A 72089-nucleotide genomic window follows, 5' to 3' on the forward strand; every position below is an offset into this window, starting at 1 on the left:
ACGGATAGGAGAACGGTGCTGCAGGGGAACAGCCAGAGGGACATCGTCTGCAGCGTTGTTACAGTCGGGAGAGCGACGCTCGTGTCTCCGAGTGAGCGAGAGGGGTTACCGCCGGGGGAACCGGCCCAGCCTAACCGCTATACACCCCCTAACGTTGCACTGCGGAGAGCCGAGGGGAAGATCGACGCCGGTGGTGTTCGCTCTGCTGTCCTCAACCCTGGAGGAGGGGGACGGAAAAACGAGCGGAGAGCCGAGGGGAAGATCGACGCCGGTGGTGTTCGCTCTGCTGTCCTCAACCCTGGAGGAGGGGGACGGAAAAACGAGCGAGTGCGAGGCCGGGAGGACGACGCCAGGGTCAGCTGGAGAGTCGACGGGCGCGAGTGGAGACCGGAGGACGAGGATGTCGATCCGGTGCTCGTTCGTGCATTTGCTACTGGAACAAACAAAAAGGGGGGACCGAAAAGAGTGCTTCAGGGGAATTGGTGAAGCTGGGAAAAGGGGGGATGGAAATGGGGTTTAAAAGAAAAGCTAAGGAAAATGTGGGGGGCTTGTGTTTGAATTGAAATGTGTGAAAAAGAAGGAAATAATGAAAAACTAGACATTATGGAGTGCCTAATGGGAAACTAGACATTATGGGGGTACCTAATGGAAAACTAGACATTACGGAGTACCTAATGAAAAACTGGACATTATGACGGGGGTGCTGAAAAGAAAAGACTGTTTGTTGGGGAATTAGAATTTGATGTGGTGATGGGAAAAAATATTGTGTTGGGTGTGTTTTGGTACAGGGGGATGTGTGTGGGTTGTGCATGTCGCGTGGAAGCGACATTAAATTTGTGTGGGGGATGTGTAACGTATCGGGTAATTACGTGTATTGGGGTGTTTCCGTGCTTGGCTAGGAACTGATATGTGTGGGTGTGTTCCTAGGGGGAAGGGGAGATATGTGACCAGCGGCCGGGGCGGAGGCCAGTCAGGCCAGGGTGGGCGAGCTGACCGGGTGGTTTAGAGCTAGCAGCGAAGCTAGCTGCTAGGAGCGTGTATTGTGAAGACAAGAATAAAAAGCCTGTACCAACTTCAAGTCTCCAGTTCCTTGGACGAATACCACTTCGTTACAATATTTATGACTCACGCTTTTGTTTCCCACAAGCATAGGTGTGAGGCGAAAGCGCTACCGACTGCGCCACCGTACCCCAGTGAGTGAGTGAGCAGCGCGCGTCTCCAGCTGCCTCTCTCTCCCGCAACGTGTACATGCGCAGATGTATAAACCCGAAAGAAAGCTGGTTATGCTGTATACAGTACATGCAGAGAGAAGACCGATTATTGGCCAGAAACGTAGGTGTGTTTATCGGTTTTCTCTTAACCCGTTTATGACTATAAACGGATAAAGCTTATCGGTGTATGCTGTTTACATTACCACTTGAATAATCAGGAAACTCCAGAAATCCGCTAATAAACAGTTTATTGTGTGCATGTAAACGCACTAATAGTGTAGTGTATTCACTACTTCATGTAGCAGGGTTAGAGTTGACGTGCAGCGGCTGATTGCAGCAGCATCTCTGGAAAGTCCCGGCTCTTTACTTTCACTTGGCTGATTGTGTCATGTGACATCTGTTGCTACAAGCCACAGACTGTTGTTGGTTTTCAACAGGAGCAGAGAGTGAGGAGCTGAGATGCCCCCTGGTGGTTTATTATGGTTTAGATTAGTGTTAGGTTTCTATAATATTTGATTTAAACTGAAACAGAATTTATGATGTGTGATGTGGCTAACCAACAGGCAGGGCAGCTTCTCCTCTCTCTACCTCTCGCTTTCCCTCCCTCCCTCTCTCTCTCTCTCTCTCTCTCTCTCTCTTGTACACACAATGGTGATCTGCTTTGCTTTCCTATGCAATGCTGGCAGAGTGGTAAAGCTCAGGACTTTGGATGGTAGAGGTTGTGAGTTTAAATCCCTGTAGAAACATTAAAGTAGTTACATCATCTGTCAATGGTAAAATACCCGCTGGCATCACTGATTGGATTGTGGCCCAGCAGGGCGCGGCCGCCAACAGGGGCGGGGCAACCCGTACAGTTGTCCCAGGTCCTGGATCAGGGGGCCCCACATTTTTTGCCCAATTATGCTGCATTTTCATATGAAAATAAAGGTGTCCGTTTCAAACGGTGCAACTCTCACTGGCCACATCCATGCATCTTTCACGTTTGTATCATGTCAAGCAATACATCCACTAGTGGGCAGTAGGGAGTCAAACGTGTGTGTGTGTGTGTGTGTGTGTGTGTGTGTGTGTGTGTGTGTGTGTGTGTGTGTGTGTGTGTGTGTGTGTGTGTCAGGGGCGTAGGCAGAAATTCAATTATGGGTGGGCCTGGATAAAATTGGGTGGGCCTGGATAAAATTGGTGGGGCAATTGCATGACGAAATTTTGCGCGCAAAGCGCGCAAAATTCCTAGATGTCATGAAGTTGTCATGCATTAGACTCTGGAGATGATGTGCCCTGCGTTTTTAAGCTACAAAACCATTAGCTAGCAAGGCAGCAGCAAGTTTGCCTCTAGAAAACAACCAATTAAATTTTTTTTTATTTTTTTTGCGTGGGCCAGGGCAAGAAGTGGGTGGGCCTGTGCCTACCCAGGCCCACCCGTAGATACGCCCCTGGTGTGTGTGTGTGTGGTACTGCTCCGTTTCATCTGTCCCCGTAAGCTTTCAGAAAACGTGCAGAATTACATATGAAATTAATGCAGAGTACGGACAGAAAGCTCCATCCGTAGGCTATGCGTATCCGTATTTAAGGTTGAGCATACAGTAATTAAGCCTTAATGCTGATGACTTTCTTGTAATACATTTGTCAAAAATGGTCAAACCCTGGTAGCCTAATAAAAAGTATAAAACACTAATGAAAACAATCTGTGAATATAGAAACATTTAGTGAATATCTTAATTTTCCAGGAGTAACATCCACTCCTTCCACTTCCTATACTGGCCTAAGTAGCAATACTGTGAGGAGCCACGGTTAACAACAGCTAGGTCTGCTCTGTAAAGCAGCAGTTGCTGAAAAATAGCTTAAGCAATAAGTATGCTCCTTTAATGCTAAGGGAATGTATTTTTACAAATCTAGACTAAGTTTCATCTGGTGGACCTGGTTTAGCGACACTATGTGGGATGTTTTATGTTCACAAGGAGAGGCATGCTTCCCCTGTGAGAGTCCTCACAGAGAATAAAACAAAAAAGAGTTTGGTACTTCTTTCAATGGTTTGCTTTATTGTATTGCTTAAGGTGGTAGCTTCAGCAGATGCAAAAACTCAGGTGTAAAAACTCAATACACAGAGTTGTAAAAATGTAAAAATCAATAAAACAGTTTAAATGTAAAGATCAGACAAATCAGTAAAAAACAGTTATGTAAAGATTAAAAGTAAGTATTCTACTCCCATCTGTTGAATCATTTGGAGTGATCAGTATAATATACTTTTATTCACTCAACCAATAACCTTATAGTTGTTCTTAACTAGTCAGGCAGGTGACACTGATTACAAATAAGATCATATGGTTACAATTTTGTTCATAATTTACATTATGGTTATAATTCAGTCCATAATTTACATGATTGGTTTGGGGGAGAGAGACATTTTCGTATCAAAAACCTACAGTACTAACCTTTTTGTAAAAACCCTTAAAATAAAGTACCCCCAAAGGCATTCCCAAAGCACAGATAGAATCCAAAGCGTGTACAGTAATAATAAACTCTCTTCAGAAACTCAAGTCTCACTTCTCAGGTTTGACGTTGCCAAGCAACCAACCAACAACCGCCATCTGATGAACCATCTGTCTATCATCTCCTCAGTGGCCTTGGGAAGAAGCACACCCCCATGCCACTTTAAAAACATCTCTGCGCAGGTATCTTCTCCTGCTACCGGAGTCCCAGACCTAATCACCAAAGGACCCACAAATAGGAGAAGATGGTCATCATCAGATACGATGGACAACCAGGAAGCAAGCAAGCTGCCATAGTTCCTCATAGGACACTAATTAGTCTGAAACACTGGTTTGGCCACAAACGCATAACCTGAAGCCTGGCAAGATGGAATCCTACCACCTAATTTCACTTCTTCTAATGTTGATATGGTGATTTCGATATCAAATTAGGTTGTTTTCCTAGTGATTGACAGGTTGCCTGTCCAGTGATTAAAAGGTCACCAATTAAATTGGCCAATAGTAGGCAGCGCTGTGACTCTGCATACAACCCAAATTCCACCCTTGGCCTCTGGCAAACAAAAAACTAAAAAACTCTTCAAAATGGCCCTTCACAAAGCAAAACGGTGTGTGTTGGAAAAATCAAGATCACTGACAACTGTCAAAGCAACATATACGTTTTACACAGTCATGAGTATACTAGGCTAAAAGTATGACTCTAACAGTATTGTATTATTACACATTATAATTCACTTCAATCACTAAATGCTTGGCTATTTTATATCCCTTTAATGGCATGCTTCGTAATCTTTCCTCCCACGGCGCCAGCCTTTATGCCTCCTTCTCCAGGGCCTTGCGGACAGCCTCCAGGATGTTGTCCTTGTTGTTGAGGACGTTATACGTCATTAGGTCCACCAGGGCCCGGAAATGCTCTTTGGAGAGGGTCAGTTTCGTGGTCAGGTATGGAGAGCTGCTGCTGATCATATCGACCTCCCCGGCTTTTAGCTCTGCCTCACCCACCCGAGGCACGCCTGCATAGTCATATGAAAATAAATGTGTTAAATGAACACTGTGCTCTATATCTCCATAAGCAAGCTATTACATTTACAACTTCCCATTTGGCAGTGTTTTCAGTAGAATTTCAGTAGAATCAAACAATGGATAAATTGCTTCTGGTTCAACCTACTTCACACTGGCACCTAGAGGCGCAGTGTTGAGTATGAAGTTGTTTGGATGAGCGGTTCTCGAGAAAGTAAAAGGGCCGTTCCGAACAGGCATGTTTTCTTTTCAGCATCCCAGGTGGGAATCGAACCCAGGACCTTCTAGCTGTGAGGCGACAGCGCTTACCACTGCGCCACCATGCCCCCTTACAGGCATGTGAAGTATATTTTATACTACTGTGTCAAAATCATTTTCCTTACTAGATTCAGTGTTATGTTATCTCATAAAGAGAGCATGGGCCCAGCCAACATCACTGGCCATCACTTGGCTGCATCTACATCAGCTGAGCTTTTTATTTGTGTAGTACTGCAGGCGGCCTCTGCGCTGGTATTGCGCAATACCCTCAAGAACGCATCGTCTCAAACTGCCAACAGCGTCATGTGTGCTTGTGACCTAGCAAGTTCATTCTTCCAAGAACGACTAGCAAGAACGTTCTCCCCAAGAACACAAGAACAAGAATGCATTCTTGGTATTGAGAAACGGCCCAGGACTTTCAAGACTCAGTTGAATAAACGACACATGTTTTGAACGGGCTCTGAACTAGTTCCCTAGCTTGATATCGCCAGACCATTCGCACCTGCAAATAAGTCTGGAATCAATTCAATTTCCAGGGGACATTATCAACAGGCGCAGATTGCCTCTGGATGCAATTGGATAGACCTACAACCAATCACAGCAAAGAAATGTGGGGCATAGCGCTGATTCAAATGGCTCAATGGTGCTCCTCTTAGTCATCGTACCAAACCGTATCAAACGTGCCCCATATTAGATTAACAGTTGTGATTGGCCCGACTGTTTTCAGGAAAGGTGGAAATCTGTCTGAATGAGGCGAGACGTATCTGCCAGAGCAATTAAAACGAGCTGGCAGATTCGTCAGGTTCCCAAGTTACTATAAGTTCCTCTTAACTTCAAATCTTTTGTAAGATGACTGGATGAGTGTAAGCAATAAAAAAGGATTTACATGCTCATCAGCTTCCCGCCTATTCTTCCTTTTAAGAAGTAAAAGAGCAAAAATTAAAGTATCTTAAAGGAAACAGCACTGCTGCAATTGCAGCAGATCCAACCAGCAGCTTACCAGGGGCCTTGAACTTTTTGTAAGTGTCATTGACGAGTGGAAAATGAAGCACTATCGGGGCCTTGGGATTCTCCTTATCCTCAAAGATGTAGAACTCTTTGGCAGGTTCTTTCTCCAGACTGGCAAAGTCAGCGTCCGGGAAGGGGATCTTATGATCCTTACAGTACTTGGCTGTCTGCGTTATCTCCTGCAAAATTGCACATGTGGGTCACATTAATATAGTACATGTACATTTTGAAAGTAATATAACACTAATTGCTAAGATTGGACAACAAAATGAGGTGGAGGAAGGTGTTCCTCTCACTTACAATGAGTTCTACCAAGCTATTGAGCAACTGCCCAATAATAAAGCTTGCGGCATGGATAGCATCACTGCTGAACATCTAAAACTGGCTAGCCCCAGGTTAGCAGTGCTGCTATCCATCTGCTTTTCAGGTCTTCTGTTGCATGGTATTCTGCCAGACTCTATGATTGCAGTTACCTTAGTCCCTGTCATTAAGGACAAAGCTGGAAAGGTTGGGAGCCTGGCCAACTACCGTCCCATCGCCTTAGCCAGTATTATATCGAAAGTTTTTGAAAAGATTTTAGGATAAGTGTTTTTATCTCAACCACTGACAATCAATTTGGTTTTAAGGCCAAACACAGTACAGATCTTTGTATTTATGCGTTAAAAGAAGCGGTTGAGCTTTATAGACAACATGGCTCCACTATGTTTGTTGGCTTTATTGATGCCTCGTCAGCTTTTGACAAAATCAATCACCATAAGCTTTTTACCAAACTAATGCAGAGAGGTGTGCCGGGTTCTTTCATCCGCATCCTTGTATACTGGTATGCCAACCAGAGTATGCGGGTAAGTTGGGGGAACTCGGTGTCTGCCCCATTTAGTGTTGGCAATGGGGTCCGTCAGGGGGGGATTTTATCCCCAGCCCTTTTTAATCTTTATATGGATGCCTTATCCAAGCAGTTGACTACTTGTAGGACTGGCTGTGTGATAGGTAGCACATTGATTAATCATTTTATGTATGCTGATGATCTTGCCATTATCTCCCCCAGTAGTGCGGGGTTTCAACAGCTACTTAACATCTGTTCTGAATATGGTGTTATGTTTGATGTGAAATATAATGCCAAAAAGAGTGTGGTTCTGATCTGCCGGTCGAAAGGGGATCAGAAACTTAATTTCCCCGTATTTTATTTGTCAGGACGGATAATCTCTGTGGCCAGCAACTGCAAATATCTGGGACACATCATTGATGACAAGATGCAGGATGACTCTGATATGCTTAGACAGCGTCGTATGCTATATGCGCAAGCTAACATGTTAGTCAGGAATTTTCATTTCTGTTCAATGGAGGTGAAGGTGAACCTGTTCAGAGCCTACTGCACCCCTCTCTACACTGCCCCCTTATGGGTGAACTACAAAAGTAAGAGTTTACGTAAACTTAAGGTAGCTTATAACGACGCCCTCAGGATTCTCCTGAAGGAGCCTAGGGGGGGTAGTGCAAGTCAGCTGTTCTGTACTAATGGCTTGACAACCTTCCAGGCTCTACTGAGAAACCTCATGCACAGTTTTAAATGTAGACTTGATGGGTCACTTAATGAGGTAATTATGGTGTTGGTTAATCCAAGCTACAGCTCTGTTCGTTACCACTCTCATATATGGTCACACTGGTACAAGTGCCTCTTATGACTCTTGGCTGTGTGGGGTTGTACCCTACGGTCAGTCCTTAAGTATGCACAATGTAAGTTTTACTAACTTTTTATTGGTGGGGTGGTGCCCCATGGTCAGTCCCTGTGTATGCACAAGTTAGGTTTCCACAAATATTGTTTGTTGGCAAACTTATATGATGACGACCTAATGATGGACCTGTTTTTAGCTTTAAAATGTTGTTATTTATATACATGTCCTGTTTTGTACCTTTTGGCCTTTGGCTGCAATAAAGTTTGATTGATTGATTGATTGATTGAAAATAACAAATTTTGTCAAACATTCACTGAACGAAGAATTATTTTTTACTGATAGTGGTGTTCAAAGTAAACTATAAATAATGGCATAAAAATCTAATGTTCCTTTCCAAAAAAAAAGAAAGAAAAACTCTGCAAACATTTTCTGTTTATGCTCTAATCAAATGAGCATCTCCTCTTCTATATAATTCTATTTACACTCAAGTGATGGCCTGGGTCCCATGAATAATCGAGGGATATGATGAGATCCACTTCTCTTTCTGGCCGCAAGACAGGAGCACAGCCGATGTTGATGGCATGAGCGGAATCCACGAGTCGAAGTCTGCCGTCAGCTGGTGTCAGCTTGTTTGGGAAGTGATCTGGATGTGTGTCTGATCAGCAGATGAAGAATGTTAATATACAGACATTGGGGTTCCCAAACTTAAGAATTCCGGGGCCACCCAACCCTTTAATCACAACTTATCAACACACAGGACTAAGATGATGTATTTACATTACATTATTATTACTTATTAATCACATTAGTAATGTTTGTTACAATAACGTTAGCTCAAATGCTAAGGGTAAACAGTATGTGGATGGAGAATGCTCACACCATTAGCGGTCTAACCTTTGCTAGTGTATTATCCAAGCTTTCTAGTCCAATATGGTCCATTTGGTAGTTTATATTCATCCAGAAATGTACACCTAACCCCCCCCCCCCAAACAATGGCTCAGTGTAAAAGCACTCAGACATGTAGTGTGCATTTTTATTCATAAGAAACTGCATTATTTATCATTTCATGGGTTTCCTACCGAGGAAACGTTAAAAAGAAGATAGATTTTGGCATTAAAAGGATAGTTTGGTTTGTTTGAAGTGGGGTCCTATCAGCTAGTTGCATACACTAACTGAAATAGGTACAGTGTTCTCTGACGCTGAGCGCACCGTTTATCGAGACCCAGCACAGCCTCCACAGGTCTGTCTCTCTACTACACGGGGCCAAGAACTAAAACGTAATTTAGGCACCTAAAACAACGCCCACCTAAACAAACCGATATCTGTGTACATGCACGCTCTATTTTGACAATTTTCAGCGCTTTACTTTTCTGCCAAACAGCGGTCTCATTCGGGCACTGCTTTTTCTCCCAACCGTACAACCACCGTATTCCTCCGCTAAACTCCTGGCGTTTATCCTGCACACTGCAACAGGAAACGCCTGGTTTGGCATGTGGCACGCCTAGTCGCCTACCCCATGCATGTCCAGTACAATTATAACAGGCATAGACGTACTGTAATAGCATGGCAGGGAGAATACAAATGCGCTTGTGCATTGTGCGCAGCCTAAAACGAGCGCAAATGCTAAATTACCGCTTTTGCGATGATAGGGCCCAGGATGTCATATGCACAACCCAACAAATGAAAAACCCTTGATGTCCTCTACACACTGCAACAGGTTTAGGCATGTTGGCATTATGCTTCTTGAAATTAAGACCATAGACTCGTCCACTACAGTGGACATGAGTCTGGGTCCCAGGAGGTTAACTAGATAATATTTGCAAGTTGTTTTTTGTGTTGCATAGCAACAAGAATATTATCCCTTCTGCTGATTGAGCTTATGCTCACAGCAGTGCTTTGTGTTTGAGCAGGAGAAACAAGTGTCCTGTGATCAGACTTGCACAATAGCCTACACATCATTAACAGGATGAGGGGCCCACCTTTCCAGGCCTGGAAGTTGCTGTTTTTATTGTAGTTGGAGTGCAGGAAGAGCCCACGCATGAAGTTGTACACCTCAGCAACAACTGGACGCTTCTTCATGAAACTAGTCACCCTGTTGGCCATGCCTGCAACTGGGTTTATGACATATGTCTCCAGGGCTGATGGTTCATGATCAAGCTCTGTCAAAGAAACACAAAAACAACATACATATAAGTCAGCAGGTCCTTCAGCAAACATAGTCAGTCAGTGCTGCACATTGGAAATATCAACTCTGCTCGGATATTATTGTTATCTTTAGTCTGGGAATCCCAGACTGGCATTCTAGACACGTCTTAAACCATTTGTTGGACCATAGTTATTATTGAGAGTAAGAACACTTTTGAAACAGTTATAGGCCTACTGTATTTTGTCTTTCTCTAATAGTCTTAGGGATTGTTGTTGTCATTTTCAAATATTTTTAGTTTAATTGTATGTCTCAGTGCATTATAGGGTGAATGTGCTGTACCTATGTCGTTGATATCAGCTCCTGCGAATGGAGTCCAGGAGGGATCGCTACCTGTAGCAAACTGCCATAGTTGGGTCATGCTGACAGAGAAGGCACTGCTCCATATCCCTGATAATGTTGAAATGAGACAGAATGTACAAGATGATATAATTAACATGGATTAATATTGTAGTACTGTGCAAAACCACACATAGTTATTGACATAACAGGAAGTGTACAGTATGAATGAATGAGCTGTCATGTTCTCACCCATCAGAAAAGGGATGCGGGGTTCCATTAGTTTCTTGATCATACGACCAACGAAGAATTGACTCCCAATGTGCTCGGCTGGGACAAATGCCCCATACTTTGATATGCCAACCTCATAGGGGGTAAACTCACACCACTCTGAAAACAAGATTCAAAGGGGGAAACAAAATGAATCCTTTAATCCTCCACAATATGCATTTTCAGTTATGGTTTATGTGTCTGCATGCCCTAGAAAAGTAATAGAATTAAATTAATTAAATCATTATCCAAAATCCTTAGTGTTGATTTGCCGTCTGAAAGCGTTTCTTGGTGCCCTGAACATTCAGCTCAGTCACAAAGACCAGCTGTATATCCTGACAAGTCTACAGTTATCATTTTCACTTACAGTACATTTCAGGTGAAAATGAATGCCTATGGATCTTTACCAGCTTCATTTTCACAGCGCTCCAATTCATCCTTCATATTGACACATGTGTATATGGGGAGAGGGTTTTGGCCATCAACCACTGCCCTCTGCTGGTCAGACAGGGTACTGGTGGTTTTCTATGAAGACAACATGTTATAACCGTGATGAGAAAATAAAAGAAAAAACATTCTGCAAAACCATCAACAACAAAAATCATAGTTATCCAGTTTTGGGTGACTAAAGATAAAAACAAAAACTACAATGAATAATAAACCAGAGTAACTGCAAGCGAGATGCACAACATTTCAGCTTCAAATGATTTGTGCACTTAAGCTTGGAGATCTTTTTATCAAAATCTTTTCCTGGATTTTCACTCCCAGCTTGGAGATCTTTTGATCAAAATCTTTTCCCGGATTTCCACTCCCATTTTCTCCCAAATTGTACTTGGCCAATTCCCCTGCTGTCCCAGTCGTTGCTCCACCCCCTCTGCCAATCTGGGGAGAGCTGTAGATGAGCAGATGCTTCCTCCGATATATGTGCAGTCACCAGCTGCTTCTTTTCTTCTGACAGTGAGGAGTTTCAACCGCAGGACATGGGTGGATCATCACACTATTCCTCCCAGTTCCCCTCCTCCCGGAACAGGCGCCCCGACCGACCAGAGGAGGCACTTAGCGACCAGGGACACATTAATCCCGGAATCCCTTAATCCGGCTTCCCACCTGCAAACACGGCCAATTGTGCCCGTAGGACCAAGCCAGACGTAACATGGGGGCTCGAACCTGCGACCCTTGTGTTGGTATATAGGCAGGGAATCTACTGCTTCACTATACCCGGATGCCAAACCTTGTGGAGATCTATCTAAAAGTAACATGATGGTCAGAGAAAGTGTAGCATTCCTTACCTCCTCAAAGATCAGATGTTCAATGATCAGGCCCCACATATCAACAAATGACACAATGTGACCCTCCGCCTTTTTCTTGTGCATTTCCTCATGGTAGTAGTGCAGTTTTTCACGGGAAAAGGAACTCAAGAAGCTCTTGCTTATCTTCCCCTCCATTGCTGTGATGGCACTGTTTAAGTCCTGCTGTGACCAATCGGCTTGCTGATACAGGCTACTCATACACCTGTTCATGGGATGAATTACAGAGAGTGATAAGAGTTAGAATGAATCTATCTACAGATATATACAATTGAGTATGTGGACTTTGTCTGTTTGTTTCAAGTTCTGTGTTCCGCCACAGCTATGCCGTTTTACGTGCGATCAGGCTGAAACCTTCAGGGTGTGTAAACGGCACCCGTGCGGGTGACCTGATGGAGCCAGATTTTCTAATTAGGCTAATTAGCTAATGATGTGATGTCATCAGTGATGATGCTAGCTAGTTAGCGTTGTTGTTTTCACTTTGGCGGCGGGGGACATTTACAGAGACACACTGGGAGAAGGGAGCGGAAGCCCCTCTGATTGACATGGCAATGACAGAGCTGGTAAGTGGGGACCGGAAATCCAGCAGCGACTGAAATGGTCGCCTCCAATCGGAGAGCAGCTGTAGAGCAGGGGAGGGCTTATGCCAGCAGCCTGTTTCCATGCAGCCAGACTCCTCCCATGGAAGGGAGGGGAGGCTGGTAAGCGAGACTAGGAGGAACCAGATGGAGATGATGGCTGGGCTGTGCGGGTGACCTGACGGAGCCGGGTGCAGGCCGAGCTAGCAAGCCCGCACAGCGGCCGAGCATAGGAATATATACAGTATATATACAGTATATATATATATATATATATATATATATATATATATACACCCACACATATATACACATATACAACCGTCCTTCCAATCAACTTCACACGGCGGATGCATTGCTGCCGACCCAAAGATGTGCAACATCTGATTTGGTGCAATTTGGATATGCAACAGGTTCAATATTAAACTTAACAGAGGGGCGGGGCGAACAGCGCTACAGACTACAGACCCGTCACCTTGACCTCTGTGGTCATGAAGTCCTTTGAGCGCATTGTTCTATCCTAACTAAAAATCCATCACGGACCCACTCCTTGACCCCCTCCAGTTCGCTTACAGAGACAACTGGGCTGCGTTCCAATACCCATACTTGTACCGTACTTCTTTCTTGTAGTATGTACTGCCGCTGCCCTCACAAAGTATGGATTGTAGTGTGTAGCATGCATGCGAAATGCATACTATTGGGACACACTACATCTGTCGTCACGTGAGCTTCCTGAACTCCGACCTCTTGCTCACTTCCGCCGACGTCCGCAGCGCCACATTTGAGTTTTTTTTTTTTTTTAATTAATTAAACAAAGTCTGGCAATAACAAACAGTACATTATACAAAAAATTCAGACTAAGCATTTACAAAATTGGAACAGACAATCAAATAAACAAATTGCTGTTATATTGTAATGTATGTTGTTGTTTCTAATAAACTGATGTGATGATACTTACATGCAGTCTCATTCTTAACAGTATAATAACGTGCATATTTCTGTCAGTGTTTTTATCATAGTTATTGACGTGTTCACGGCATCATGGAGGTGGGCGTGGATTATACACGCAGCTCAGTCAGTGCGACGTAACTCCAGTAGGTGGCGGTAATGCACAAAAAGTTGTTTGCCAACCGCCATAAAACATTAGAAGAAGAAAAACTTCCGCTGCGCAAAGGATTGTGGGGAAGTTTGGCTGGCGCAGCATGCATCGATGCATACTCCGAAATAGGAGCTGATGTAGTACAACATCCTGGTACTCTTGGCATACTGCATCTGACATACTATGTATTGGGACATACTAATTCTTTTTTTGCCGACTAAATAGTATGGAAGTATGGGTATTGGAACGGGGCCCAGGTCTGTAGATGATGCCATAAACATGGCCCTCCACTACATTCTCATGCACCTGAACACCACAGGAGCCTAGTATGCCAGGCTCCTGTTTGTGGACTTTCGCTCTGCCTTGAAATTAAAAGCTGTATTTATTTTGTACTTCTTCCAGTGGGATATGAGAAATTGCCTGTTTTGCCAGAAGAACAACTCTTTCTCCAGAGCCACATTCCCCTCGGGGGAATAGACCAAAACGCCCCTGAAATGAGGGGTGTTGCCTTGAATTGTAGAGTGTATTCTTCTGTGATTGTGTTTAAAAGCCATGTTTGGCCGCAGGCAATCTGTCTCCACATTGAGCTGTGTTCTGAGAGGGGATCGTACTCTGTATGGATCTGTCTTTTCTGTCTGATTCAACAGCCAGTTTCGGCCCGCCGTGCCGCTCTTGTGCTCACGGGGGCCGCTATGAAAGGGAGGGAGAGTATCGTTCCTTGTGGAATTGCTCCGTTTCTCCGTTGGTGCTGTTATATAGCTGTTATATATATATATATTCTAAGCGAGGCTGCCTATGCAAACATGCAAATGTTGCTTCGCTGCTTCCCCCCCTGCGATTGGACGGGAAGGTTGAATCCACACCGTCCTCATGTGAGGTGGGTGTGGTTACCGACGTCTGAGAGGAGCGAAGGTGAGCGGGAGCGGGACCGTCACTGCTTTCAGAGTGAAGCCGCTCGGGCAGATATGCAAATTCCGTTGCATCGCTTCCCCTCTTGTGATTGGACGGGAAGGTTGAGTCTTCACTAGTGTCCTCTAGTAAGAGAGTGGCGTCAGCGGAGGACCAAAATGCGAGACTCATTAGCCAATGAACAGCCAGGAATGGGTCTCGCGCTACTTTTGCATGCTAAAATAAAGCCAATAATGTACAATTTGATTCATTTCAAGGGATGAAAAACCCTTTCAAAGTACAACACTGTCTATTTTGCTGCAACTCCACAGTGCTGCTTTTTTTACTCAAGAGTTCCACTTTTTACTTCCTGGAAAAAAACTGGTCCATTGGAGTGAATGGAGATGTCAGAACTCTTCTATTATACGGCTCTGGTCTTCACCATCCTCACAAGAGGTGGGCGTGGTTTCATACTCGGCTGTCCTGACCGCTTTATACGAGCGGACGGCAGTAGCGTGGCGTTTTGCGTGGGCAATAGACCTTATTCGATTGATGTCACTCACGTACTGGCATGCCCACCGCCGCCATATTGACGACATAGCGCTGTCGTCAATATGGCGGATGTGGAGCAGCGTTTATAGGAAGCTCGCCGCTGTTAGCGTTACCTGTATCGTTCCAATTGTGTTCGGATGGTGACCTGCGTTAGGCATGGCTGTAGTAATGACAGCAATAAAGTCCCCGTGGGTTGTTTCTATATATACCGTCCTCAGACGTGAAGGGAGCGAGACGGAGGATACGTCAGCAGCACAGGAGACTGAGGTGTGTGGATAGTTAGTTGAGACAGGTGAAACTTTCTGACAGCTGCTCACAGCAAAGTCTGTTCACCTCGTTCTTTTGTTTATTTATTACAGGCATTAACGGCAGCATACAAATAACAACTGTGGGGTTTTTATTGCTGTCATTACCATCGCTATTTTGTAATGGAACAGAAACGACAATAAGGCTGTTACTAGTTGTCAGCTGCAGCGCTGTGTGCGTGCAGGACGGTATGTCAACAATATGGCGCCGTCCAGGGTTAGCGAATAACACTCTGTGTTACCTTCCTACACAAAACCGGGGCTCTGAGAACCTGGACATTAATTAGGGCACTTTTTATACGCTGGTGAAGAGTGGTCAGACACCTGGGCAAAAACTGATACTCAGACAGTTGTGACTGGTGTGTTTGTGCTTGGTAGGAACGTATTTGACTGGCAGCGTCTTCCGCTCATTGGAGATGGGGGCATGCTAGCTGCAACTGAGGTAAGCTCTTTATTGAACATATGGCCGCCCTTAAAAGGGCCTTTGGTGAGACCAACGTCATAATGTACACAAAGCCCGTCAGCCATTTCTTTTGCATTCACAGTTTGCATACCCTACAAACACACGAAGATAGTGTTCATATCAAGTTCTTTATGAGCTTACCAATAAGCAAGACTGACTGTGACACAGCACTGTGAAGCCAGAACTCACCATGTGGAACCGGACACACCAGTGATGTAAGTGACTGCGTCCAGGATGCCTATTTGCTGCAGCCCCCTCAGACTGCCAAACAGGCTTGTCATCGCTCTGGTCCCGCCTCCTGAACCCACCATAGCTATTACAGGCACCTGGGCAGAGGACAAATATATGTTTAAATGGACATGATCATATGTTTGGCCAGGCAGCAAGACTTCAAATATTGTCTAATATACATTTATTTATTCATTCATTCATTCAGAAGAAGTGTACTGTACACTGTACTTTTTTGGGTCCAGGAGGAGAGCTGAGGCCAAGCAGCTTCTGCAAAGCCTGTCCCACCACGACTTTCCGCTTTTCTAGAAATTCTTTCTCTTGGGGTGGGATGTCAAAATCCATACGCACTGCAAGATCTTCCTCCGTGCTATGGATTTGCAATAGCAAGAGTATTAAGGTGAGAGTCAACATGCGCGCACGCACGCACACACACACACACACACACGAGAAATTGTGTATGAGTATGTATGTATGTATGTATGAGTAAGTATGAGTGATACTGTATGAATGAAAGAAGCACTTTACCCATCATCATGCAGGTCTAAATCCATGGTGTCCTGTGATGGAAAAAATATTATTTACGTGCCTCAAGTCTGATTCAAATTACAACCGCTGTGCTTTCACACTGTGAGCAACACGAGCAACAAGTCACCTTAGTTACTTCATTTCCTGTTGATGTGAGCGACCAGGGAAACGCAACGCCAATTCCATTTCTTTCCCTACATCCTTCTTTCTTTCCTTGGGACCAAAAGTGGAACACCACGGTCTTACGGCAGAAACGGTCTGTACTTTTGTGCTGCTATGAATTCTGCTATGAAAACAGGGCGTCATAACGTAAATGAATGTGATGTGCGTTATCTAGATATGTAGCTACAAAAATAAAATGAACTAACGCCGGATGAAACCATCTTTCTATGGGGGACAAAGCAGAAAGACCACCAGAAACACCACTGGGGGCGGGTCTTAGTGCGGAAGACTGCTGAGTGCCACTAATGGGCACCAGGCTCTTCTCCTTTGAGAGAGCCTGGTGACGCAAGGTTATTCCTTACCTGTGCTGGGCAAGTTAGGCAAAATTAGTACAAAAAGTAGTGGAAATACAGTAATGCTTTACTTAGTAACTAGTTACTCCCAACACTGCCAATGTGATTAGATTTCGTGAGCAATAGAGCTGAACAGTCACGTGATGTCTCCTGCCCCGGATGAGAGTTCCCCATTCATTTTCTCCTCGACATTTAGAAAAATCCTTAGGCAACATAACTAGTTTTAAGGCTGGAACCAAGCCAACCAGTGACTTACTGAATCGCGAGTGACCATAAAGCATTTCACTTGGAGCAAAAATAAAAGACAACAAGACAACAAGTATAATAGTAATAATAATAATGATAATTATTATTGTTGTTGTTGTTGTTGTTGTTGTTGTTGTTGTTGTTATTATTATTAATGGTAACTAATTAACACTTGCCAGCCAGCTATTAAGATGTCAAAATGATGTGCTATTTTGAAAGGCAATACTAAAGCAGTGAAAATACATACATTATTTGACATAGCTTATTAGATTGTAGGTGCAGACCACTACATAAATACAAGCAGAGCCTCTGGCCTCTGAACCTCTGAACCAAGTTCCTCACAGTGTGAACATGCACTCGACCTCATACAAACAGCATGAGTTGTACCTGACCAAGAGGCAGAGACACTGTGACCTTTTCTTTAGCAGGTACTGGCTGGAGTTTGACGGCAGATAGGACAGGATTCTTCTCTGAAGACTACAACACAGACAAATTGCATAGCTTTATACTTTTAATGTGTTTTTGGTCACTTTCATTTAAACACATTCTTGTCATGTCATGCCAGTAGGGGGGGGAGTGCTTTTAGGGAGCCTTTTGTAATGGACAAATAAAACATCTAAGTAACAAAAGTTGATACATTTGTATATACATACATACATACATACATACATATATACATATATACATACATACATACATACATACATACATACATACATACATACATACATACATACATACAAACATACACATACGTACAAACATACACATACATACAAACATACACATACATACATACATACATACATACATACATACATACATACAGTACGTACATACATACATACATATACTGTATGCTGTGTACATACATACATACATACATTCATACATACATACATACATACATACATACATGTATGTACAGGGGGCTACATTGTCAGAAACCTAAGGGGCCGGGGGTCGGACCGTTCCCAGAGCCATTATATGTACACTTGACACACCGCGGGCCGCCAGTTGAATAGGCCTGCTGTACATACATACATACATACATGCGGTACACACATACATACATACATACATACATACATACATGCTGTACGTACATACATACATACATACATGCTGTACATACATACATACATGCTGTACATACTTACATACTGTGACAGGTGTGGTGGTCAGATACCCCCTGGTAGGTTGTGTCATGTGACTTATGACTGAGCACCGGGGTTAAACAGGAAGTGGGAGTGGCTTAGAGTTAGTATAATTATGGTGTGGCATTTCAGGTGCGCACGGGGTCTCTCTTAGCTGGTGATTGAAGAAGGCCACGGTTTTCTGTGTTCCCCCAGTCCCTAGTCGTTTTCCCTCTGTTTTCACATATGGGTGTGACTGTGTGTGTGAGATATTCTTTGTACTAGCGTCCCTAATCTACTGAACGGGAGCTGCTGATAGCCAGCTTCCATACTGAGGCTTGGTGAAACCATCAGAGCGCTACAGCCTGCTGTTCGAGGCCTACTCCTGGGTTTTCAGGTAGGCCAACTCCGTTCATTGACTTCCTGTGAGATAACGTGTTGCTCAGTCATTCTGTTGTTGTTGTGGCGGGTTTGGGTTCTAGACGCGAGCCTGATTCTATTTTTGAGAACCGGACCTGTCACAATACATACATACATACATACATACTGTACATACGTATGTATGTACATAAGCTACATAGTGTACGTACATACATACATACATACATACCAACATACATACATACAGTACATACAGTACAAACATACATACAATAAAATGTACGTACGTACGTACATACATACATACTGTATGTACATACATAGATACATAGATACATACATACAAACATACATACAGTACATACATTAGGGTGCATCAAAATACACATTTTCAGAATATTGATCTGTCTGGGTGCTAAAAGTGTTACCATCCATGGAAAAACAACACATGCAAAATATTTTTGCAATACGTGGTGATCTAGGGGTATAACGGCACATCAGCTTTTTCGGCAACAGGGGGTAACTGGCTTCACTGGGGAGCCATGATAAATTGGTTCATTTTATGCCATTCTCTGGTTCCATCACTTTGGGCTTGGCTTTCAATGTTTGGTTTAAAAAAGAAGAAGCAGCAAGCCATCCCAGCAAACATCGTCTTGACCGCGACGTCACCAGACGATAGAATTGTGGTTTGGCATCTACCATCTAAGTCTGACCTTCTCTCCACGTTCCTCCAAAGTAACGTTTAGACTGTCACTTCAAAACAAAAAATATTGATCTCATATTGCTTTGAAAACACCACATGTAGGTGTCTTTTGTGTTTTTGTTGAATAAAATGACATTTGATTGACAATTTACCTGTTGTGTGATCAGATAGTCATGCACTCCACCTGCAATGACGACTTTTATTGAACGCCCTTTTCTTTTTTTAATATGAAAACACGTTTATGTCATATAAGTGCAAGTGTCTCTTGCTATGGGCTTGTATTTATCACACACTTCCTGAATCCTGTGGTATTGTCCCATTTCTCTTGCCGTAACTAAACGCAGTGTTGTGGGTTTTGGATGCTGTCTGCTAAAGTCGCGTTGGTTACATTATCGTAAATTATATAAATATACCTGTCTCATCGCTGGTTGAAATCATGAAACAGAATTAGCGAGGCAGCTAGCCTATCAATGCAACTTCCAGTAGAGACCGTCATGTCAAAATCCCAAGTGTTCAATGTTAAGTATCTCTATATATGATCAAATCCGGAGCATTTGTAACTAATTCCGTGGCCTAATGGATAAGACAGAGGACTGCGATGCGGGCGCCGCAGGATCGAATCCCCCATGAGGTGCTATCTCTTTTCTTTCGATGTAGCAAAAATCGTTGAATCTGGACACGTTGTGGGGAAGTAGAGGAATTACGTCGCTAAGATTTCCATTTGAGATATATAATTAGACCCTGACTAGATGTAGTGGTTTGACGTGCAGCAGACGGTCGTTATACGTGAAAATGTTTGCTGGGATGTGGCGAAGAATTCACCTTCACAATTTTATTATCTTCCAAAAAAAAATTCTCTGCAGCAGCTTGCACGTCAGCCGGGCGATGATCGTTCCACATGCTTCGTCTGGAGCATCTCAGGTAAACTTGTGTGTGGCTAGCTACAGCTAGCTAGCTAGCTACTTTCCAGTTAAAACATGATAAATTAACGTTAGCGTGCTAATAGATGGATGGGTCGACATGTTGCATGTAGTCTAATGTGAAATAACTGCGGAGGTTGGAGCCAAAAGTGTCTCAAAATTACTATTGTGGTTTTAGTTGGCCACTGTTAAATTAGCTTGCTTGCTATACCAGTGGCTCCTGCATTACATTACTGTCTTTTCTTGTGAAGCTAAGCAGGTCTGGCCTAGGATACTCCTTGGATGGGAGACTGGTGCTGGAAGTGATGTTGGAGGACCAGTAGGAGGTGCTCTTCCCCTCTGCTCTGAATAATCTGATCTGATGAATAATCTCCCCAATGCCACAGGGCAGAGACAGGGACTCTGTCCTGTGAGTGTGCACCATCCTTCAGATGAGACGTTACACCAAGGTCCTGACTCTCTGTGGTCATTAAAGAGCCCATCGGCACTCTTCGCAAGAGTAGGGGTGTAACCCCAGTGCCCTGGTCAAGTTGCGTGGTGAATTCATTGAGTGTGCTGCAGGAGTGCTTGACTACAAGCGAGTTGACTACCGTGAGTTCGTGCAGCTGTGTCGTGTGTATCTGGGTACAGACGGTCCAGCGCACACTCCAGTTACCTTCCAAAGGCCGGGAGCACTGCACAAGCCGCGATGGATGGCCAAGCTGCTCTACACACTCAAACTGGCCTTGATGGAGCAGCACATTGCATTGCTTCCTCAGGGCACCATCACCACGTGGCAGCAGGTGCTGAAGATTCGGGCGTTTGCCAACTTTATCACGCACATCTACGCAACGTGGTGGCTGACCTGCGACACGGCCGTAGATGCAGCATGGAATGATCTCACACTCTACCGCCACCTGTATGCTTACAAGTCTGTTGACGAGGGCATCGCAGCATCAGCAATTAAGGCGCTGGAGCGGCACCTATGGTACCCGACAGGCGAGATGCTGCCCCTGGCACTCTTCAGCACCAAGGTGCCAGTTGGCGAGCGGCGCACACTTGCAAATGCCATCTTCGAGCACAAGCCGGCTGATGTCCCAATGCGAGCCCCACACCTCCGCTTTGGCACTGGTTTCGGCAAGCCGAAGTTCCCAACCCTCTCGTCGACCACCAGCTTGCCCGACCTCGCCAACCCAGACTGCTGGTTCGGCATGTATCAGCTGCACATTGATCTAGCGTTTATTTCGCTTGATGTAGAGGATTGGGCTACCAGTGTGGAATTCCAGATGGGTGCGGTGAATGTACGTGCCATCAATGTTGTGAATGACTGCGCCGAGCGTGGCGTCAAACTCACATCAGACTTCGTGGCAGCAGCCCGGGGAGAGGAGCATCTGCAGAATGTACTGCAAGCAGTGGAGCATGACCGCTCTAAACAGCCAAAACTGCGCAGCTGCAAGCACAAGCTGGACCAGGACTAGGACTCTAGGTTGCTCAATGGTTGCTTCAATGTTCTCGGTTCTAGGTTGCTTCAATGTTCTCAAATAAATAAATGTTCTATTCAAATTCAAATGTTCTGTTAAGAAATAAATACATCTTGTTCTATTCAAAATGTGCACTCTATGCATTTCTAAAATTTGCCTTGACCCAAAAAGGCAGATTTTCGTATTTTTCACATGCTGTGTTACACCCCTAAATCTCAATCAATTTTCCCATAACTTTGCAAAAGTTATTTTTATGTGTCTCATAACAAAATGCAACCCCAGACAGTTTGATATGTTGAGATTTCATTTTTGCATTGCAATTTGATGCACCCTAACATACATACTATACATACATACAGTACATACATACCGTACATGCATACATACTTACAGTACATACATACATGCATAGATACATACAGTACATACATGCATGCATACATACTGTACATACATACATACATACATACATACATACATACATACATACAGTATGTACAGTATATACACATACAGGTACATACATTACTGTACATACACCGCTGAATGTGGACACATGTACATAGAGAAACCACCACTCAACAGTATTGGTGCCTAAAACTTGCCAAGGTAAGAGTTAAACCTCACCGCCAGTCCTACGTCTGTCTCCAGGAACTTGTTGATATAGAAGCGAAGTGTTTTCGCTTCCTGGGGATTCGGAATTTTAACATCTTCTTGAAAGGCGCCCTGTATTTTAAGCACCATGTCCTGAACCTCTGTGAAAAGAAGCAAATGTGCAAAATATGAATGGCGCTATAAATACTGATGAAAACATATGCTACCGTTGCTTGACAAGTTACATACGAGCACACACAAGCAAACACTGTTACGGGCGTGTGGCGCGACATACATTTCAGTTTATTGAGGCGCACAGAATTGTGACATAAATATGTTGACATTGATACATACTTTTAATGCATAGCTTGTCAACCATGACATCCAAAACAGAGAATGGAGAAGCCTGGGACACAAGGCACAAAACAGAAATCAGTCATTCTGGTTTGTTATAATCAAAATAAGGTATGCTGATAATGCACAATTATTGTCTCCACAAGCTACAGAAGGAAAGGCCGATGGTATCATGAGGTAGCTTGATGTTAGCTATAGAAGGAAAGGCCCATGGTATCATGAGGGAGCTTGATGTTGGCTATAGAAGGAAAGGCCCATCGTATCATGAGGTAGATTGATGTTGGCTATAGAAGGAAAGCCCCATCGTATCATGAGGTAGTTTGACGTTAGCTATAGAAGGAAAGGCCCATGGTATCATGAGGGAGCTTGATGTTGGCTATAGAAGGAAAGGCCCATCGTATCATGAGGTAGCTTGATGTTGGCTATAGAAGGAAAGCCCCATCGTATCATGAGGTAGTTTGACGTTAGCTATAGAAGGAAAGGCCCATGGTATCATGAGGTACAGTAGCTTGACACGATTTCAGACGGACAAGCCCGTCTTTATTGTCACACGATTACACATCAACACATGCACGGAGGGCCACAACACACACATGCTGACGGTGGCCGGTGAAATTTGTCCTCTGCATTTAACCCATCCTGGCTTTGTCCTTTCCTCCGGGGGGGCAGGCCAGGAGCAGTGGTCGCTTTCTCGTACAGCGCCCGGGGACCGACTTCGGATGTTGTCGTCACTGGTCGGATGACGATGACGATCTGATCTTCTGCATGTTTTTAATGGGGGGGGGGTTATATACGGAGGAACCCCCCTGGGGGAGCACGGGGAGAACATGCAAACTCCACACAGACAGAAAGGCCCTTACGACGAGATACCCCACCTGGGCAGTGGGCACTGAAGATATGGGGGGGAACACAACCACAGCGCTCACAGTGTCCCAGGCGAGAATCGAACTCAGGACCTTCTGACTGCGAGGCAACAGCCCCACCACTGAGCCACCGTGCCCCCGTGTTAGCTATAGAAGGAAAGGCCCATCATATCATGAGGTAGCTTGACGTTAGCTATAGAAGGAAAGGCCCATGGTATCATGAGGTACAGTAGCTTGATGTTGGCTATAGAAGGAAAGGCCCATCATATCATGAGGTAGCTTGACGTTAGCTATAGAAGGAAAGGCCCATGGTATCATGAGGTACAGTAGCTTGATGTTAGCTATAGAAGGAAAGGCCCATTGTATGAGGTAGCTTGACGTTAGCTATAGAAGGAAAGACCCATGGTATCATGAGGTAGCTCGATGTTAGCTATAGAAGGAAAGGCCCATGGTATCATGAGGTAGCTTGATGTTAGCTATAGAAGGAAAGGCCCATGGTATCATGAGGTAGCTTGACATTAGCTATAGAAGGAAAGGCCCATGGTATCATGAGGTACAGTAGCTTGATGTTAGCTATAGAAGGAAAGGCCCATCGTATGAAGTAGCTTGACGTTAGCTATAGAAGGAAAGGCCCATGGTATCATGAGGTAGCTTGATGTTAGCTATAGAAGGAAAGGCCCATCGTATCATGAGGTAGCTTGACGTTAGCTATAGAAGGAAAGGCCCATGGTATCATGAGGTACAGTAGCTTGATGTTGGCTATAGAAGGAAAGGCCCATCATATCATGAGGTAGCTTGACGTTAGCTATAGAAGGAAAGGCCCATGGTATCATGAGGTACAGTAGCTTGATGTTAGCTATAGAAGGAAAGGCCCATTGTATGAGGTAGCTTGACGTTAGCTATAGAAGGAAAGACCCATGGTATCATGAGGTAGCTTGATGTTAGCTATAGAAGGAAAGGCCCATGGTATCATGAGGTAGCTTGATGTTAGCTATAGAAGGAAAGGCCCATGGTATCATGAGGTAGCTTGACATTAGCTATAGAAGGAAAGGCCCATGGTATCATGAGGTACAGTAGCTTGATGTTAGCTATAGAAGGAAAGGCCCATGGTATCATGAGGTAGCTTGATGTTAGCTACAGAAGGAAAGGCCCATGGTATCATGAGGTAGCTTGACATTAGCTATAGAAGGAAAGGCCCATGGTATCATGAGGTACAGTAGCTTGATGTTAGCTATAGAAGGAAAGGCCCATCGTATGAAGTAGCTTGACGTTAGCTATAGAAGGAAAGGCCCATGGTATCATGAGGTAGCTTGATGTTAGCTATAGAAGGAAAGGCCCATGGTATCATGAGGTAGCTTGATGTTAGCTATAGAAGGAAAGGCCTATGGTATCATGAGGTAGCTTGATGTTCAGAAGTCACCACTTCATAGACCTACAGTAGGCTAATTTTTTCATGGTGCTTCATACTTGATGTAACATTTGAGTTTATGGGAACGATCAGTTATGTTCCTTAAATCAGTGGTTCTCAAACATTTTCAAGTAAAGGACCCCCAAACTGACACAAATTCCATGTTAGAAAAATGGTCTTAATACAAATGAAATTTCTACTTGGGACTAACATCATAAAACATGAATACAATTGGGCTCATTGAATCCACAAGAGTCTCTATAGGGACCCTATGATACAGAAATATTCAAATAGAATAGATGAAAATAACACATTTATATTGCATGATTTGTATTCATTTATTCATTTATTTATTTATTTTATTTTTTATTTTTTATAACAAAAACTGCATTGCATTAGCATAAAGTGGGCATGTGTGTAAAGGGGAGATTCGTCCCCAGATTTATGGAAACCCATTCTCATTCAGATATCCTGAAGTGAGGGGTCAAGGGACCTCTTTGAAAATGGCTGTTCCATATCACTCTTTATTAAATTAAATACCCTTAAATTTGTAGATTTAGTTGAACTCAGAACCTCCATTATACTTTACAAGGCACATAATAACCTTCTTCCCAACTGGATTCAGAAATTGTTTTCACCCCGAGTCAGCCGGTACGAACTAAGGGGAACCTGCATGTTCAAACAAATGAAAGAACAAACTTTAAAAGTAGATGCATCTCTGTCAAAGGTGTACAACTATGGAATAGTCTCTGTGATGAGTTAAAATTGTGTAATTCTATATGTAAATTCAAAAAAATGTTTAAACAAAGAGTACTTAACAAATACAAAACCCTACAAACATGTACTTAAAAGCTATCATTATTATTATTATTATTTCTAAGATCTATTGAAAACTTTCCTTCTCGCTGTCAACTGATTCTTGCAACTATCTTATTTTTTGTTTTTGAATTTTGATGTAATAAAATGTAAAAAAGGGTAGGCATTTATAAGCTGCGGCTTCAGCCTACACCTTTTCGGTCTCCTATATATAAACGCACATTATTACTGTAATGCATTCATGTGAAACTGAAAAATTGACCGAAATAAATTATTTACTTACTTACTTACTTACTGTGCCAGATTTTCCCCTCGTCAAGTTTTTCCCTTCACCAAAATGTTTGCGTAAAAGGACATGAAATTTGTTCTTATTAGTTTAGTTAATTTGCATTTCACCTCAGACAAGACAGGATACAACTGTTTTCAAGTCTGAAATTGACCTAGATTTGCTAGACCTCGATTGACAGTTCACCTTTTTGGGCATAAAGGGGTTAATATCTGACCACCATGGCTCCCGGACTAGGCTAACATGAGAAAACTCACCACGAGGATGCCGTTTGAGTGGTATACGTGACTGGGGTCCCCACTAAAAAAAGACAAATTAATTTAGTTGGATCTGTTTCTTTAGAGTTCAGAAAAACAAATCACTGTAAATATAGTCTTTGCATGAAAACAGGAACAAATAAAACCAATTACCTCTCCTGTAGCTCAAAATCAACCCAGAGTTGACCCTTTGTCTATAGAGAAGAGGGCATGAAAGTAATGTGTGAATTCTATCCATGTATGTCAAGTAGTTGTTCAAGAACACTGGCCAGATAGTTACCTTGCCACAATCATTTTCATAATCAGGTCTGTATTCATCAAACTTATCAAAACAGCAGTACAGCCTGATATCAGATTGAATTGTTAACTCGTTACATTCGCTTTCCTACCAGATATTACCAGATATTCTTTTGATAGTTCAATTGATAATCCACAATAAAAAAAAAACCAATACAATTAATTATTTCATTTTTCAGTCTTTTTCATTGTACAACAAAACGAACAGAAATGAACGGAAAACGAATGGAAAAACAAATTTTTCCACTTGTTCATTTCAAAGGGTTAGGGTTAGGGTTGAAACAAAGAAACAAAATAACTCAGAATTCTTGTTTTTGCAAATTCATCCCTCATCCCCGAGATTAAACATCTGGCAGCAGTTTCCCCTGAATGAACAGTATGGATAACCAGACACATATCATTTAACTCCTTATGACTATTATGGGATGATCAGAACAACGTCCCAATCAATATTGAGATTCACTATTGCTCTCTCTTCCTCTATCTATTCAATTCAATAGCTTGAACATAGTTTAGTCACATTCGGTTGGACACTGAAATGTTACAAGTCACATCCTTGATAAAAGCCAAAACAAGTGATGAAACCATTTGAAATAATTACTATCAAAGTTTAATCTGAAGATTACTACCAAAGTTTGATTTGAAGTGCTGCATATTCAGACGCTGACTGAGATTACTCTGATATAAAAAAAAAGCTTGATGCTGCTAATAAGTAACTTTTTTTTAATACCAATCATGTGACAATATTATTTTTTTGAAAATGGCAAGATGGTGGCAGTGCCTTCTTCTGTGTTAGCTTCCGACCAGAGGGGAGCTGTGGAGCGATGGCTAGGCGGAACAGCACAAAACACAGAAGGGCATATTAAAGTTATTTATTAGCAGCATCGAGCTTTCCAACTCCGGCGGACTTAATCAATTAACCCTTCTGCTTTGGTGAGAACCTTTGAAATGTCTCTGCGACATTTGTAAGACAAGCATATTAACATTTTCCGCTGCTTGGGGCTTTTCTAGGGGGGGGGGCTGCTTACAGACTACAGCACTTTTTGGAACTACACAGTTCCAAAAGGGGCTAGAGTCAGGTTACGTTATTTACCATCAATAAACATATTAAGTAAATATATCTGAAGAAGTACAACTGGTCCCAGATCAATGCTAAATCATATTTAGCATATTATGCTTAGAATTTATTCATATGCTTTCTTGATATTTTCACCTCAGGGTTTGTGTTGAAGACCATGTTCTCCTTCTTCCCTGGGGTTAGTTTGCGAATGTCAAACATCAGCATGGAATCCAGGTCGTCGCTATCCATGCGGTCATAGTCATACAGCTTTAACTCCAGCATATTCTGGAAAGACAGCAGATGAGCTCACTGTTAAAGGAGAACAAAAAACAATGCAATTTATTTTGCACAAGATCTCACCATATCAGACTGTCACCACAACAACATCAGTGATGATGTCAGCAGTGACATCACTGAAGATGTCATCAGTGATAATGTCATCAGTGATGTCATCAGTGATGATGTCATCACTTCTGATTTCTAAGTTAAAACAGCCCCGAAATATATTGGGGATGTGATTCTCAGGGGATGCGGAAACATTCACGGCACGTGTCGCAGGCGCAAATTAGAGCCATGCCAAATCATCTGCGCCCCAAAATGCCTGCGCAAACGGAATTTGGGCGGTCTTAACTGCCAGAATTATTCACGGGTGTGGCCAGGCAATGCTGGGCATTACATCAATCAAAACCAATCAGATTCCCGTCTCCCAATGGCTGTTTGAGGGAGGTATGCAATATGCTGTAATTCTCTCCATGTGTAATAGAGTGTACTCACTCGTGCGAGGACAGAGAGAGATGGAGAGAGCTTATTGACAGATCCTCTGTGGTGCCAACGACCCTCCGGGTTATGAAGGTAAATAGCCTATGTCCATTGTCCAACAAGTTTTCTCAATTAATTTCCCTCTTTGCGATGTGATAAAAGTTTCTCAGTGAGTTATAGTTGATTGCCTCACTGAATTATCTGCTAATACCCAATTTTAGCAGCAGAATTTGATGTCCTGGCGTGGCAAGGCTGTGCATAATGACATATCCAAAAGGAATTTTACTTTGCGCTGCGCTGCATGGAGATTATGGTGCACTCCCAGAGCAGCGAGGTATTTAGCGCGTAAGAGGTCCTTTTCAAAGCTCTTAGCGCAAAGTAATTGCACGCTGCTGACGATAGGATAATGCCATCTATCCCCACATTTTAGCACTGAAACGCCTGCTTTGGCATGTGGCACGCCTATGGCCAGTACAATTATAACAGGCTTGTGCCCGCCCCCAATTTGCATTGCGTATGGGGTTAAACGAACGCAAATGCTAAATTAGCGCTTTTGGGAAGATAGGGCCCCAAGTCTCTCCTGTAGTGGAATTAACACATTATTATGCCTACTCTTATTGTGATGGCCTACTGGCAGATGCAGACATAAATACAATGCTTTTCAAAATGTACACATTCAAATTAGGTTATGTAAAACATGTCATATTTTGGCATAATTAAAGCAGCAGGAATGTTTGTTTTGGTCCAAAGCGATATTTCATTTTAAAACCTTTATCTTATTTCACATTGACTAAATGTCAGTATACAGTGGGCTCACTTTCACGTTGCTGGCGACCCGGAAGTGAAACGTTTCATTCCACACTGGGTTTTTGCTGTTCGGCACCACTTTTGTCTGGTAGGTCTTTGCCGATGCCGTGGGGAGGCGCAGAGTGACATAGCAGTCTGATTCAGAGACTGTAGTGGGGGGGGGGGGGGGGGGGGGGGGGATAGCAGTATAAGTTATGCAACACAACACTGACAAACACATGAATATGAAAAGGTTCTATAATGGACTGAGTGAAAATGATTAAAACAAGTGACAAGATTTACGTTTTTTTATTCTTTTTCATGAGCATGTGAAGCATTAGCTATACTTACAGTAATCTAGCGAGGGGATGTTTGATGCTTTTAATATGGTGATACTGATAAACGAGCGCAAACGCTAAATTAGCGCTTTTGGGAAGATAGTAGCCTGGGTAAACCCATCCCCCACGTGACCTGCTCTCAGACCTGTTCTCAGTCACTATGACTGGGAACTGAGAGAGCAGGTCACGTGGGGGCTGGGTTTACCTAGGCTAGGAAGATAGTGCCCTTGTATCCAATGCATATGAAAAGGTTCTATAATGGACTGAGTGAAAATGATTTAAAAAGTGACAATGTGAAGCATTAACTATATACTTACAGTAATCTTTCTTTGGAATGTTTGATGCTTTTAATATGGTGATACTCAAGGCCCAGGCGGAGATATGCTCTTCCTGTTGAATGAAGCAAAACAAGGAATCATGTCTTGTAATCCATGTATCTTTTCAAGAAAGCCTATAATATGTGACTTCCACCTCCCATCCTCTTTCACTCTGTAACCTCTATTTGTTTTTGTTCTGTATCTGTGTACGTTTATGTTATATGCTTATTTGTTTTCATAAAGTGTCTTTGAGTACTAAAGTAGTAAAAATGCTATATCTATTATTATTATTACCTGGAATATGTTGTTTACAGAGTCTGGCTTTTAATTTTCAAGCCACATTCCCAAATAGCGGTACATACTGTAGCAGGGCCCAACTGTCATGTGTATAACTGCAAGGGCGTAGGTTTGATTTTGAAAGTGGTGGGTACATTTAGCAGGTGGTCCGCAGACCCCCTAGGTGGGTCCGGGGGCATGACCCCTGAAGAAGATTTTGTACATTTTAAAGTAAACTGCACCAATCTGGTGCACTTTGAGAGCAAAATGAAGAGGCTAGATCTATTCAGAATTACACACATCACATTAATATCCTCTTTACTGTGCTGTGGCTTTACAATGATCATACAAAATATCTCATTATATATTCTGCATACAGAATTCAGTCAATTCTCTCTCACTATTAATTAAGAACATTCACATCCAAAAACCAAGGCTGAACCGACATAATGGGCTCTCTCTCTCTCTCCTTTTATTATATATATATATATATATATATATATATATATATATATATATATATATATATATATATATATATATATATATATATATATATATATATATAGCAGTAGTAAGGAAATCCAGCGCACACCAGGTTGTCAGAATAGACTTCTTTTATTTAAGTTGCATAGATATGGCGAACAACGCGTTTCGCTGTTGCTTCATCAGGTTCGCTTTGTGCACTTTGTTAATTTCGATGCATAACATTGCTTATCACTAGGCGATAAGCTGTGGTAGTAAGCCGAGAACTGCATTTTAAAACTAAAATCTAACTGTGTGTCGTAGATGGGCACAGAGCAGTCAGCGGGGCTTTTACACAGTTCTCTGTGTCTGTCAATGCTGGGCTCACGGCTTTTTGCCTACACGATGCGCGCGCAGCTCCAATGTTGACAGCTGTATAAGGGGTCTATTCTCATTCAGATATCTTGAGGTGGCTGGGCGTAGGCCCACCCACTTCTTGCCTAGCCCTATCCAATCACGAGACTTTAAAACCTCATAAACAGCCAACATTACTGTCTTTCAGAGGCTGTGCTGTAGTGGGCTCATTCTTAGAGATGGAGTGAGGGTCCTGCTATCATATGAAACTAGAAGACCTAAGGCATCCATTGGTGCCAACCCTGTCATGTGGTTAAAACTTGAATTTGATTGAAGACTCAGATGGGCGGGCTATGGAGGAGGAGCCATCGGCCTGTCACTCAACTAACTGCCACTGATCACCATAAATGCTGATCAGCTGTGTGTGCTGAAGAGATTTGCAGTCTAACGCAGAACTTTACAGGAGCAATCCAGCCCGACAACAGCCGCTGCTGAGAGACTTTTAATACCATTTTAATTATTCTAACTACCCTTCCCCCTTTTAGATTGTATTTTTATAGGCATTAAAATTGTACTTTTTTTTTTTTTTTTTTTTATAGTTGAAGGCTGCATCTGTCTGAGTGTGTTCGCACCCACTATTTTTCACATGTTACTTTGTCGGGAAGTGCTAGCATTACTTATGTCAGCATGCATTTTGAGCTGAGCTAAGTGCTATTTGAAATCCTCTACTCAAAAGGCTTGGTCAGTGTCAAAAGTGGGGTTTTGCTAGGTGTCAAAAGGGCGTAAGTGTAGTTACACCCTTTTGACAGCAAACAACAACTTTTAATGACTTTGCAGTATTGCTATACAATGATTCCCCTGACCCTTTGAGCAAATGGAATGACCTGCCATGTTACCTAAAGCGCAGGTGGCCCATGTGGCCCAGGACACATGACTTCCCAGCAAACATTTTCACGTATAACGACCGTCTGCTGCACGTCAAACCACTACATCTACTCAGGGTCTAATTATATATCCCAAATGGAAATCTTAGCGACGTAATTCCTCTACTTCCCCACAACGTGTCCAGATTCAACGATTTTTGCTACATCGAAAGAAAAGAGATAACACCTCATGGGGGATTCCGCATCGCAGTCCTCTGTCTTATCCATTAGGCCACGGAATTAGTTACAAATACTCCGGATTTGGTCATATATAGAGATACTTAACATTGAACACTTGGGATTTTGACATGACGGTCTCTACTGGAAGTTGCATTGATAGGCTAGCTGCCTTGCTAATTCTGTTTCATGATTTCAACCAGCGATGAGACAGGTATATTTATATCATTTACGATAATGTAACCAACGCGACTTTAGCAGACAGCATCCAAAACCCACAACACTGCGTTTAGTTACGGCAAGAGAAATGGGACAATACCACAGGATTCAGGAAGTTTGTGATAAATACAAGCCCATAGCAAGAGACACTTGCACTTATATGACATAAACGTGTTTTCATATTAAAAAAAGAAAAGGGCGTTCAATAAAAGTCGTCATTGCAGGTGGAGTGCATGACTATCTGATCACACAACAGGTAAATTGTCAATCAAATGTCATTTTATTCAACAAAAACACAAAAGACACCTACATGTGGTGTTTTCAAAGCAATATGAGATCAATATTTTTTGTTTTGAAGTGACAGTCTAAACGTTACTTTGGAGGAACGTGGAGAGAAGGTCAGACTTAGATGGTAGATGCCAAACCACAATTCTATCGTCTGGTGACGTCGCGGTCAAGACGATGTTTGCTGGGTATGGGCGCACCATGGCGGATTCACGGGGGAGAAGGAGAGAGGGGGAAGGCCCGGAAGCTGCTCCACCTGGAACTGGGAGCCGCAGGCGGGGTGGGGCTCCCCAGTCTCTTACAGGTGCCGTTCCTCCTCCAGACGAGAAGAAGAGTAGACGGACCCGACGTGAGGCCAGCAGAGAGCCAGCTGGGGACGCTGACAGCCCAGCAGTGGGCTGATTCTAGCCGAGGCCAACACCACAGAGAGCTCTCATCAGTGGAGCAGGGGGAAGCTATTCAACCGCGGCAGAGGGGTGACGTCACGACTCACCCCTCTTCGAGTTAAGTACCCGCTCATGCCTTGCTCCAACGGTTTCCTATGGAGGCTGCCATTGCCAGCTTTTTAACTGTTTTTAATTAATTGCCCCAGACATTTTATTCCCTTTAGTATTTATTAAATTAAGCCCATTTTTATTCTATTGGTCCAGCCACTTTTTGCATCTAGTTTTGACTATCTGCCCCGACCACTCAGGCCACTGTGTGTCCCTTTTGGAGTGCTATTTTCCCTAGTATACTCCCTATTCTAAACCGAGTGCAGTAATTTGCATGAAAGCTACGGGTTCTTGAGTACATATAAAGTTTGCAGTGACAGTGTGCTGTGGCGTAGTGAATAAGTTACTTTCAATTTGTAGGCCTACGTGCCCTGGCAGTTGACCTCTGACTCCAGGCCTGAGTACTCTGGGGCCTTGGTGGTTGACTCCTGTGTTCTGGTCCCCCTAAGGAAAGCGGTGGACCGAGTGGGAAATAGGACTACTTCCGACCGGTGGACGCAAGGACGTGGATGGACTTTGGGCTGGGTTTGGGGCACATTTTTATTAATAAACATTGTTACTTTTTCTACCTTGGTTTTGGTATTTTAATTCTGCTCAATCCTGGTGTACGAACCTGTGTAGCCTTTTAATAGAGTCCTAGGCTCTTGGCATATCCTAGGTGGCGTTGTCGGACAACACTTTAAAAACAGATTGAGAACACAGTCCAAATTGGCTATTTTGGGCCGCGTGACACTAACCTTATAAAATAACATTTGAATCTAGGCCTAGTATTTAATTGGAATATGAACATATTTATATTCATCTAATATTGACCTAGAATCTAAATTAGAATATAGGATAGTAGGAATTATGTTATCATGCTGCAATGCTAGCATTACTTATGTCAGCATGCATTTTGAGCTGACCTACGTGCTGTTAGGATCCTCCAATCTACCCACAAGGTTTGGTCAGTGTCAAAAGTGGGGTTTTGCTAGGTGTCAAAAAGGTGTAAGTGCAGTTACACCCTTTAAAGTGCTGAGCTGCTTCTCAAATGAATGTTCAGGTTCTAAGCTTTTCAGATGAAGTGTACCACTTGTATGTACTGTTGACGTGCTATCTCAACCTAACATCCCCTATCCCGGCCCACCTGCAATTTAATTTCTGGCTACACCACTGATTGGTAGAATGGCACTCTACCCCTAGTTGTGCCCTAAGGAGGTGCAGGTATTTAAAGATGGTGTAGTGGTATAGGTGGCATCTATAGAACATAATAGAATGTCTTCTGCCAAACATCTGTCATCAACTCCATAAAATGTTGCCCCAATATCAAGATTAATTCTGTGAGGACTGTAGCAATTTACCTGGCAAGTGCAGGTATGTCCCTCTGCCATGTTGTGAGGATTGATCAAAGTCAGCTCTGTCCTGTAGAAAGAATTGACATGTTCAGTACCCAAGTATAGTAGTACTAGTAGTAGTAGTAGTAGTGTAAAGAAATGTGTATTGTGTATGAAGCTGAAATACAATGAAATACAACCAATATGAAATACAATATTTGTTGAGTCTGCCAGTGGTTTAGTACTTTGTAAATATGATGCACAGTAGTACACAGTAATGTGTATAAAGTGGAAATGAGTTTGGTATAGCCTGAGTGTGAGTAAGGTTGACAATTATGAAGACACAAAGAAACGACGCAGCAGTAGACTGCATGGTTAAAAACAAGCGCCACATATGGGACAAAAAACATGGAGGAGTCTTTCCTCAACAAGCACATACAACAAACGTGTGTTTGGCCGGCGTCCGACGACGGCCTTTTCAGAGCTGTGCACATTTGTATTGTGTTCTGCCCAGGGGCGGAGCAACCCTATCAGCCCATGGGGGGCGAAGCTCTTAGGGGGCCCCCCCTAAGATTCATGTTCGAGTCATGTATATTTTGGTGTACTGTGTACATGTAAAGCATTTCCTGTAACAACCTAAGTGCAGATTGTAAGAGCTACTTTCCTTTGGTTTTCCAGAACCACACACATACCAAGTAAACCCTGGCCTGAACATTGAACATCTTGAGTTTTTGCATTTTTACTGATGCCCCCTGGTGGTCACAATCTCTAAGAACTTTGTATACAGTCCTATCATTCACCAAAACAACTAGGAACAAATCCGAGGAGTGTAGGAACCAATCTGTTCTGGTCCATATTGCCCAAATCAAGACAACCGTTACACAAATGTCAGTTACACACAGCCTGCCTGGTAAACAAATGTGCATGGCTGGTACAATTTCAAATCAGCCAGCCACGTTGGCTGACAACAGGCTCATCAACTCTTTCCCACGCCGGCCATATTCTAGGTTTCGACCAAGCCTGTTTTTTTTCGTGACTTTGACAGTATCAGTATTTTGACAGTACAATCTAATATACTTGGACCTACTGTATATTCACCATAGGTTGAGGCGATGTCTCGTCATAGACGCTGGGTTAGCTGGCTCAGCCTGGCTGGGGGCGTGGTCAGGGTGGGGTAAATCCACCGTTCTATCCATTCAGCAAAGTTAGAATTTAGCTGCTAGCCCAGCCCAGGCAGACATGCTCAGGGATTCAACCACCGCAGTAAACACACAGCTGAATAGACGTCGTTCTGCTCTAGAATCCCCAAAACTGTCGTTAGAGCCGCAGCACCTTCCTTTTTTGTGAGTCAGCCCATTGAAATATATAGGCGGTTTTACCCCACTCGCTCGCCAGCCGTATAACATTTTGTGGGCGTTCCCACACATGCCGCCTGTCTCTATTATAAACTAGAACGACCGCACCACAGATATATGCCCCCATCAACAAGTGAGCAGTCGACATCCATGTCTGTCCAGACTTTGACGTTTGAGCCAAATGTGAAGAAATTCCGTTAAGGCGTTACTGAGATATCACGTAAAGGAGCTTGAAAATGGCGTTCATGAGGTCACAGTGACCTTAACCTTTGACCACCAAAATCTAATCAGTACATCCTTGAGTCAAAGTGGACGTTTGAGCCAAATTTGATGAAATTCCATCAAGGCGTTCCTGAGATATTGCGTTAACTAACATCAGACGGACGTTATGTACGTACGGACGGACAACCTGAAAGCATTATGCCTCCGGCTCAGCTATCGCCGGCGGAGGCATAAAAAATCAATGTTTAAAGTTCTGCTCTGTGACTGTGTTGAACGTTCTGCTCTGTGACTGTGTTGAACGTTCTGTGATGTTCTGCTCTGTGACTGTGTTGAACGTTCTGTGATGTTCTGCTCTGTGACTGTGTTGAACGTTCTGTGATGCATCAAATAACTTGACCCTATTGGAAACAGATGTCACCTCCAACTAAATCTCTATATCCTCAGAGGCTGGAGCCTGCTGGGCCATGGCCAGCTGTTTTCTCTGGAAGCCTGCTATGAATTAGTTCACTGTTGTTATTATTATATCCGCCAGGAGATCATGTTTCTGGCCGCGTCTGTCTGTGCATCTGTCTGTCTGTCTGTCTGTCTGTCTGTCTGTGCGTCTGTCTGTCTGTCTGTCTCTCTGTCTGTCTGTCTGTCTGTCTGTCTGTCTGTGCATCTGTCTGTGCGTCTGTCTGTCTGTCTGTCTGTCTGTCTGTCTGTCTGTCTGTCTGTCCGTTACTACCCAGCCAAAACTTAACTTAACTTCTATGTTGAAAATTCCAGCTCTGAAACAATAGATAAAGATGCTATTCTTTTCCAGTCAATGGCACCAAGCAAACAGCAGGAGAGAGCGTGAGTGATCACAGAAAGTTACTAAATTCTGAAGTAAAATGCAAATCCTCCATTGCATCATCACACAAGCCCCTTCAGCAGAATGTGAGTGCATGACATCCACATCTCTCTCCCCCTCCCTCCCTCTCTCCCTCTCTCCCTCTCTCACACACACACACACACACACACACACACACACACACACACACACACACACACACACACACACACACACACACACACACACACACACACACACACACACACACACACACACACACACACACACACACACACACACACACACACACACACACACACACACACACACAGGAATGTACAGGAAACCACCCAATCTGGGAACACTAGAATTGTGCAGGCCTGCAACCTCATTTGAACTCTAAATTCACCTCGAAAGGCACAGGAAAGGAGGGGGATTCACCCCTCTTTAAGGACATCAGCTGCAGTATACCAATTGGCCTTTTCACAGCAGCCGTTTCGTGTCTAAAAGGCAGGAAGTAGTACAGGTGCACCAACACATTAATTAGGGTTTCAAACTTCCAGTCCATTTCGTCCAACATATAGCAACATGTGCATATTAATAACCATTCTTTTCTCCCAAATATAGCCTACTAATTGGCCTATCTTGTAATTTGCAACCCTCTTGAATTAATCTTGATAGCTGACATTGAAATAAATGATGGTCACGTATGTAGGCTATGCGAACGCTATAGCGTTATAAGGTGGCTTCATTGGATCAATATCGCACAACTACAGTAGAGCCCACCCGACGCCAACATTGTCACGTCAACTTTCTTTATAGAGCACATTTACGACAAAAGCCAACCCAAGTGCTTCACAGATAAAACACTAAAATATAGAAAAAAAAGACAAGTACAGAATACACTGCTACAGAGCAAGGTGCAGTACAATGCAGCAAATACAAGTCATAAAAACCAAAGTAACGAAGTAGGTTTCCAAGAGGCTTAACTCAAGTCGAAGGCCAGGGAGAAAAGGTGCGTCTTGAGCAGGGATTTAAAAGCCTCGAGGCTCTGGGCTGATCTAATATGGAGGGGGAGGCAGTTCCAGAGCCTATAGGGGGTACTATCGCAAAGGCTCTATCCCCTCTGGTCATAAGCCTGGTCCTAGGCACCACCAGGAGCAGCTGGTCAGCTGACCTTAAAAGCTCTGGATTGGGGTATGGTGGCGCAGGAGCTCGGCGAGGTACGGTGGTGCCAGCCCGTGTAGTGCTTTCATTGTTCAATAATGCAAACCTTGTGAGTTCCTAAACCATGCAACCAATATTACAACATTAACTCATTGAGTGCCAATGACGACAATCGTCGTCAATTGCTTTAGTAACGTAGAGTGCCAATGACGACGATTGTCGTCAATTGCGTTTTTTGACGGTGGGACGTGGATCAATCCCCGATACATCTCCTGTACAAATATTGTAGCTATTGGAGGTCTATAACCTATTTTACAGATCCATTAGGTGGCAACAGTGCTCTCCAGATTAGAGGAAGGTCCGGAAAACAGCAGGAAAAACCCCCGTGATCAAAGAGAAACCGCTCATGCTGCAGCCAGAGCCATATAGACTGCAGCTGATGTTGGCTGTGAACAGCAGTCAATCCGCGCACACAACTGAGCCCCTCTGCCTCTGTCTGTCTGCATAGTTTCTTCACACGATTAGCCGCCAGAAAGGCAGCGCCCGACGCCGAAGGGCCAAACCTTTCCCTGCAGTCCGGTTTGGCATTTCCGTGTCGCGCTGGGAGCCGGCGCAAAAAAACGGAGCGCTCCGAAAATAGACCTGGGTGCGTGAGGCTGTGTGTTAGTGTGGGGAGGAGTTTGCAGCTGAGGGGGGGAGAGGGGGGTGGGGCATGCAGGCACCACACAACTACACCACGTCACTACATCAGAAAATATTATCTTCAGACTCAGTGAATGTGCTTGAAATGCTGCATTTCACAAAAGGCGGAATAACTCAGCTTCTAATTTGAAAAGTGTCTTTTTGCTCAAAACAGCCTATCTTCTCCGGCTCATAACTAAAGAACAGAAAATGAGATCAATAAACTTTTTTTGCAGATGATAGGAGAGAGTCTCATCGTTCTTTGTGCGTGTTCAGTGTTTACATAGTAATATCACACAATATTCTGTGGGCCTCGAGAAATCACTGAAAACGCTCTGAAACTCTGGTCCGTTCTCCAAAAGTGGCTGGCACTCAATGAGTTAATGCGAGTTATAGGAATAAGTTGTATTAGAAACTGCATGCATTGTTTCTCGGTCGCCTTGATGGGATACAGTGCAGTGATCCCCACCACACCGCTGTAATCAAACGTGTGGAATGAATGCCTCAGCAATTGCACGGCATCTGATGCCAAACTCCGAGATATTAGGCTCTTCTTAGGGGTGATGATGCACCTCGTCTCATATATTAGGCTATTCATAGTGTTATTCCATTGCAGACATCTGCAGGCAAACTAGAGAAGATGCATGCTATTCAGAGCCTATGTGAAATGGAGAAAGGGAAATATGCATGGATTGGCCAGAGCGCAGGGCAGTAACTTTAATACCTGAATAACACTGGTTAACTCTTCCAATTTTTCTCACAGGGCTTGATTCTCGGACTCAAGTCAAATTGTCTGAGGATAAACACAATGTTTTAGACAATAACCCGGAACAGGCCAGCATAATGAAAATAAAATAACAGGTAACTTAACATTATATGATATGACACGTACACAACCTTGCCTCAAATGGCTATCAGATTGAGACGAGATGAAAATACCTGGTGTGCTACTCTGAAAGGTAAATTTTGCATGGGCGCCTGCCTGGCCAATCCTGGCGCTGGAATGCTGCGTAGGGCGGGTGGTTTTGCAGCCAAGTGCAGTGGGAATGAGGTTTGGTAGAAGGGTAGGAGTGGGAGATACCAAGCCCAGTCACCATAGCATAAGCATAGATATAGATAGGGGAGGATATTGAAGAGTATTTTGAGAAGAAAAAACATACAAAATACAAAATACAACAAATTACAGTTGTAAGACCCTCCCTCAGGCCCGGCTCCAGACCCAAGTTACAGAGGGGGCCTGCCCCTAGCTTGGGGGGGGGGCAAGCTACCCAAGGGGGGTCCGGGGGGATTCTCCCCCGGAAGAAGATTTTGTACATTTTAAAGTAAAATTCATCAACCTGGTGCATTTGAGAGCAAAATGAAGAGGCTAAATCTATGAAGAACTACACACATCTCTAATGTGTTGTGACTTTACAAATAATTAGGCCTAAACAATTAATATTAAATGTATTTACACATTGTGCACAAATTGCATTCATTGTGACAAATTTACAATAGTTAATATCCAGCAAGAATCATTGCAAATGGATGTTCAAAGTAACAGTTAGCAATAGCATTCAGTTAATAAATGCCTAATGACAGCCAGATTCCGTTTTAAACTTTAAAACAGAAAAACGTTTTTAGCAACAAAAAAACAACAACTTTTTTTTTGAATGGGGGGGCCAGTTTGGGGAATGGGGGGGCCCGGCCCGGTCAGGCCCCCCCCTAACGCAGAGCCTGCCCTCCCTAAAGCCTCCACAATGCTAAAACGAATATTTGACACACCTCCCCCGTTTTGCACCATATCCCCCCTCTGATAAATAACGAACAGTCCCTTAGTCTTGCACATGTTTATTGCAGTTACAATTTCCATAGGCTGCGGCTGCAAAAAAACAAACAAAGAAACAACTTTTTAAATTCATGATCAATTAATCCATATGAAATTATTTTTGAAATGCCTTTGGCAATTATATGCTTTCATCGCAAAATGCACAATTGTTATGCTTAACTGCCCCACTACAACACTAAATTGTCATGCCTTACTTTTTTTTTTATTGCAGATTACTTTCATTAGGAATTCTCGTCAAATTATTTTAACACCCTGAACATCAACAATCTACATAAATAGAAACTTAAATGCCTTCAGACTTTACCTGGTAGTAATCTTTTTTCTGAGTTAGGTTTTCTATCACCCACTATTTCCATATTAATAATTGAAATTCTTTCATACAGCCATTTTTGAAAACTAGGTGAAAAGGAAGATTTCCATTTCAGTCATTTTTTGGCTACCAGCAAAAACAGAACCAACAGAAATCCTTTCTTAACTGCAGTCAGACGTTACCTGGTAGTGGTGCAGATAGCCTACTTGTCTCTCAGATCACAGTGGTACAAGACAGAGGGTTTGAGAGAAGTTTCTGTGTGGCTTAGAGAGTACACACACAGCACAGTCCTTTCTCTTTCATCCAATAGCAACATTTGTTTTTCTCTTATCCAATAGGAACATGAGACTGCAGGCAAGACCCACCTCTCCATGCCAGATTACACCCACAAGACAGCTTTTCCAGTCATGACATGACAGTGACCAGTCCACACTAGCATAGGTGTCATTTACACTCGGGACATGTCCCCACCCATGTCCCCACCCAATCACCACTATGATTGGGTGTAAAAAATCCCTCCTTCAATCACAACCAATAACCTTGCAGTTTGAAAGTTTTTAATCAATCAACAATCAATTTTAATATTTATATAGCGTCAAATCATAACAAGTTATCCCAAGGCACTTAACACTGTAGCCACTCCCCTCACATTCATGACAAAGGAAGACAACACAGGTCAACAAGGTGGCTGGAAAGATGTCCAAATCCTCAGTTATACGATTTGCTTATACACACCACAAAGGGGGGAAGGGGGGCAGGAGGGGGGGGATTGGGGGGTTCCAAGGGTCCAAATTTAGCAGCAGGTGTTTTTACATTTCATTCTGCCCACTGTGTTGAGTCAGTGATATGGAATTGCAGTGTTTCAGATCAAAGGATTGCATTCTGTCACTGAGTGTGTTACTGTACAGCCATTTATATTTGACTATAATTCCTAAATAACGATTCATTCCGTTGTTAGCAGAGTAATGGCGTAAACGTTAAGGTGTCAAACATGCGGCCCGGGGGCCACATCCGGCCCCCCAAAGGGTCCAATCTGGCCCACAGGATGACTTTGCAAAGTGTGAAAATTGCACTGAGAAATCCTTCAATCCAATGTGATGCACTTGTGAAGGCTAAGAGGTACAGTACCAGGTTTCAGGACCAAGTTAAATATTAAGTTGACTATTCATGTTATCTGTATTAATCATTAAATGGTCAGTTATTTTCATTACCTTTGCTTGACTATAGAGAATTGCACAGTTGCCATCAATTGTAAGTGTAGTGATAAATACAGAGGTGGGACCTTGTTTGCCCTCATTGATTGATACAAAATAGGTGCTCATTTCAAAGGGGTGGGTAAATTGCATTTACCCTCCACTACACCCCTGATTGTAATGCACAGTACAGACAGTAGATAATGTGCTTGATGGTAGCTGAGATAACCCTATGTTGTAGTGTTGTACCTGCAATTCTTTACACTAAGATAAACGGGACAATTTTTAGGTTTTGTCATTTATAGATTATTATTGTTTATTGATTTTCTTTGTCTGGCCCACTTGACACCAATTGGGTTGCAGGTGGCCCGTGGACTAAAATGAGTTTGGCACCCCTGCGTTAAGCCATCATTAGAGTCATATGGGGCCCTATCTTGGTACAGGCGCTATCCGCTTTTTCCGTATGCGCACCTGTTTACGATTGCCTTATGCTATCGTCTCTGCAGGGAGGATAGCAGTCCGCCTCAAACTAATTCATAGCAGGCTTCCAGAGAAAATAGCTGGCCATTGCCCAGGCTCCATAGCCTCTGAGGATATAGAGACTTAGTTGGAGGTGACATCTGTTTCCAATAGGGTCAAGTTATTGGATGCATCACAGAACGTTCAACACAGTCACAGAGCAGAACATCACAGAACGTTCAACACAGTCACAGAGCAGAACGTTCAACACAGTCACAGAGCAGAACTTTAAACATTGATTTTTTATGGCTCCGCCGGCAAAAGCTGAGCCGGCGGAGGCATTATGTTTTCGGGTTGTCCGTCCGTACGTACATAACGTCCGTCTGATGTTAGTTAACGCAATATCTCAGGAACGCCTTGACGGAATTTCATTGAATTTGGCTCAAACGTCCACTTGGACTCAAGGATGCACTAATTACATTTTGGTGGTCAAAGGTAAAGGTCACTGCGACCTCACGAATGCCATTTTCAAGCTCCTTTACGTGATATCTCAGTAACGCCTTGATGGAATTTCTTCACATGTGGCTCAAACGTCAAAGTCTGGACAGACATGGAAGTCGACTGCTCACTTGTTGATGGGGGCATATATCCGCGTGCTTGAATGTGTGTGTGTGTGTGTGTGTGTGTGTGTGTGTGTGTCTTAATCTTAGAACCTTCATTTGAGATGCAGATCAGCACAGTGCCAAGTTTTTCTAGTCATAAATCTGTAATAAACTTTGTGTTTTGGTCTATTCAAATGTTGAAAGATAGAGTGTATAAGGGCTTAAAATATTATGATCAGTGGCGGACTGCATAATCGGGCACGTCGGGCAAATGCCCGGTGGCCTGGCCTGGCATGGCCTGGCAAAAAAAAAAAAAAAAAAAAAAAAACTTTTTTTTTTTTTTTTTTTTTTTTTGCAGGCCAGGCCAGGCCACTCACTAAACAGCAGGCCAGGCGCCGCCTACTGGTTTACTAGTGGTTTTATTACTTTATTCAGGTTTAAAGTGGGTGCATCTCATTGTAAAATTGGACTTGGCCCAAATTGGGCTTCAAACGGCCCAAATTGGGCTTCAAACGGCCCAAATCGGGCTTCAAACAGCCCAAATCTGGCTTTAAACGCCCCAAATCTGGCTTCAAACGCCCCAAATTGAGCTTCAAACGCCCCAAATTTTTCCCCAAATACGTGCGTCGACCCGTATCGGCCTGGCCTGCTTGGTATCTAAATGCCCGGCCTGAATTATGATCCCAGTCCGCCCCTGATTATGATGGAACTTATATGATGCCAATCCATGCTAAATTATGTCTCATAGGTTGTTGCAGCAATTATAATAGTATATTATGTAGTAGCAGTAAACTTAATAACTCTGACTTAATAACTTTGAACCAAGTCTGTAGAATGGCCCATGTTGTCCATGTCCGTGCGACACAAAGACCACTATGGTATTGAATAGGGATGTTCGATATTGGCATGTTATTGGGGCAGTGGTGGCCCAACGGTTAGAGAAGCGAGCTTGTGACCAGAAGGTCCTCGGTTCAATCCCCGGGACTGGCAGGATAAATCTGGGTGGGGAAAGTGAAAAGGCAGCGCTTGCCCCTCCCTCATTACCACCACTGAGGTGCCCTTGAGCAAGGCCCTTAACCCCAACCGCTCCAGTGGAGCTGCTCAGTGGCCAACAGATCAGACTGTGGTTGTCCTGGTCAGCTTCCAGGTGTGAATGTGAACAAGGCACTCCTGAAAAAGAGAGCATTGCTCTCAGTGAGACTCCCCCTGTATAAAAAAAAGAAGAAGAAAGAAATCCGGCATGAAAACGGATACCGATATTTTCCGATATTAATTTTTTATGATAATATCGGTACGCTGATCATATCGGACATCCCTAGTATTGAACTGATCCTTTGGATCAGACCACTGATATGATTTGTTACCTTCTGGCAGACGTTACAAAGCTAGTTGATGCAAGAGTAACCGATATAAGCTCTCCTTCCTCGCAACTTTGATTGCACTACTGACAAACAATCAGCTCTACCTCATGGTTGTAGCATCCCAAAGGATGATAGGAGGAGGTCCTCTGCATAAGGAGGTATTGTCACTCGAGCTCTTGTAAGCTCTTGTATTTTATTTTATATTTTTATTTTTTTATGATTTTTACAATTTTATTCTTTTATTCTTTTATCTTCTACTTCTAAGAAGTACGTTTGTGGTTTTTTACTTTTTACTATTCTACCTCATGAGGTAACAACATATGAAATCTTTCCTACTGGGTATGTGCAGCACAGTATTTGCATCTAATCCTCTCTCTGTATATGTGATGCTGATTTGAGTGTTTTATTTTTTTTACTTTGCTTATTTTTATATCTTCGAAAATGTTTATCTTCTTATCGAATAGAGTTGAACAAATTGTGCAATGAGGCTTGTGCAATTATCATGTCTTATCATGTCTTGCAGTCTCCGACGGGATGCGGCTACCCTCGCCCTGGCAAGAAAAGCCCAGAAGCACGACTGGCACATCCTGCACAAAGCCACAACAACACCGGCACCACCATGCAGGCTCAAGTCTCGCCATCCCTACAACAAGGCAGCACAAGAGATGCTGCATTCCATCCCTGAGGACAGGCACGTGCACACATAGACATGAAAGGGGGCTTGAGCCCCTGCCTTTTTTTCAGTCTGTAAAAAGTGCCCTTTTTATTTTTTTATTTTTTTATTATAATACATTTTTCATTTTCATTCCAACAACACATGAACAAAACAAACAGCTCAGACACATGAAAAAATAAAATAAAAAGTGCCCTTTCCTGACCATGAATGCATTTCTAATGGTGCTTTGTATGGAAATCGCCCTTTCCATGCCGTCACTGAAGGCAGCATTCAAAGAGAAAAGCCTTTTCCGAGCTCTCTTGGCCTTGAATGCACCATTTGTAATAGGCCTCTGCATGGAGCAGTGTTTTTTTAAACCGCCCCTGAAGGCACCAACTCAAAAACGCACGTGGCCCGTCCCCACCCACTCCAGCAGTGCGCACTCCACTCAGCCAGAGCAACCATGCAGACGGACAGCAGCAGCACAGGCGCACACAGTCTGACAGATATATCAGTCAGTCAACGTGAATCAGGTATGTATGTTTGTCAAAGTCTCATCCTAAAATGAGATATTCCTCTAAATCTGGTTAAAATCGTAATATTTAAAATGAGTTATACCCCTAAATTGGCCTTCAAATTGCCTCAAATTTCCGTGGCGGTGGCGGAAATTGCTGTAATGGCTGTAGTACCCTTTTATGAATTTGAGCCCTTGCCCCTCTAATGTTCTCTGCACGTCCCTGCCTGAGGACTTGTCCAGAGACGCCCGGCTGGCAGCATCCTGGGAACAGATGTGGGAGACGGCTGGGCCCTCCCGCATTCAACAATACATCCGGGACCCAGGAGGCGGTGTAAAAGGAGAAGACATGCCACGCCATCTATGGACCTTACTAAATCGTCTGCGCTCTGGCGTCGGATGCTTCAAGTCATCCCTGAAGAAGTGGGGCCTATCGGACAGTGCGGCATGCGAGTGTGGCGAGCCTGAACAGACTGCCGAGCACATAATCACCGGCTGCCCCCTATACAGCCCACCCTCAGAAGCCGGCCTCTTCGACTTAGGACCGGAGACGAGGGCGTGGCTGCATGACACTGAGTTGGCCATCTGAGGATACACGAAAGAAGAAGAAGAAGAAGCAGTGCATTTATCACTGTGATCTTAGTGCAATCCTGTAGTGTCTCTGTGTCACTTTGTTTGTGGCTGTTTGACGTTTGTAATGTTGTGATGTGGCTGTGAGCACTTTTTGCTCAAGACAAATATCACCTAGGGGACAATCAAGTTTATCTCATCATCTCATCTCATCTCTCTCATGATTAAAGTCCTAAATTCCCACATCGTCCTGCTTTAAATTACCTGAAACCTGTGGTGCATCACTGAGGATGAGGTGTGCCGGTCGTTCTTGCGTATCAATCCACGCAAGGCGACCGGCCCGGATGTCATCCCCGGGCGTTTCCTCAAGGCCTGCGCCCACCAGCTGGCAGGCGTATACACATACACATTTTCAACCAGTCCCTCTCCCTCCGGCAAGTTCCCTCCTGCTTCAAAGCAGCAACAATCATCCCCATTCCCAAACAGCAGAAAGTGACCAGCCTCGGCGCCCAATAGCCCTCACGCCCATAGCCAGCAAGTGCTTCGAAAAGCTGGTCATATCACAGATCCACCCCACACTCCCCCTGGACCACGACCCGCTCCAATTTGCATACCGACCCAACAGGAGCACAGCGGATGCAGTGGCACACGTACTCCACACCGCCCTCTCTCACCTGGAGGGGAAGGACACCTATGTGAGAATGCTGTTTGTGGACTACAGCCCATCATTCAACACCATAGTACCCTCCAGGCTGGTAAGCAAGCTCAAGGATCTGGGACTAAACACAGCAATGTGTGACTGGATCCTGGACTTTCTGACAGACTGCCGCCAGGTGGTGAGAGTGGGCAACCTCACCTCCTCCCCACTGACCATCAGCATAGGAGTGCCCCAGGGATGCGTCTCCAGCCCCTTCTGGTACGACCTCTACACCCACGACTGCGTGGCGACTCAAACCTCGAACACCATTGTGAACTTTGCAGACGACACAGCAGTCGTGGGGCTGATCTCCAGGAGCGACGAGACGGCCTACAGAGAGGAGGTGGATGCCCTGGAACAATGGTGCCAGGACAACCACCTCTCTCTAAACGTCTCCAAGACCAAGGAGATCATTGTAGACTACAGGAAGGGGGTCGGGGGGCACACACCCCCCAATCACCATCAATGGCACAGTGGTGGAAAGGGTGGACAGCTTCAAGTACTTGGGAGTCAACATCCACCAGGACCTGACATGGGCCAGCCACACCGCCACTGTTGTCAAAAAGGCCCAACAGCGACTACACAGACTCAGGCGCCTGAAGAAATTTGGGCTAAGGCCAAAAGTCCTCAGGGGCTTCTACAGAGGCACCATTGAATGCCTGCTGACTGGCTGCTTCACCACCTACGGGAACTGTACAACCATGGACCGCAGGGCGCTAAGAAGAGTGAGGCGCGCGGCCCAGCACATAACAGGATGTGAGCTGCCAGAACTGCAGGAACTGTACAACCAGCGGTGCCTCAGGAGGTCCCTGAAGATCATCAAGGACACAAACCACCCCCACAACAGCCTGTTCTCCCTGTTACCCTCATGGAGGAGATACAGGGTCCCAAAGGTACGCGCAAATCGCTTGAGGGACAGTTTCTTCCCGCAGGCCACGAGACTCCTTAACATACACAAATAAACAATCATGTAGTAGCTGTACTGCAGCTGCTACCATTACGTATGTTTAATGATGTCTATGTTATTTGCACCTGTGCAAACAGAATGTTTAATTATGTTTAAATTTGTCTATGCTATTTGCACCTATGTGCAGTGAATGTCACTGTTTCTGGCTTGTTTTTATTGCTGTACTGTTATTGCTTGTTGTTTCTCTTGTTTTCCTGCCCCTATATGCCCTGTTATTTTGCACTATGTTGTAACGGAGTCTACAGCACAAGAATTTCTCTCTCTCACACACACCCACACACACACACACACACACACACACACACACACACACACACACACACACACACACACACACACACACACACACACACACACACACACACACACACACACACACACACAAACAAACACACACCTCCTCCTCTCCTCACACATGGCTCTTTCTGACTGAATCTGTTTGCATTCAGATGAGCCCACCACAGGATCTCCAGCCACAACAACACACTGAAGCCTTGTGTGTGTGTGTGTGTGTGTGTGTGTGTGTGTGTGTGTGTGTGTGTGTGTGTGTGTGTGTGTGTGTGTGTGTGTGTGTGTGTGTGTGTGTGTGCGTGCGTGTGTGTGTGCGTGCGTGCGTGCCTGCGTGCGTGCGTGCGTCTCCATGTGCTATCTGTGCGTGCAGGCAGGGAGTGTTTTCTTGGGAGTTCTTCCTTGTGTTCACTTATGGCTCAATTCCACCACATTTTACAGCCCTGCACAGCCCGTCACCACTCGGCTCTACTTGCTTCAACCCGATGGACGTTCTGCTTCGACCGCCGTTCATCTGCCCCCGCCCACACCTGGTCGTCATAGCGACCGCATATCTGCCCTCCACCCATGTTCCGAAGTAGGCTATAACATATAACGTTACAATTAAATCCATACACAGAACTTTTAAACTGTTTATGAAATACTGGTGCCTCTAAATGACCTACAGTGTGTGTGTGTGTGTGTGTGTGTGTGTGTGTGTGTGAGAGAGAGAGAGAGAGAGAGAGAGAGAGAGAGAGAGAGAGAGAGCGCAGTGCTGGCATGACCACAGTCCTTGATCCTGGCCTGAGCAGCCAGCTCATAGCATCACAGCATGTTGGCCGGGTACGTGTTACAGTGTACATGGGCAAATGTGACAATCGACCAGGAGAATGGATATCACTTTGTTGTTAGTCAAAACTCACAAGCGCTGCACGAGGGACGGGCGCGAGGGACGGGGGTTGCGCTAGAGTGAAGCCTCTACCCCCGCGGCCTCTCACCAGCGGCCTAGCGGAGCCGATGCAGCACTGAACTACACAAGCGCTTCAGAGCAGCGGACTTTTGGACAATTGAAACCACCGCGCCGATTTTATTTCACCAGAGGCGAAGGCAGCAACACAAAAGACTGATGGAAAAGCATAACAGAAGATAAGGTAATCCCCCCACTAAACTGGTATGCAGCGCTGCATTGACAGTCAGTAGGATAGAGAGTAAACACGATTCTGCCTGACCAATCAGTCGTCTACAATGTTTTCACGTCACCGTATGAACTCGGGTTCACAGAATAGAACCCCGACGAGGCAGGGACCAAAAGTAGCACGACTCAGCCTCAAATCAAACCGGGCTGGGCCGGTTTATACCAGTGGGATGAGACCATTTATCGAGTCGAGCGGAGCGGGACCGCGCTACTAGCTGCGGTGGAATTGGGCCATTAGGGTCTAAGGCTGGGGGTGCCGGGGTCAGGCTAGGTTAGGCTGTAGAATAGCTATTGTAGATTGTTTGTCTTGGTCAAATTTGCTCTTGCATACATGTTTTTTGCTATGCTTGTCTCTTATGAATGTGTTCAATTTTCTTCATTGATTGTGTTTAGTTAGATCTAGCTACAGAATAGAGATCTAGCTTCTCTGTAAAGTCATCTGAGACATGCTGCTGTGATATATAAATAAGCAAACTTGAACTTGAACTTAAACATCTACTTTGAGTCTGGACCGACCAGGGGTTTAGGGGAGTGTGGAGGTTCGTTGTTCTAGCCGCTAGCGTCTCCTCTTCAATAATGAAACACAAGCGCACACGCACACACACACACACACACACACACACACACACAATACACACACGCACGCACACACACACACACACACACACACACACACACACACACACACACACACACACACACACACACACACACACACACACACACACACACACACACACACACACGGAGCACAGCAATATGTAAGCAGCTGACAGCATCATGCCGGAGCGACTCCTGAAGCCCTTGCAGGAGTACTGTAATGACTTCCGCCCTTCACCCAACACACACACACACACACACACACACACACACACACACACACACACCACTGGGAGAGATACGGCTATCTCAGTCTTTTTTGCAGGATGTTGAGTTACGCCGCATCAGCCCACAGAAACTAACAGCATGTCACATGACTGATGACTGCTCATTGTCAGGAGAGGCTTTGTGTAATCTCCGAGCTGAAGACAGGTATGTAGGCAGGCAGAAAGAAAGACAGACAGGCAGATAGACAGACAGACAGACAGACAGACAGGTAGACAGACAGACAGACAGACAGACAGACAGACAGGTAGACAGACAGACAGACAGACAGACAGACAGACAGACAGACAGACAGACAGACAGACAGACAGACAGACAGACAGACAGGTAGACAGACAGACAGACAGGTACAGTATACAGACAGGCAGGCAGACATTATCAAAGTAATTATTCATCTTAGTAAGAAAGAACTCATGACAACATTTTCTCACATTCAGAGATGCATGTAAACAATATAATAATATGATGATGAATGCATGTCGGATTTAATATTTAACAATCCCTAAAAAGTCTAATTTTAACAGCATTATACAGTATACGATTTACTGTAATGCCACAAATTGAGAATATCTCCGATGTATTTGTATGATAGTTTTGCAGCTATTTCATAAAAAAAATATGATATAATTATACAAATGTTTCCCCTCAAAACGATCACTTCTGGCCCATATAATAGTGTGGCAGTGTGTTTATGTTGAGAGACGCTCCGCCCTGTGTGTATTTTAGTGACATTGTTTTGCTGTGTTCATGTGGTCGAGCGAAGTTGTGTTTATGTGGAGAGAGAGAGCGCCGATAAACCGTACAAATGCAGGGACGTAACAAGCTGCCCCTTGTGAGCTCAATACAGTTGAAACTAAGATATTGCATGAAAAAATACTTTTTTCTAGACACAGATTTAGCTACTAGATCAACGAACTTGTTGTGCTGTGTTGTCTTCCTGCGTGCAAAAGCTACACTGGTGTGCAGTTTCCTGGAGACTCAGACATCAGGCTGCAATGGCTGCGACAACTGGGCCTAGCAGATCCACTGCCTCGAGAGGGTGTTTGGCTGCAATCCTGCATCCCCCCCCCCCGGATAGTTTCTCTAACCACACGGATAGTTTCTCTAACCACATGGATAGTTTTGGATAGTGAGCTCCTACTTATGTCTCATGCGAATGTAACGGATGTGGGCTGGGCATGGACAGTGACGAGTCAGGGTTCTCTTTTGTGGCATTTATTTTGCTCTGCAGAAGACAATAAGAGACACTTAAGTTGTCTTCTGGCCTCTCTTTCTGCACATCAGCTTCCCTCAAGAATGCAGACGGCACTGTGAGGGGGAAGGGGCGGGGGCTACGGTAACTCAGGAGGTACACAACGCGATGTGCAAAAGGCAATTTCCACAGCAAACACTACAGATTCAGTAGACAAAAATAACTCCTAAAGATCAAATTCACACAATACTTGACAGGACCATTAAATGATACATAAAAGAGACAAAAAAAAAAAAAAAGATAAATAAATTAGAAATAATAAATAATAAAGTGTATTTTTAACTCCGTTACACGAACGCCGACGAACGCAGATGAATCTGTGTTTTAAATCAATTGTATAACAACATTCAAAATTTGGTAGCTAATCAATTTAGCATCAAATTGACCAAACAACATTCAGTTTGGGGCAGGCGCATTTCAGAGCCAATGGGAGACCATGTGCATTTCCTGCTCGTGCATGTGTAATTGGGGTCATCCCTATGTTCCCCGGGTCCTATGTTCCCCGGGTCCTATGTTCCCCGTTTTTAACACTCTCTGTAACATTTGGGGTGTCTATCCGCTATGCCGACCACCCGCAATGCCGACCTTAGGTTTAGGCGTGAGGGGTGGGAGAGGTTAGGTTTTGGGTTAGGGTCTGGGGGAGGTTAGGAAGGGTTTTATGTTCCCCGGTCCCACAAAAACGGGGAACATAGGACCCGGGGAATATAGGACCCGGGGAACATAGGTACGCTCCCGTGTAATTTCATTCACAGCCATATGTGAAACTGTCCTAAAAATCACAGTTGGTTCAAGGCAAGCACTTTGGACAGAGCACACACCCCTCCGCAATTAGGAGGGAGCACCATGCCTGATGTCCAAACACCCAGTACCAGTCTGCCAACAATCTGGTTCCCATGGGTCCTGCCCCCCCCCCCCAAGGGAGTGGGGCCGCTTGTTAATGAAGGTATTCATTAAGGTATTCAGTAATGAGTGACCCTTTCACCCACTAACATTGTCTCTAGTGGGCTCTCCGGGGAACTGGTGAGATCATCAGGCTCGCTGGAGAGGAACAGGTTGGGACGGGGGGACTGCTCTCGAATATGCTTAGAGGGAAATGTCTGTATTGCTCAGTCTGACTGAATTTGGAAGGGAAGTGAGACTCCCATGTGCATACAGATGGATGTTTTTGTGGAATAAATCCTCCATTGTTTATTTCTAACGAGTGACTCGTCGTTTGATCAAAGCCATTCAGAAAATTCCACCACAACAATTCCTTCCAAAATCAGGACATTGGAATGAAAGCACTATACAAGATACACAGTGACAGCACGGTCCTTCTCTGTCTTCCACGCTGGCATTTTTCATCTGCTTTCGGCTGCCCAGAGCATGTTGTAGGCTATATCCACCTTATTTTTGAATGTCCCACTGTAAAGAATAATTGTGGGTACAAGGTCCGGTTTAACGTGAGTTATTGTTGCAGCTTGCCATTTCCTTTGTTATATTCTGCTGCAGACCCGAATTATAAACCGGAAGCTGGAGCACGTTATAAAAGTGATAAATATAGTCACGTTATAAACATCTAACCAACGTATGGAAACAGTGTTACTCGAAATGGTTAAAAGTTGAATCAATTTGGTCATTCAGTGGCATTTTACTGCCATGTAAAGTAACTAACGCTAGCCGCTAGCATTAGCTACACTAGCCGACTACCCATAATGCATTACGTTATCCAGCAGAATGGCTCTGCTGTAAAATCCTCATAGACGTTTTTTTTGTCAAGTTAAAATAGTCTATTAGGTAACCCTTTATTTTACAGGTACCCTAGTTACATATGAACTATTTGTAATTACACATGAACACCAAATGTAATTACACAGTAATTACCAATAGTTATAAATGAAGTTCATATGTAGTTACATTGTAACAGACCTGTAAAATGGAGTGAGTCTGTTCAACTGTAGTTCATATGTAGTTACATTGTAACGGACCTGTAAAATGGAGTGAGTCTGTTCAACTGTAGTTCATATGTAGTTACATTGTAACAGACCTGTAAAGTGGAGTGAGACCGTTCAACTGTAGTTCATATGTAGTTACATGGTACCGGACCTGTAAAGTGGAGTGAGTCTGTTCAACTGTAGTTCATATGCAGTTACATGGTACCGGACCTGTAAAGTGGAGTGAGTCTATTTAACTGTAGTTCATATGTAGTTACATGGTACCGGACCTGTAAAGAAGCTCCGGGCTGGGACAGAGATTGCTAAAACCCAGTGGTGGATTCGAACCACTGAACTTCTGATTGCAAAGCAGGCGGCTTTAACCACTCAGCCACGAGGGCTTTCCAACTTTCTTAGTGGAGTTTGAGAGGATAACTGTATGTCAGTCAGATGTAGTTGCTGTCACTTCATAGCTTTGTTATTATACACAGAGACTTGGGGGCAAATATTGATACTTTATTTAGTTGAAGTTATGATTTTGTCTAGAATTCCCATACAAAAATTCTAATAAAAGTATTGTAGATATAGAGGTAACAGTGAAACTATAATCAAAATAGCCATTCTTCTACATTCTAATTGTTAGCTTATTGTAAATGAGTCATTTCCCCATCAATTTCCCAATTTCTCAATTTGTTGGGGACCCAGTCGAAGCCCCTCAAAGACCCCTTTGGTCACCAGACCCCCGGATCATCTCTCCCCAAAGTCTATACCCAGCCCAGACCCCCCCCCCCCCCCCCCCCCCCCCCAAAGTCTATAAATCCCCTAATCCACATAAGGGGGGAACTCCCCCCTATTTGCTAAATAAATTGTATGCACTGTGCTCTAGAAACATTTAGTTATATTTAAAGATTTTAAATAAAAAAATACAATCTAATAATTTTCTGAATTGTGTTGTAAATAGGGGAGGGGGGGGGGGCTGGCACAGTCACACTGCAGAAATGCATTCACATTAATCAATATTGCCTGTCTTTCAAGCTACAACTAACAAAGTATCAACATTTTCCCCCAAGTCTATGCTTATAATAACAAAGCTAGGAAGTGACAACTACATCTGACTGACATACAGTTATCCTCTCAAACTCCACTAAGAAAGTTGGAAAGCCCTTGTGGCTGAGTGGTTAAAGCCGCCTGCTTTGCAATCTGAAGTTCAGTGGTTCGAATCCACCACTGGCTTTTAGCAATCTCTGTCCCAGGCCAGAGCTTCTTTACAGGTCCGGTACCATGTAACTACATAATGAACTACAGTTAAATAGACTCACTTCACTTTACAGGTCCATTACAATGTAACTACATATGAACTACAGTTGAATAGACCTACTCCACTTTACAGGTCTGTTACCATGTAACTACATATGAACTACAGTTGAATAGACTCACTCCACTTTACAGGTCCGGTACCATGTAACTACATATGAACTACAGTTGAATAGACTCACTCCACTTTACAGGTCCGTTACCATGTAACTACATATGAACTATAGTTGAATAGACTCACTCCACTTTACAGGTCCGTTACAATGTAACTACATATGAACTACAGTTGAATAGACTCACTCCACTTTACAGGTCCGTTACCATGTAACTACATATGAACTACAGTTGAACAGACTCACTCCATTTTACAGGTCCGTTACAATGTAACTACATATGAACTACAGTTGAACAGACTCACTCCATTTTACAGGTCTGTTACAATGTAACTACATATGAACATAATTTGTAACTATTGGTAATTACTGTGTAATTACATTTGGTGTTCATGTGTAATTACAAATAGTTCATATGTAACTAGGGTACCTGTAAAATAAAGGGTTACCGTCTATTACACCGGAAGAAGCACCCATCAGGCAGATCAGGCAAAAATGGCCACCAAAAATAAGGTGGATTGGATATTTACGGTAGTGACCCGCTCTCTGCCTCTGTTTTGGTTGTCTTCCATGGCAGCAGCAGAGCAATGTAGTAAGAGAGTGGCGTCTTACTAGATTGATCTGCTGCTGCCATGGAAGGCAACCAATCAGAGGCAGAGAGTGGGTCACTACCGTAAATATCCTATATAACATGTCGCTCAATTGCAAATGGCTGTGAAGTAGGTAATTTGACAGGGCACTTCAACATTTCTACAAAGAAATCTCAATTGCGCACTTATTGCTACTGTGCGCTGCCGTGCCAGTAGTTGACCTACTCCGCGTGCCATATGTTGCTGACCCCTGGTGTGGACAATCCATGGCCCTTGCAAGGTATGCCATTAAACTGCTCCAGCCAGATGTTCCCCGCAAACCCGCCATTATCAATGCACATAAATGTATTCATGAAACTCTAAAAAGAACAGCTCCCCATTGACTTCAGTTGTTTTGGAGAAGGCTGCTTGGAAGCTGTGCTGGCGACCTCCCTGTGTGCTATATAGACTAACACATTGCACCTGTGTTTCATTTGGCATGAGGGGGAGGAGATGATGACACCATTTTCATTTTTGGGCGAACTGTTCCTTTAACTCAACTTAACAACTTAACAACTTTAGCAGAAGTTGAGGGAGAAAGCCCTTATCTTTCCTGAGTGTATCTCCCTCCTGGCATCCCCTCTGTCTCCTCACCTAGCACATCTCTCTCTCTGTCTGTCTCTCTCTCTTTCTCTCCAACAACTCTGGATGGACTCTCTCCCTCCTCGGCATTGAGCTTTAAGGATCCTGGAAGATTTAGAGGATGGTGAGCGTTGCGCGGGCTCCAGAGCACGGGACCAATCGCTCTCTCTGCGGGCTGCTGAAAACTTGGACGGCAGTCGCCCCTGAGGGATGCCTGCTCTCGAGTTAATGTTTTAAGCAGGTTACAAGCAGCACAGCGGCTCTGAACGTGAAGTAGCCCACTGGAAGGAGGTGATTACGATGAGCAAGCAGAACGTGGTCTTCACTGATTAGTAGGGATGTCACAATATATCGTCCCACGATATATCGTGATATCAAAACGTGACAATATGTATCGTTGAGATGAAATCTCATATCGCGAGAAAAAGAAGCTGAACATGGTGGCACTGATCTGCATCTGATTGCATGCTCGCTCTCCTTTTCATTGCTTTGTTTGAACAGACGAGGGACGTTGCAGACGCGGAGGATGAAAACGGTGAAATTACTCAAATTAGCGTGGAGGATGCCCCCTCAACTTACAAATCGATCGCAAAAAAGATATTGTTAAAATATCGTATCGTTATCGTGAACCCAATATCGTGTATCGTATCGTATTGTGAACTGAGTGTATCGTGACACCCATACTGATTAGACAGGAGGAGAACTAGACCAGCCTTGGCCAATTGAAACATATGCATGGAATTGAAGTCTGAATAAAGGAGTACACGTTGGTAACTTTATTCTTTTTGTACACGCGTGTGTGTGTGTGTGTGTGTGTGTGTGTGTGTGTGCACACGTGCACGTGCACGTGTGCACATGCGAGAGAGATCAGAATCGTTTCTTTGTGTGTGGCTGTTTGCTTTGCGTTTGATTTCAAAACCGGCGTGGGACGAGGAGCGGGGCTCGCCGCCAAGAGAGACAGAGCGATATCAGCCAAGTGCAGCGGCCTCAAATGTCCTCTTCCTGCTCGCTCTGCTCGTCAGCGGGTGGGAATAGAGACAGGGTCTAAGCTGATATCCACGTGTGCAGGCCCACACAGTTCACACAGATCTCACTGCTCTGTATTGTCCCACCGGCCGTGGCTCCGCTGAGAAAATCTGCTTCCTCGCAAATTAGTTCTGTGAAAGTCTCCCGCCGGTCAACTTTCACATCTCTGACCTCCCCGGGAACTCTAAATCTGTTTGGTGACACACAGATGAATCAGAGCAGAAGGATACCTGGCGCGGTCCATCCAGTGCCCAAGGTGAGCGACAGAGGGCTGATATATGATGCGGTCGGAGTGAGAACGTGGTGCTTATTTTCTTGAAGCGCGTTGGGCGTTTACGTGGTTTCAGTGGCCCAAAATACACATTCCGACTACGCCAGAAACACTCACATGTAGCCTACATGTTGTGACTTGTGTACTCCTACTAACCATGTGATGAAATAATCCAAAGTTACACGAAACGGCCATTTTCAAAGTAAATCCACACACCGAGAACTAACACAGAGTAACCAAACTAACAAAGAGTAACCAAAGTTACTTGTGTGCAGTCATCAGTACAGCGCATGCACCTGATGGCAAACAAGGAAATATGACGGCGATGGCTTATGTTGGAGTTGTGCGCAGCCTGCCTGGTGCGTCACATACAGACGCTAAGGACACTATGTCAATATCAGACACTGAGGGCTGTGACACAGCGATGGAATTTGATGCCCTGAATGCTACAGGCAGGTGGTGCGGAAACAGGAAGTGGTTGATAAAAAAAAAGGAAGGCTGTTGGATTTTCCTTGGATGTACGTATCACAGTTCTTCTTAGTCCGTCCAACTATGGAAAACCAAACAAGCCAATTAGGTTCCCTCTCTTTGTTGACATCAGCAGTCTGGTTTCAGTCTTAACGTCATCTGACAGGTCCAACATGTCCCTGGTGTGAAAATCACACCACTGACACAACAGCAGATCAGCTTGCAGGAGAGTGTATTTTAGGTGTAGGTGTAGGTGTGTGTGTGTGTGTGTGTGTGTGTGTTCCTGCTCGCGCTCAACAGAAGACCAGAACATACAGGCACCAGGCATGTTGCACAATTATTCAAATAATGTTTATTTTAACAAAAGTGGAGAAAATGACCAAGTAACAAATGATATAAAGAAAGGAGGCTGAAGATCCGGCCAAACTAAGGAGAAGGCCTGGGCCAACCCCTTTGGGCCGTCGAAGCCAGCTAATGTCCTGAAGAAACAAAAAAGAACAAAGGGTTAAACAGGATCATTTACGAAAACATAACTACCGGGGACTTCAGCCTAAACAAATAAACAAAATAACAGAACAAAGTACAACCAAACAAAGTACAACCAAAATAGAAAGTACAAAATAATAGTTACCACTGGAGAGAACCCTTTCCAGGTGCTGCTGCTGTGTGTGTGTGTGTACTAGCTCTGCATGTTCTCCATTCCAACCTCCTTTTAACCAAACCCTTGGGTTGATTGGCTCCAGGTGTTGCTGCTCAGGCAATTACGATAGAGCAGGAACTCCAGAGGGAGGGGAGAGAGAGAGAGCGAGAAGAGGAGGAGGCTGGCTGGTCACATAACACCAGTGAAGTCCCAACAATCTACAAAAACATGCAATAATATAAACAGTGTTGTGCAACTTTGAGCTAGCTCTAGTGAAGTGTGAGCTTGCACAACACTGTTTATATTATTGCATGTTTTTGTAGATTCTTGGGACTTCACTGGCCTGGAACAAATGGCTGGATTCGGGGGAATTAATCTGTGCCAAAAAAAGAAGCTAGGCCTATGTGCTGTAGCCTATTGTATTTTTAATTTTATATTTTTTATATTTTTCATTTGCAAGTTAAAGAGCTGGGCTCCTTTATTGACGCTTTAACTAAAGCCCTGAAATTTACAATGATGATTTGAAATAAATATGCTTAAAAATCGATTGGTTTTGGTTTTGGTTGTAATTTGGTTAATAAAATCGCTGGGCTGGGCGCAGTGTTTGTGGTGTGGGAAATGTGTTAAAAGCTTGTATTACGTTTTCATTAGCATTAATACACTAAGGAAGGTATGTGACCATAATTCATTTCAATGTCCACTCTCAAGAGCAATTCAGTTGGTTAATGAAATCGCTGGGCTGCGTGCCGTGCAGCGTTTGTGGTGTGGGAGATTTGAGCTGTCAAAAGAATACAAAAGACTTGCCCCTGGCCAATCCCGGCGCTTGACTGCTGCGTAGGCGGGCACAGGGCGTGGTTTTGGCATAACCTAAGTGGGTTTCGAAATAACATGCACGCAAAAGACATGTATTTACTTTGAATGCACAAAGGAAGTAGCCCTACAGTAGGTGTTTGGAATATAAACAAAACAAGTCATTTTGGTTACATTAGTTATCATCCTCTGCAGGCGCCACATTCAGAAGTCTCCGCAGCTCAATTGACAGAGTCAGCTGTTTGGCCTGTTCGCTAACCTTCGGCTTGAATGCTGTATCCCACTTCTCTAGCATCTCGGCAGCGCTTTCAGCACCAAACAGCAGCAGAAAGTCTTGATTCAGCTCTTGAACATACACATAATGCATGTACACCAAGGCAGTGGCCAGTGCAATTTACATTGCACATAAATTAAAGGCTGGATTTTAAATGACAGAAATGCACAACTCACTAGTCCTTTGACATCTAGAAAACGTGGGGATGTTTTGAAGAGGTCTGTGGTTCTCTGCGAGTCATGCACTAGGGCCCTGGCGACGTTGGAAGGTCATCTTCCTCCTTTTCAGGCTCCATCTGGGCCCTTCTTGATCTAACTTCTTTCTCTCTCATTCTAAAAAAAGAAAAAAAAAGAAAAGAAAACTACTAACCTAAACTTCAGAAGTTGTAGTTGTCATAGACTGTGCTAGTTGATTGCTCTATTGCTGACAAAAATGTGTTATTGTAAGTCGCTTTGGATAAAAGCGTCTGCCAAATGACGTAATGTAATGTAATGTAATGTAATCTTCTGAAACACACTTGCTTCATCCGGAGAATGAGCCATAAAGGATATAGCCTCTCTGCAGGCATCTCCCTCAAGCTGCTGCGGCACTGTGGCTGCAGATCTTTCCATCGGTTTGGTCCTTCTGCATGCCTATCTGCGGCTTCTCTGGCTGGCCGTCGATAGGTTCCCCTGGACCTGGTTTTGGCAGGGTCCGGTTTTGAGGCACCATGCGAAGAAACCTGTGCATTCTTCTCCATCATAATAGTGCTCCTGTTTAGTTTTTTTAAAATAAGATCATTAATCAAGGTCCATTCGTCATTGGTCTCAAAGAAAGATCTGTTATAGCTTACTTGTTATGGAAATTATTGTATACAAATGTCAACCACAATGTTTTGTTCTTTTTGTGTTTGTACAGTATAATCATTTTGTTTGATAGAAGATGGGGCTTCTAGGGATAATGATCAAAGAATGCACTAGGAGCATTTTATATTGTGTAGAGGGAAAATGTCTTTGGCCTCGAGGAGAAATGGTCTTGAAAGGCAGGCAAGGCCGGCTGGAGTCTTCTTGTTATGCCCGGCGTAGGGGATACCCAGCATAACATAAAATAAAGTGACTCCCCATTTCCCCTCTCCCAAGGATGACCATGCCACGACAGGTTTTGCAGTCCACAGAGTATGATTTATTGAAGTATAGCAGCAGAGAGCATCAGGATGAGCCCACTCAACATAACAAACAAAATCTATATTAAACTCTAAGCTTACCTGTAAACAAAACCCCCCAAATAAACAACATTGATCTTACCTGCTTAACTAATAACAAAAACACAGGAGAAAAGGTAACTAACGATAAATCAGAGATTCTCACCCCTACATGCTGCTATACGGACTGCACACAATTATAATCAAAAGTTAGTAATTGATACAATTATCAATGTGATTAGCTAGGCTAACAAACAGGGCATGAGCCAGCTCCTGACATGACACAGCCTGGTTGGGAGGAGAAGAGTGAAGAGGCCTCGGCCCAGGCTCCTTTTAAGGCCAGTCCCATCAGCGTCCCAACCAATCACCAGCCGCACCTGTAGCAAAAGGAACATGGGAATGGAGTGACAGCTCCACCGGGGGTAGGGAGGAAAAACACATGTCAAAACTCAACATAAATGAATAGTCTCTTCCCCAGTGTGGACTGCCACAGAAATGACCCACACTGGGTCATAACAAACACACTTGCTTCATCAGGAGAGTGAGCCATAAAGGATATAGCCTCTCTGCAGGCATCTCCCTCAAGCTGCTGCGGCACTGTGGCTGCAGATCTTTCCATCGGTTCGGTCCTTCTGCATGCCTATCTGCGGCTTCTCTGGCTGGCCGTCGATAGGTTCCCCTGGACCTGGTTTTGGCAGGGTCAGGTTTTGAGGCACCATGCGAAGAAACCTGTGCATTCTTCTCCATCATAATAGTGCTCCTGTTTAGTTTTTTCTAAATAAGATCATTAATCAAGGTCCATTCGTCATTGGTCTCAAAGAAAGATCTGTTATAGCTTACTTGTTATGGAAATTATTGTATACAAATGTCAACCACAATGTTTTGTTCTTTTTGTGTTTGTACAGTATAATCATTTTGTTTGATAGAAGATTCTAGGGATAATAATCAATAATAATAATGATCAAAGTCTGAGAGAATTGTTAGACTTGTGTAATGACTTATTCACCCAATTCATTGTGAATGCACTAGGAGCATTTTATATTGTGTAGAGGGAAAATGTCTTTGTCCTCGAGGAGAAATGGTCTTGAAAGGCAGGCAAGGCCGGCTGGAGCCTCCTGCAATATCCCTTTAAATATGGTGCATATCACAACCTATATACAGATGCATCGTTTTCATAGAAGATAAAACTCGTGAAAGCGTGTCCAAGTTTCTCAGCGTGTGGTTTATTTCTAAGTTGCATGAAGTTACAGCGATAGAATAGACAGGTCAATAGTGGTGAGAGTATACTGTATACTAAGCTCCCCATTCAGTGAGTGACGTTGTCTATATAGCTTTGTCAGAGCCAAAACAACCAGCCCCATCATCCCGTTTCCCAACCTTCCTCCTCCAAGGTCACCTTAACCCCACGACCAGCTTGAGAACATTGCCTGTCTCACTCTCGCCCCTAACTAGCCAATATCAAAAATCATACTTCAATATCTAGAACAACATCCTCTCATGAGGTTAAAGCACCCAGGCCAGTGTTTTGGCCCTCATTATCCCATGTTTAACATCCAGCGCTTTCCGAGAAACGACCACCAGTGTGTTCAAAAGTTCAAATCCCTCTACAATTGCTGATTGCCATTTTAACAGCATGGAATTAGAATCTGATGTAATCACTTTATCATCACTAAAGATGTTCCATCTTCACAACTATTTTGAATACCAAGTTGAACAGTGTCGACTCCACAGCTTCAGTTTCTCAGGGCTAATGTGGCGCATCATATAGGTCAGTATCAAAATAGAAAATGTTGAAATACCAGAACTTTATAAGTCACTGTGTGTTATTGTGTTTGCATTTACTCAAACTAAAACCCTGAAGCTCTAGTCTGTAAAATTGCAAGTAAGCCTAATTTAAAATGAAACGAAACTCAATTTAAACGTACAGTACATAGCCTTTTGGAGAAAAGGGAAAAGAGTGACAGGAAGAGTGTGATGATTCCCACGGCATACTTCTCCTTCTGCTTATGGGTAGGAATGAATGAATGAATGAATGAATGAATATTTTATTTTCGTGTCAGGACAATTACATGACCCATCCCACATGGGATTATCGGACACATCAACATTCAATATTTAACAAAACATAACATTCCGGTACGTTACCCAACCAGAAGCTTCCAGTGCAGCCCAAATTAGAGCAAAATAGTATATATACATGCAGACATGTAGGTAGGACTCCTCCTTCAGAGTAAAATACAAAACAAAACACAAACAAAAAAGTTTAAATGCCCTACTAATGACTATAAGGCCACATAAATTGTAATCAGACACTGTGCTTTTTTATGCATTGCATTCCTTCTTAATATAAACACTTGTGTTTGAAATTGTTTAAGATTAACAGGTTGTTTAAAGGATAAGATCGCCCAAGAAGGAAAATTCACTTGACCTCTGACATAAAGATATAAGAATGATATTTGGGAAGGTGCTCTCAGAAATGTTTTAACAATCAGATGTGGGCCTTGAATTATAAAAGGTTGAGCTCTTATGTGCATAATAGTTAGTTTAAATCCTAAATCCTAAATATTGGCATTTAAGTTTTTGTACTGTTCCTAATGATGTAATTTATGACATCACTGATGATGTCTTATGTGGGACAGACAGAGAAACAGAGAGACAGAGCCCTATTAGCTCCCATTTATATATTGATTGATGGTGATGTCACTCGAGCACTCAATGATGATGTCATCAGTGAGTGACGTCATCAGTAATGATAACCAGATGATGTCGTCATTGCTCGAGTGACATCACATCTTTAGGTAATTACAGTAGGGCAATCATCATTAGGTAATTAGGGCAACAGGTATCAGTATAGTACAAAGCTATTGATAGAGAAATATTAAGTTACATTGGCTATAAATTCCATTCTACAACAGCTACTATACATACAGATACATCTATATAGGTTTGCCCCTTTTTGTGTTAGTACATGCAGCAGGTACGTGTGACAAAGGCAGCAGCCAGCACTAGATGACAGACAGTAGTGAACCATGAACAAGATTCCTTTCTGGTTATAAAAGTAAGTTCATGACAGATTTAAAACCATAGAGCACCAACCTCAACCACTGTGAGTGAAAAGTTTATTGATTGTTGATTGATTGATAGCTGATCAATTTTGACTTTGTTCAGTGCTGACATGTGACCCTCTCTCATGAAAATTCTCTCTGGTAAACTGTTTGGATGAATCAGCACTTTGCAGTTTCATTTCCCATGAGTGTCCCATGAACACACAATGAAACTGCAAAGTGCCGAGTCCCCAAAAAACGGGGTCATCTCTATGTTCCCACAGCCCTATGTTCCCACAACCCTATGTTCCCACAGCCCTATGTTCCCACAGCCCTATGTTCCCACAGCCCTATGTTCCCACAGCCCTATGTTCCCACAGCCCTATGTTCCCACAACCCTATGTTCCCACAACCCTATGTTCCCCCATTTCTAAGAAATGTTCCTGCCATCAAAATTAGGCCCCATGTTCCCTAGACTGGACCCTACGTAAAAATCAGTAGTCGACTACACGGGTACACGGATATTTAAATCATATCCGTTTCAAAATCAATAACCGTTTACACGTCTTTTTTTCTGTGTCCTTTTAAATAAAGTTTTGACAATGATTTACCGAGCACCCGTGCGGGTGACCTGACGGAGCCAGATTTTTTTATTAGGTGATAGCCCTAATTACCTAATGATGTGATGTCATCAGTGATGATGTCGTCAGTGATGATGCCATCAGTGATGTCATAGAGCAGGTGAGGCCGTGTAGTAGCCGAGCTGCAGGGCGGGCGAGGCTGCGAGCCCACACAGCGGGCGAGCCTAGGAATCTTGCGAGATTGCTAGCTTATATGAAAATAAAACAATCGAGCGCATTAGCACTTCAACAATTAAAATGATCCTTCCATCCCTTTTGTTTCTAGGTTGGCACTGGACTGTGGCAGGTGAAATTTTGCAACTAAGATGCAGAGATATACTGTAGCTGGCATAACAATAACTTTATTAAGTAAATCCTATACCCATTAAAGAAACAATTTGACGAGCTGACTCTCCCTCCTGATGACCCAGCGCAGTAGTGGAGGACGATCGCGGTGCCACGTCATGTATTGACATCAGTGTTGGGGCTAACTCATTACAAAAGTAATATATTACATGTAATATATTACTTTTAGCAGTAACTCAGTAATATAACTTATTACTTATATGATTTCAGTAATATTATACCAGTTACTTTGTCAATTAACTCAAGTTACAAAGTGAGTTACATTTTATTAAATCAAAGCACATATTTAAAAAAGATACAATCATTTCCTAGTCAAATTGTGTGTTTTTATGCAAATAACCACTATAGATGACAATAACAACGGAAAAGGAGAACATTTACAATTTTGGACGGTTTACACTGACTTCAAGACGGTTGAAATTATTTTTCGGGATGGTTCCGGGGCGGCGATGTCATTCTGCTACTGCTGTTATTTTGTGAAAGTAATGCATAAGTAGTGTAATAAGTAACGAGTTACTCTACATAGACAGTAATATTGTAAAGTAATGTATTACTTTAAAATGAAAGTAACTAGTAATATGTAGTATATTACATTTTGAAAGTAACTTGCCCAGCAATGATTGACATACAGATCTTCAAAAGACATTTAGTCAGGCAGAGGCTCTCTGTAATGTGCAAGGTGCTTTCCAACCAACCAGCTCTGCCTGTTTTGCATACTGCTTAGATTAGTTGACTTAATGCTTATTTGACTATCTCTGTGTAACTGACGGGAAACTCCTCTTTCCTGTGTCTGGGTGTGTTTATAGGATCATATCATTCCCACAATGCTTGTGGCAAAGTGCACTGATGTCAGCAACTGAATTTCTGTTGTGCTCATACAAAGGATATACAGTATCAAGGTATAAAGGCAGAGACGGAAGGAATCACATGACTGGTGCGATTTTACGATGTTCTCTTGGTTTTCTCCAGTCATGGTGGTTGGCTGGTAATGGGTGCACCTGTTGTTTTATTACAACTGGAATAGAAATACGCAAGAACTCATCAAGCAAGATGGAATGTATCTTATCACCCTTACACACAGGATGCCGAAGTAACGCTCAACCTAAGCTCTAACTACGCTGAACCCACAAGTTTCATTTAGGCGTCCTTGTTAACAGGCGAAAAAGCCGTTCACACCACCCGCCGCGCGTGTCACGCTGAAGCCTCGCCGAAGCCACGCTCAAGGTTCCTACACACCGCCGACGAGTCTAAGCGATAAACTCGCAGGCACTCGCATGTACTCGCAACTCGCCCTGCAGCTTGGTTGGCTGCCTTGCTGTATTCCCGTCTTCAATTGGTCTATTTCGGTTTTGGCCCCTCCTCTCGTCTTGTCGCCTGCGATGTCCACTCGCCAGGTATCCCAGCATGCTTTGCAAGCTGGTGAGCGACAAGATGGCGCGGGGGAAGGAGGGGCATTTCGAAATTGACTAATTGAAGACGGAAATACAGCAAGGCAGCCAACCACGCTGCAGGGCGAGTGCGAGTGCCTGCGAGTTTCTCACTTAGACTCGTCGGTGGTGTGTAGGAACCGTCATGCCTTGCTCAAGCGATCGTTCAGGATTCACGCCTATTCCACGTGTGACACGTGCTGAAGCCGAGCATTGATCTGTCAAGCCAGGCATGAAGTCAATGGGAGTTGTGGGCGGGTTCAAGGCGCCGAGAGGAAAAGAGGTTTCTTGTGTGAACGGCTCAGCGTGAGCCTGCCTCAAGCTTCAGTTCTGCTTACGTTAGGCGTCCTGTGTGAACGAAGGCTAAATCACAAAGTGGGGCAGCAACAGAGAAAAGACCCTTGAGACAATATAAATACCACAATATATATACCACTCATCGCCATATTTGCCCAAATAAAACTCTGAGGTTGGTATGGTTACTTCTGTTAAAAAAACACACAACAACAAACAAACAAACAAACAAACAAACAAACAAACAGAAAAAAGTGCCGACCACTGAAAAAGTAGGCACTTGTCTATACCAAAACTAATCTTTTTCACCATTTCGCCTGGACCCTTCTCCACCCACATGAAATGACAAATTGAAATTGACGTGAAACTCACACAGCAGTGCTCTGTCCAGAGGCAGTGGTGGCCTGAAAGGCAGAGAAGCGAGCTTGTGATCGGAAGGTCCAACACTACTTCCACTCCAGAAACACCGCTGTACTGGCCTAAACAACAATATCTATGAGGAGCCATGGTTAACAACAGCTACATGTAGGCCTACTCTGTAATGCAGCAGTTGCTGGAAAAATGGCTTCAGCAATAGTATAGGCTTCTTTAATGCGAAGGGCATGTCATTTTACAAATCTAGATTAACCTGTAAGAACCTTCATCTGGTGGACCTGGTTAAGTGACACCCTATCTGGAGTCATTTATGTCCACACAAAGAGGCATATGCTTCCCGTCTGACAGCCGTCACAGAGAATAGAACAAAAAGAGTTTGGTACTTCTTTTGATTGTTTGCTTTATTGTATTCTTAAGGTGGTAGCCTCAGCAGATGCAAAAACTCAGATGCAACAAATCAATACAGCGAGTTGTAAAAATACATAAATCGATAAAAACAGTTAAATGTAAAAATCTGACAGAAATCAGTAAAAACAGTTCAGAGTAAAGATTAAAAGTAAGTATTGAGTAGCCTGGGTGAACCCAACCTTAGTACATGGAGGTCATGTGGAGGCTGGCTTTACCGCGTTTAAGTATTGAGTATTGATTTCTACTCCCACCTGTTGAATCATTCTAATCAATTCCGTATATTTATGATATACTTTTATTGACTCAACCAATAACCTTATTTCATCTTAACTAGTCAGCCAGGTGACACTGGTTACAAATAAGATCATGTTACAATTGTGTTCATAATTTGCATAATCATAATATGGTACAATTCAGCTCATAATTTACACAATATGACATTTTCATATCAAAAACCTACTAACCTTTTTGTAAAAACAAAACAAAAAACAAAACACATACACACATTTGAAAATAAAACATTCAAAAGGCATAACCCGAAGCACAGATAGAATCCACCAAGTGTACAGTAATAATGAACTGTCTTCAGAAACTCATCTCAAGTCTCACTTCTCAAGTTTGAAGTCAAGTCCCAGTACGATTTGTCAAAATCTTCAGATCATCTCAAACTTATCAACCCCCACTTCCCCCATCTGAACCTTGATTAGAACTATCTGGCTATCATCTCTTCTTCAACCAAGTCAGTGGCGTGGCGTTGGGTAACACGCGCCCCCATATGCCACTTTAAAAACCATCTCTGCACAGGTATCTTCTCTACCTCTCTAGTCTCTCTAGTCCCCGACCTCTCTAGGGTGGTTTCTTACTGGGGACCCCAGGTGCGGTTCGTTTCATGACTGTGAACCTTGCATTCCGTGCCTGGACGCAGAACAGCGAACAGTGACAGGGTCCACTAGAAAAGGTGGTCTGGGGAACGCTTTGGCGTGCCCAGGGACAGAACACTTACGAATGCGAACGCCAACCATACTGAACCACGTAGCCAACACACAGGCGAGGATACACTCCAGTCACAATTGCCTGAGGCAAGTGTACTCTGCAAGTTTACAAACAAAAGACAGTTACCGAGTGCTCACTGGTCTTGAAGTGTACTGCAAGTGTTCCATTCTGTTCCCGAGTGCGGAAGAAATGTTGTTACGTGAAAGCTGACCAGCGGGCAAGAGGGGAGGGGGGGCAATCGTACTCGGGCATGGAATGAAAGCAATCGTTCCGAGTGAGAAAGCACCCTTAGTCACCAAAGGACTCACAAATAGGAAAAGATGGTCATCATCAGATACGATGGACAACCAGGAAGCAAGCAAGCTGCCATAGTTCCTCATAGGACACTAATTGTTCTGAAACACTGTGGTTTGGCCACAAACGCATAACCTGAAGCCTGGCAAGATGGATTCCTAGCACCTAATTTCACTTCTTCTAATGTGTGTTGATATGGTGATTTGGATATCAAACAGGGTTGATTTCCTAGTGATTGACAGGTTGCCTGTCCTGTGATTGACAGGTTGCCTGTCCAGTGATTGACAGGTCACCCATTATTGGCCAATTAGGCAACGCTGCAACTCTGCAGACAACCCGAATTCCACCGTTGCCCTGGCTCAAAAAATAAAAAGTCATCATGGCCTAAACAAAAAGGGTGTTGATTGGAAAAAATCAAGACCAGTGACATCTGTCAAAGCAAATTATACGTTTTACACAGTCATGAGTATTCTATGCTAACAGTATGACTCTAACACTAATGTATTATTACATATCATAATTGACTTCCCTAACCCTAACCCTAACCCACTAAATGCTTGGCTTTAATGGCGTAATTCGTAATGTTTCCCCCACGGCACAATCCTTTATGCCTTCCTCTCCAGGGCCTTGCGGACAGCCGCCAGGATGTTGTCCTTGTTGTTAAGGACGTTATACGTCATTAGGTCCACCAGGGCCCGGAAATCCTCTTTGGAGAGGGTCAGGTGTTTGGTCAGGTATGGAGAGCTGCTGCTGCTCACATCGATCTCCCCGGCTTTTATCTCTGCCTCACCCACCCGAGGCACGCCTGTATAGTCATATGAAAAGAAATGTGTTAAATTAACACTGCGCTGTACTGTATATCTCCATAAGCAAGCTGTTACATTTACAATCGGATTTGGTGCAATTTAGACACCCATCACGTTTTAGTTTTATTAACTATGAATAAACTAGAATGACTGCATAGCGGATATATGCCTCTGCCAACAAGTGAGCAGTCGACATGCATGTCTGTCCAGACTTTGATGTTTGAGCCAAATAAGGAGAAACTTTGTCAAGGTACTGAGATATGGCGATACCGAGCTTGAAAATGGCGTTCGTGAGGTCACAGTGAACTTGACCTTTGACCACCAAAATGTAATCAGTTCATCCTTGAGTTCAAGTGGACGTTTGAGGCAAATTAGATTAAATTCTGTCATGGTGTTCCTGGGATATCATGTTTACGAGCATGAAACGAGCGGTCGTGATGTCACAGTAACCTTGAACTTTGACCACCAAAATCTAATCAGTTCATCCTTGAGTCCAAGTGGACGTTTGAGGCAAATTGGAAGAAATTCCATCAATGCGTTCCTCAGATATCGTGTTAACGAACATCGGACGGACGTGCGGACAGACGGACGGACGGACTGCCTCCGGCCTGGCTATCGCCGGCGGAGGCATAACAAGTGAACAGTGCTGCACCAACTGTCTGCCTTTCTTCCTGTCTGTCTGTCTGTCTGTCTGTCTGTCTGTCTGTCTGTCTGCATATCTTGAGAACCGTTATCCGATCTACTTCACACTTGGTGGGTGTATTGATCAGGACCCGGAAGTCCACGGACACAGACCAGATTGCCTCTGGATGCGATTGTATAGACCAGGGGTGGGCACATTTTTTTTCCAGAGGGCCATACTGACTTACATCAAGTAAGCGAAGGGCCACACATTGGAGATCATAAGGCAACACTCACTATTTTTAACCCTCTCTCCCATTGTGATTGGTTATTTCTTGTTCATCTCCGAATATAATCATCAGTATATAAATGGAAGCTGGGCCTCTGTCTGTTTGTTTGTCTGTCTGTCTGTCTGTCTGTCTGTCTGTCTGTCCCACCGATGACATCATCAGTGATGTCATAAATCCCACTGATGACATCATCACTGATGTCATAAATTCACTCACACACACAAAGTCATGAGAGAGACTGAGGGAGAGGGGTGGAGGGAGGGAGTGAGAGGAGGGGGAGAGACTGAGGGAGAGAGAGAGAGAGGGGGAGAGAGACTGAGATGTGATTGGCCTGTTTTCTGGAAGGAGGAAATCTATCTGAATGAGGCCAGACGTATCTGCCAGATCAAATAAAACGAGCTGGCAGATTCGTCAGGTTCCCAGATAAGTTCCTCTTAACTTCAAATCTTTTGTAAAATGACTGGATGAATGTAAGCAATAAAAATAGTAGCTTTTCCCTGCATTCTTCCTTTTAAGAAGTAAAAGAGCAAAATAAAAGTATCGTAAAAGGAAACAGCACTGCTGCAATTGCAGCATAACCAACCAGCAGCTTACCAGGGGCCTTGAACTTTTTGTAAGTGTCATTGACGAGTGGAAAATGAAGCACTATCGGGGCCTTGGGATTCTCCTTATCCTCAAAGATGTAGAACTCTTTAGCAGGTTCTTTCTCCAGACTGGCAAAGTCAGCGTCCGGGAAGGGGATCTGGTGATCGTTACAGTACTTAGCTGTCTTCGATATGACCTGCAAAATTGCACGTGGTCACATTAATACATATATACAGTACATGTACAGTACATTTTGAGAGTTATATAACGCTAATTGCTAAGATTGAACAATAAAATAGCAAATTTGGTCAAACATTCACTGAATGAAGAATTATCTTTTCCTGATAGTGTTCAAACTAAACTAGTAAATAGTGGCCTAAAAATAGAAAATAAACCTTTCTAATAGAAAAAAATAAAGAAAAACTGCAAACATATATTCTGTTTGTGCTCTAATCAAATGAGCATCTATTCTACTATATCATTCTATTTACCCTCAAGTGATGGCCTGGGTCCCATGAATAACTGAGGGATATGATGAGATCCACTTCTCTTTCTGGCCGCAAGACAGGAGCACAGCCGATGTTGATGGCATGACCGGCATCCACGAGTCGAAGTCTGACGTCAGCTGGTGTCAGCTTGTTTGGGAAGTGATCTGGATGTGTGTCTGGTCAGCAGATGAAGAATGTTAATACAGACATTATATTGTGCTAGCTAGACTAGGGGTTCCCAAACTTAAGAATGCCGGGGTTCACTTTGAAGTCTGAAAATCTTCCGGGCCCACCCAACTCTTTAATCAAAACTCTGATCAACACACACGACTAAGATTTCCATGTTTTATTATTTCATTATCAGAGCATGTGGATTTGGGCATATGGCAAATTAATAATCCATCCACATACAAAAAATGTAGGCAAAATAACCAAGAGCCAGATTGTCAAAATTTTCTCCCCCATAAGGCCATTTCACACAGAAAAGGTGCAGAATGAGCTCTGAATTGCGGTGCGAAATTGTATCCGGATTTTCCACATTGAAACCTATACACACAGGTGCGGGGCGAATTATCCACATCTGTATAAATCATTACAATATGAGGTGGGGATGCATTTGGCGGCGGGGATGCAAAACTCGGCATAACACATGGACACTTGCGCGAGGAGGACCGCTATCGTCCCTGCAGGGACGATGGCATAAGGCAGGCATTAAGGCACACGAACAGGTGCCAAGCGCAAAAAGCGGATAGCGCCTATACCAAGATAGGGCCCAGAGAGTTTTCAGCTGATGAGGATGAAATGGGACAGGTTACAGTAGAGGGCGCTGCTGAGATTTCAGAGGAAGAGGCAGCATCAGCTGAGGATGAGCAAGGGGGGAAACGATCACAAATGATGCTCTCTGCCTCCTCCATG

The 72089-nt window shown here is 43.7% G+C and overlaps 2 protein-coding genes across 3 annotated transcripts in view; both read right to left on the reverse strand.

The window, feature by feature from the left end:
• Positions 1 to 3232: 3232 nt before the first annotated feature.
• On the reverse strand, positions 3233 to 40939 carry LOC310791902 (cytosolic phospholipase A2 zeta-like). Of its 2 annotated transcripts, none has more exons than XM_083653583.1 (21): positions 40909 to 40939; positions 34377 to 34437; positions 29844 to 29916; positions 29220 to 29356; positions 27797 to 27928; positions 26440 to 26480; positions 26287 to 26329; positions 22657 to 22708; positions 22336 to 22463; positions 17496 to 17585; positions 16348 to 16379; positions 16051 to 16189; positions 15781 to 15917; positions 11689 to 11911; positions 10807 to 10924; positions 10382 to 10519; positions 10133 to 10240; positions 9627 to 9806; positions 8130 to 8302; positions 5970 to 6156; positions 3233 to 4704 (listed from the first exon to the last, which is right to left on the reverse strand). In XM_083653583.1, exons 2-21 carry the CDS (start codon positions 34404 to 34406, stop codon positions 4505 to 4507), a joined length of 2361 nt encoding a protein of 786 aa, XP_083509709.1. In that variant the 5' UTR covers positions 34407 to 34437; positions 40909 to 40939; the 3' UTR covers positions 3233 to 4504. The 2 variants fall into 2 exon arrangements, with proteins under 2 accessions (XP_083509709.1, XP_083509710.1); XM_083653584.1 differs by lacking the exon at positions 40909 to 40939 and adding an exon at positions 37150 to 37191.
• Positions 40940 to 68989: 28050 nt separating this feature from the next.
• LOC310792387 (cytosolic phospholipase A2 zeta-like) overlaps positions 68990 to 72089 on the reverse strand; it is a gene marked incomplete at both ends in the record, with an annotated part of 42984 nt that continues 39884 nt past the window's right edge. The window contains 3 exons of the mRNA XM_083654103.1: positions 68990 to 69189; positions 70696 to 70882; positions 71178 to 71350. Coding sequence (XP_083510229.1) covers positions 68990 to 69189; positions 70696 to 70882; positions 71178 to 71350 — 560 coding nt within the window. The remainder of the gene's footprint in view (positions 69190 to 70695; positions 70883 to 71177; positions 71351 to 72089) is intronic.

This window comes from Poromitra crassiceps, assembly GCF_964638095.1.
Source record: "Poromitra crassiceps genome assembly, chromosome: 17".
Taxonomy (NCBI): domain Eukaryota; kingdom Metazoa; phylum Chordata; class Actinopteri; order Beryciformes; family Melamphaidae; genus Poromitra; species Poromitra crassiceps.

What these genes read in the sequence shown, in the direction of transcription:
- LOC310791902 (XM_083653583.1), bottom strand. Translation starts at nt 34,406, where the DNA reads ATGGCAGAGGGACATACCTGCACTTGCCAG. An exon ending in TCTTCAACACAAACCCTGAG is followed by an intron (nt 26,481 to 27,796) that starts GTGAAAATATCA and finishes TCTTCTCTATAG; the next exon opens with ACAAAGGGTCAACTCTGGGT. An exon ending in GATTTTGAGCTACAGGAGAG is followed by an intron (nt 26,330 to 26,439) that starts GTAATTGGTTTT and finishes GTCTTTTTTTAG; the next exon opens with TGGGGACCCCAGTCACGTAT.